Genomic DNA, 72089 nt, shown 5'->3' with positions numbered 1-72089 from the left:
CTGCTTCCTGGGGTCAAGAACTCATGCTGTTGAGGCAGGAATAGATTGCTGGGTTTCTATTTGAAGACTACTTGCTGGTTTGGTATTCATGGATTCCTTCTTTGAAAAAAATAACCAGGTTACTGCCAAGACGACTAAAACAATAATAATAACTAAGTCAGTGAAGTAGCAGAGTGAACACTAACAAGCAGTCAACTTCTTACATTATAAATATAAATAGCAAACCTCTCTCTAATAGCAATTGCTAAATATTCAACATTCTACATCTGCCTGTGGAGATGGAGATCTTTTTAAGATATGGATGCACAGAAATTCCCACAAACTCCTGCCGTGTTAAGAATGCAAATCATCCTTGATTCAAAACAGAGCATGTTCTTAGAAAAGCAGAGCTTTCATTCTAACAGATTTCCTCAGTTATATGGTAGAAGCAAAAAACAGAGTTTGTAGAATAATGTGTATTATTAAATGAAAGTATGAAAAACTTATTCAAACATAGACTGCCTCACAGTTGACGACACAAGTGCATTTGGTATGCAAGACACATGAGTTTACAATGTCACAAAACTACAAAGATGCAGAGAAGAAAGTAAACTCATGTCACAGTAGTTAGGGTGTAGAGATACTAGCTCATAATATTAAAATTTTAAATATGCACATGTCATTTTTGTTTTGCCTGTTTTCTGATTATGAAATAGTACAAGAAATAGTCCAGAACAAAGCAGATAGAAAACAACCTTTCAGCTGAACATCCTTAACTTACCTCAGTTAATGTGCTAGAAGATTTCCTTTTATTCTTTTTTCTGTGCACTTTTATATTGATAAATGCATCACTACTTTAGATATGATGTAAAGTTTGGATCTGTAGTGACATGAGTCACATTATGACCACCTCCTTCTTACAATCTTACCTTTGACTCCTGCTCAACAGGAATCCAACACTAGGTCCTCCCATTATCTGTCTCACTCTTTATCTCCAAGTCAAAACTGAGGAAATAATATGTGAATAATAACAGAGCCCCACCATATCAAGGCAAGGGGGACAAATATTTTGAGGGTAATGAACACAGCACCGTCAGACTCCTGCCCAGTGATTCCACTAGCCACTTGAGTCCAACCAGAGGTGATTAAGGTGCCCATTCTTTCCTAGATGAAGGCAAGGAATAAGCAGGGAATGTCTGGGCTGTCTTCAGTGTTTATGTTATATGGTGCCAGTTCTCATCAAGTGAAGTGTTCAAACCTTCCCTTTCGTCTTCTGCCAGTCATGGTATGGCTTTTTCTTTAGCACCTTTATATACCTGTATCAGTCTTCTCAGGCTGCCATAACATGTTACTATAGACTGGGTGGCTTAAACAAAGATAACTTGTTTTTTTCACAGCTCTGGAGGCTTGAAGTCCCCAATCGAAGTGCAGAATGATTTGGTTTCTGGTGAGGACTCTCTTCCTTGGTTGTAAACATCTACTTTCTCACAATATCCTAACAAGGGCTTTTCTTATTGTGTGTGTGTGTATGTGGAGGGAGGGGGAAGGCGAGCTCTCTGGTGTCTCTTTTTACATAGGTCAGAGGCGCACCCTTTTGTCCTAATTTAACCTTAATGACTTCCTTAGAGGTCCCATCTCAAATAAAGCGCTTTAAGAAAATGAATTTCCCAGTTTATGAACACTTTGGGTAAGTCGGCAGGGAAAATAAAGTAAGAGCACAAATGTGGAGTTAATTCCATATTTGATGAAGGATGACTTGCCAGTGACCAAGGAGATAAGGGCCAATACATTGCAGAAAGTTTACTTGCCCATTGTATGCTGTGAGCTGAGTATTAATGGGATGAGTAATTGACATAGCAAGCAAAGACAGAGTTAAAGTTTTAAAAGTCAGCTTTCAGTGATCTAGACCTATCCCAGCTATGGTCTGTGGCTCAGATGTAGGTTAGAGGATGCAAACAGTAACTGGAATACATTTAATGATTAGACAGTAGAGACCACCTATTGGAAAAACCGTTCTTGATTTTCACAATGAAAATTTTGCCTTGATGAAGTTTAAGGCATTTGCTAGAGAGGCCATGGAAGGACCAATGAAACATAAAAGGTGGTATGAACAAAGGACAAGTTTATGGTGATTAAAACTGCATTTTCTCAGAAAGACAGTGTGATATAAAGCTGAGTAATGTAAACTTGCTGGATGGTGAAATTATGGGTACGGGCTTGGAAAAGATTAGGAGCACAGGGGCCATTCTCAACACCCCGTGATCACATCTCACCTGTAATCTCCTCTTTCACTCAGACTTACAGCTGCTGCTGACTGTACCACTTGAAAATATCGACAAACATGGGCCATGCATATATTGCTGGTTTAAATAATTTTTTAGACACAATAAAACACTCTCAGATAAAGGGAACAGTATATTTCTCTGATGGATGCAAAAGGGTCTTTCTCATAAGCTAATCAGGATCTCAGTGTCACCAAACAGGTGTGATATTAAAAACTTTCCTACTTAAAATATGTAAGTATGGAGTGGTGTAAACATCCTCTAATATAATGTTATTAAAAGAGAAAATTGTTTGACATATCTAAAGGATTAAAATGAGTTTCTATTTTGGTTTAAAATGAGGTCTGGTTACCAGCCATTGATTCAACGTCTCCCAATTATCTACTCAAATGGTATGGAAATATGCCCTGAAAGGTAAAAAGCCACAAATGTGACAGTCTGTCAGTTGTCCTCATTTCCATTCTTTATTCATTTATTTAGTATTAAAATCCTTAGTTTTAGGTGGGTATACTATCGCTTACAATGAGACTCTATTTCAAAGCTTAGCCCTCCTCTCAAAGTAGTCATGGCTCTGTAACTAAGCTCTAGTCTATAAAATATAAGTAGGAATGCCATGGAAACTTATTGGAATCTCCCTTAAAATGCAGTTTGTGCATATCCTTTGCCCTTTTTTCTTAGTTCTTTCTTTTCTCCTGTTGACTAGAATTTGAGTATAATGGGTAACAGTTCCCACATTGGACTGTGATGAGACCTTGAGAATGAAAGCCACAACACAGCAATGAGATAGAAGGAAGCTGGACCCTGGGAGCTTGGGGATCAAAGCCATCCTAGCCTAGAGTGCTTCCCGACTCTTACTGACAAGGAAACGAGTTTCTATTCTGTTTACAGCTCTTTGACTCAAAGCTGAGAAAAATGCTAACTCAAAGTCTATGCTGCCATTCAAAAGCAGAACTACCCATCAATCTTCTCATCATCTTCTAAAATCTTAAGACTGATAAAATTGAACTGAGAAACCCCATTGGTGATGAGCCAGAAACAAAAGACAACAACTCACCTGCCCATGGATACGAAAAAATAATTTATTTTGCATTGTTGTTACCTGTCTTCTGGATCAGAAACAAAAAGAATTTGTATCAATCTGACAGCCAAGGGGTCCCTATACTAAACATGTGCTGATTAGGGCAGCCAACCTTTTCTCCCACCACTTTATATCTGCACCTCTTTCTACACCCAGTTTGAGACTGTATCTTTCTGAAAATAAATAGATGAGATATACTGGAAGACAAGCTGTGATTCACTGTATAATGGAATGTGTAGTTGCAGCAGGTAAAGAACTCAATTTGGGAGGGATAGAGAGAGGCAAGAAAAAATTTGTATCAGCAGATACTTGTTCTGCTATGTGTTTCAGACAATCAAACACTTGACATACAACACTACCTTGTTTCAACCCAAGAGGCCCACACAGAACAAAAGAGTAAAAGGCATCAAAAATTGGGGTAAAACTGTGCAAATGAATGTCTAAATATTTGACCAGCACCCATGTGAACAAAGAGTAAGGAAAGAAGCAGTCTACACATCATATTAGTTAATAAACACAAAGTCTGAATCAGTTTGTTCTCTATCCAAGGTTGACTAAACAGAAATACAAAGAGATTAAAGAAAGCAAGACACAGCCTAGAAAACGATACAAACTTGGGAAAAAAGCCATTAAATTGAAATAGAAGAAGAACAGACCTCTAATAACCATTAATGATAAGTAACAAAGTAAACTCTAGAGAATTCTTTGTACTTTCAATAGCACTTAAGATCACATTGTCTCTACATATGAAAAAAAGAAGAGAAGTAATAGAAGAGAATGACTTGAGATGAAAGACAGTAGAACATCTGACAAAACTGATGGATGAGTTGAGGACTGATTGCAAAGAAACCTATGAAAATGGTAACTGAAAACAGAACTGGATAGTTTGAAATAACAAGTCAAAAAATTCTAATTAATAATATGGTAAACAAACTTGAGAAATTTATAAAATGTACATTAAAAAAATAGAACAACCATAAATTTAGAGGAAAAAGAAAAATGTGTGAAAGAAACCAAGAGATAAAGAAGGCCGAGAGTGCTCTCCCTTACCTAGACTAGTAACTATATGTGTTCATCAGGAAGAAACTGAAAATTTTGAACAGAAGCAATGATTATAGACATAATTGGAGCTTAAAGTTGACATGAGAAAACAGATCAAAAGGGAGTTCTATAATACAGAAGAATCAATAGAAAGATATTCTTGTCTAGAAATACACTGAACATATTTGAAAGTTGCAAAACTAAGAAAAAATAAATTACAGAAATGGTCAGATAGGAGGGATGCTGACTGCTGATTGCCTTCTCTGCAATAATAAGGACCAATGGCCAATAGAACAATGTCTGCAATATATATATAGCTGGGAATAATATTCTGAGATATGTTTATTAACTCTTTTTTCTCTTCTGAAGATTTTTAAAAGCCTTTCTCAGCTATTCAACAGTGTAGACATATAATATCTATACGTCATTTTTAAATTACTTTAAAATGTACAACAACTGATTAAGAGATGAAATAAAATTAAGAAATAGAGTAGTGCAGTACAAAAATGCTAAACTCCTAATTTTACAATAGGATGTTTCAAGAACACTATTTAATTATTAACTTGATAATTAGAGGAATACAGATTCTTATAATGAAAAGTTGAAAACGTGCATGGGACAAATTCCCAACAACTTCGGGATAGTGTTTCTCTCTGGGGATCCTGGAGCTGGCCTTTGGCTCTATATGTAATGGTTTGTTTGTTTAAGAGAAAGATACGAAACAAGTAGAGCAAAATGTTAACATCTGTTAAATCTGACTGCAATGTTGGTGTCTGCTGTCAGTTATAGTACTTTCTGTAGTTTTCCATATGTTACTAATATTTTACATTTTAAATGACTAGTTTTAAAAGTTGTAAAGATAACCACTAAGTAGAATTAAAAACAAAATATGTACTGGTTCATCACAGAAAAAGAACATCAAGTCACACAATGTGCAAGAAATTATAGTATAGCAAAATACAGAAAATGTGAAAAAAATACTCAAAATAAGATGACAAAAATAAGACCATAGATTCATTATGTGAGTCACCATAAATTATTTAAATTCATATTAAATAAGTAGTGATAATAATATTAAATAGTACTACTTAATGTATGTCTGAAATTATGCTATATGCTAACCCACATAATGTAAATGTTTTTATCCCTTAATCCTCATGACAACTCTGAATCAAATAGTAGTATTATCTAAAATTCTCATAATGTGAGTTGATAAAAAAGTCAACTAAGAGATATATCTTTTTAAGACTTTTTAAGAGATACATCTTTTTAACTTCCTTTAAGAAAAGTTAAAAGATTCCTAACTCCCAGGGTGATGAGTTAGGAAGTCCCTTTGAGAAGTGATTAGATCATGAGGGATTAGTAGCCTTTATAATGGCAGAGAGCTAGCTTAGCCCATTCTACCATATGAGGACACAGTGAAAAAGGCATCATCTATGAATCAGAAAATAAATCCTCATCAAACACTGAATCTATGGGTATCTTGATCTTGGACTTTCAGCTTCCAGAACTATGAGAAATAAATTTCTATTGTTCATAAGCTGCCTTAGCAATGGCATTTTGTTAGCACAGCCCACATGGAAGAAGAAAAAAAAAATTTTTTTAAATGTGCACATTAAATGTTTTTGGATATTTCTAGATCAAGGAAACAAAAACAAAATAGTGGCATAAAAAATTTTTGTTTAACCTAAAATGATGCGTGGGTTTTTTTGAGGATTGATAAATCTTTGATCTCTATGCAAATTATTATTTCTGTGTGTTTGACTGTGAACTTTTCTGGGAACATGGTACGTCCATTAGTTCCTCAGAAAAGGTGTGTAACTCCCCCTAGAACGTGTATAAACTACACACACATACATGTGTTTATGCCATTATTATATTTTTAAATCCATGAAATACTTACCAAAAAAAAAAATTATATAAAAAGTGCCAAGAAAAAATACCTTGAGTCATTCTTGAGATGACTTATTTAATATTTGGCTGTCTGACTAGGTTTCAAATTCCCTGATCATGGAGACCATAAATGTCTGGCTTTCTGATTCCCCATTCAGCACTATACACTGTATATAGATGAGACTCAACACATATCAATTGAATAAATCAATTAACCAATCTTTGGAGAAGCTAGTATTTTTGTCAAAGAATTAACTAGCTAAATAACTCTTGATCCATACAGTTTTACAGGTGAATTCTAGCAAATATTAAACTTATCCATAGTGTAGAAAGTCAACAACAACGAATGAAACTTCCTTACTTCAAAAGTATTAAATCTCAGAAACTAAAGATTGAACAACATAACTATAAAAATACTACATGCTAAAATCACATAGGTGCCCACACATAATACACATACATATATGATAGACATAAATCAGATGTTATTAAACAGATTCAACAATGTACGAAAAATATACCATAACAATATAACAAGTAAGGTTTAATTCAGAAAAAATGTTTTAAAAAGAAATATGAGGAAAATGTTTAATTCAGTAATATCAATACATCAAATGAAAAAAGATGACATCTTGATAGATACCAAAAAAGTAATTTGATTAAAATTTTATATGTAAAATGCTAAATGTTTTAGTGTACTAGCAAAAGAAAGATGTTCTTTTAACCTGATAAAAAATAAGCATCTGAAAAGTTGAGTCTATTTAGCTTCTTTCATATTTAATAGAGAAACACTTGAAGTATAGCCATTAAGAGGAAGGCAAGAACTTCAGATATTTCTAGATCAAAGAGACAAAAAGAAAATAGTGACATTAAAAAAATATTATTTAACCTAAAATGTATGGGTGGGTTTTTTGAATATTGAGAAATCTTTGAGCTCTATGCAAGAACAATATTTGCATTTATTGAAAGAAAGAACCATTTGATGTTGACATGTGTATATGACAAGATAATTGAAACAAGACAAATATAATATGATATAGCTAGAAATAAAAATATTTTTAAAAGAAAATTATAGGACACAGCAAAATTAAAATTTAATTTCCTATAATATTTCTGCAGTAAGCATATAACAATGTGCCTGTAGGTACTAAATAGCAAAAGCCCTAAGAAGGAGAGTCAATAGGGCAACAGGTACAAAAATGAATATACAAAAATTAACTGATTTCCTATAATCCTATTAAAGATTATAAGACAGAAAGAAATCCAATTAAGGAAAATACAAATATAAGCTATCTTTATTAAGAACCGTTTGAGACATGACAACAAGGAAAATGAATAGAACTTTAGGGTATAAATTTCTTCCCATATTATTTTATAGGCTTAGTATAATTTCAATTAAATGCATAATTACCGTTGAGTGTGATACTTTTTAAACTTCTAATTCTCTGTGAGAAATATAGTGTAATAAAAAAATCAGAAGTTTAATAGAAGATTTCAGAAAGGGTGATCTTTGACTAATTTTTTAAAAAGGTTGTGAACAACAAAATTGCGCACAATAGCAGTATAGTTGGATAAGTTGTGGCACAGATAGCAAAATATAATACAAAGTCGTGCTTAGGAAGAGCAGGAAAAAAGCAAGAAAATGCTCAAGATATAATAGCAATTTAAATAAAAAGCAGCTATTAAATTAAACCTTACATATGCTAGTATTCTACAATTTTTAAAAACATATTGGTTTTTGCGTATTTACGTAACTATAGACAAAATAAGCAGAGGGAGATTCAACACTAGATAGGAGATGTATATTTAAGAGATTAAAATAATGTATTAATTTTATTTTCTGTATTTATCCACAGTTTCCTTTTTTTTGTATACGGTACACATACATTTTACAATTGTAAAAAGCAATAGATTTGTGTATTATAGCTATTTATTTGATAACTTTGTTATGTTTGTACTAGGCTTAAATGTAGACCTATAATATATTTTTTAAATATTTTAGGAACCAAAGCTGAAAATTCAAGATTTTGAGGAGTCACTTATAAGAGGGTCAAATTGACATGGTCTTTTATAAACAAAGAATAAGAACCAGAAACCAAAATGAATACTAGCTCCAACAAAGGAAAAGAACAGTGTCATTTAAAAAAACAGAAATTTAGAAGTATAATTATCTCCATAAGATTTCAAAATGCTGATATTATACATTAAGCATTTTAGAAATGTTTATACCAATATTTGCAAGGCTTATAAACCAATTTAGCATTGTCTCACACTCAGATTGCATAAAAAATAAGTTTTCTATCTTTGAAATATAAAAACTAGGATGAGTAATAGATTGAAAGTTTTATGCTTATGAGCATAAACTGTGATTGTTTACTGTGCCTTAACAGTGATGAAATCACTAAAGGCTTCATAGCAAGACACAAAACCCTAGGGAAGCTATTAAGAATTCAGTATTAACAGTTCATGGAGGAAAATGGATTCCACTTACTAAAATGATTTTAAAATGTTTTCTATAAAATGCAAATATCTCAGCACTGTGAAGCTGCACATTTTAGATAGGTTTTATTTGCTTCTTTGTTCTTACACAGTGTGATGCATTATTTTCAGTAGAATCAGAAAATTATAATATGTAGTTAATAGTGGGAATGTAATAAATTTCAGATAAGTACAGAAGAAAAGATATTCTTTAGGGTGAAAGGGTATGGACCCTGAAAACCACTTCCAGATATCCTAGACTTCTCTAATAGCATCCCAGCCCTAAAAGTATGTAATACATGCTACTTTGATACAAAGTGGAACACCTCCAACACTTCACCCACACTTGTATCTTCGATGTCTTATTTTATCCAAACATTTCAGTGTCCCTGGGTAAACGGCAGAAATTCCTGTAACCCCGACTGAGCCTAACTTTTGCATAATGCTCTGTAATTCTCTTTTTATAACTTCAGTAAAAAGTTAAAACACACACACACACACAATACACACACAAGAAGGGTCGAAACTAACAACTGACAAAAGGAAAAGCAAACACATTCCTTTGGCAAGAATTAGTCCCTGCTTAGAAAAGACGGGCAAAAGTTGCCTTGCTTCATTTGATTTTTAGTCATTTCATAATGACAGTTAAAGGAGGAGAGTGCCAGGTCCTGAAATTGTTCGTTTCACTTCTGAAGAGCATTACTTTTTTGCAAACAGTTTGTTAGAGCAGAAGTAAAATGGAGAGCTTGTGTTTCTGGAATGGGAGAAAAACTGCATTCAGCGATAGACTAGTGATTTCTGTGCTGGGGTTTATTAATATCTTTCCGATTGTATCAATTCCTCTTAAAGCTAAATAGATGTCTTTCATAAAAATGTCATCCTATTTTTGGTTTTAAATTTTGTTCATTATACAGAATTTCCTAGTTCTTACTTAGAGTAAACATAAATGTTGAGTATACTGAAAAATCTCTATTGGATGGAGATTTACTGAGGGTTCAGAAAAAGGAAATAAACAAGAAATCAGGAATAGTTTTTTTTTTTTTTTTTCTCTCTGTCGATGTCTCCCTCAAATTGTCTGTATGTCTGTCCCTGTCTCTCTGGGCATCTGATTGTGTTATGTCTCTATCCATCTTTATTTCTGTCTCTGTTCAGCTTGGTCTCTTTTTTCCCTGCAGCCTGCCCTTCCCACCATTTTTCCCACCTTCCACCCACCATGATACTAGATTGGTGAATTTATACTGAATTCAAAATTCACTGCCAGAAGCACCACCTTGAGCCCAGTTCAGAGAGTGCATCTGCCCTGGAAGTCTCTCTCATACTCAGTGTATTAGACCCACACAGACTTGCTGTAACCTGACATTCCAACTCCATAGATTCCCTCAGGTCCCTCATTTCTTGTTGCAGAGCTTAGTGTTCCAGACCATTACATTCCATAGAATGTGCCAAGGACAAGAGCATTGATTTTCAATGGTAACACATGTCAGTGCAGTCAACTCTCTGTGTCATCCTGTGTCCTGTTTTCTCTCAGGGCCAGAAAAGAAATTGGAAAGTTTTTGACTTGACAGTGTGGAAAAAAAATTAAAAAGAGACCTTTTCTTAACACCCGAGAAGGGAAAATAAATTATGTAGAATTATGTCACATCAAGAAAAACATGATTAAAATAACCTGATATAAATATTCATCCATGCTTGACAGAAGGGTGGTAGCAAGAAGAGTGCTTGCAGCTTATTGCTATCAGAGATCTCTTTCAGTAAATAGCATTTTAAAAGAATTTATGATTAGGGCTGTTGGCCGAAACTGAAGGAGCTTTTTTTTTTTTTTTTTTTTTTTTGGTTGTTTTTCATTGTCTTTAATCTTGGCATTTTGGATGCCCAGCTTCCTGCTGAAGTGAATTTCTCTCTAATCACAACAATCCCAGGTGGTTTGCCTCACTCACACCAGGACCTATCAGGCTGACTCATTGCAGATGGGAAGAAGCACATTATCGTGGCAACTTATTACCTTTTGTACAGTAGTCTCTTTGTCCGCAGAATGAAAATGATACTTTACTTGTTAATAATTATTCCTCCATCTCCAATGTTTAAACAACAACCATGCCATTCTGTCAGCCACATTATTTTTCACTATTCTGAGAGACCTTTTCTTCCCTCAAACCCTCTCCCATTCCTACCTCAACCAGCACTGTCCACTTGAACCCTATCATGAGAAAAAACATTCTGTATCTGCACCATCCAATACAATAGCCACTGTCCACATGAGGCTTTTTAGCACTTGAAACAACTGAGGAATGGAAATTTAATGTTATTACAATTTAATCAGTTCAAAGTAAACAGCCACATAGGGCTAGGGGCTACTATATTGGACAGCACAGCTTGAAAATGTCAGGAGAGAATTCTAGTGCACAAACCTGTTCTAGAATCCAAACCTGTCAAGCAATGTGAATGTGTAAGTCTATACACACACACCTGCCTTTATTCTCCAAGAACACTTTCTTTTAACTTTTATAATAATTCCAAATCATTCATCATCATTTGTCATTAAATCTCAGCCTTGCTAGTCAGCTGTTACAGTTGCAGAGGACTCAAGAAGATAAAATGTGACATTATTTTTAACTTCACTCTACTGTTCTTCAAATAGCTAACATACAGGTACTGGGAAGGACAATTACACCTCACATCAGAATGATGTGCATTGAACAGGAGCAATTATTTCGGATGTGAATTTTTCATGAGAATTTTCAATAAAATTTGGATAACCACTCTTTCCATTTTTTAACCTAGTATTACCAATGTTTAAAATGAATTAATGTCAGTAACATTGCCATTGTTGTTTATATATAAATCAATCCATGCCTGATAAAGAGTTTTTAGTTATTCCTAGGTACTGTCTATGTAATACTTAAATAAGTAATTCAATTTGGTCTGATCAGTAGAATGAAATCGCTTAAAGCTGATGAAGATAATAATAGCAATTATTATTATAAATTATTGAGTGTTTATTATGGCACTATCTTAAAATGCTTTACTTTATTGTATGTATTACTTAATTTGTTTCTCACAACAAGCCTACAATTTTCATACCCATTGTACATATAAATGAGACACAGAGATGTTAAGTGACTTCCTCAAGGTCAGCCTAAATTGACATTCAAATGAAGGCAGTCTAACCACAGAGCCTGACCTCTTAATTACTATCTAATCCACCTCATGCATGAGGGAAGCTACAAATCAGATAACCAAAATGTTTTGTTTTCAACAGATAAACACCAGCCTCAGCAGAAAAATTACGTGTACGTTGTCAAATTAGTTGTCACTGCATTTCTGGCTTAAAACAATTAGGCTGTACACTTTCACCTAGAACAGTACACTTAACCAGAGCAATGAGATGCTAAAAGTGATGATGAACAGGTTACTAAAAAAAAAAAAAAAAAATTAGACAAGGTAGTCTATTGATAGCAGTTATACATAGTATGTGTCCAAGATTTTAAAAGTTTATATTGAAATAAAATTACATTGTATTCCTACCTTTCGCTAACTTTCCTATTTTTAATACATCACATTCTTACATTTTTTGGAGCTGATATTCCATGGATTTGGGAAGTCTTTCTGAAAAGATAACAGGTATCCTTCTCTGAATATTCTCTCTTTTTCTTTCTAATTGGCTCTCCTTTCCTGTAACATTTCCCACAACTGCATAACATTTTATATTTTCTGCTGAAAACAGCTGTCTCTTACTCCAAGGTCAGAGGCTGACTTTTTTGAGCTTAGATGATGAATGCTTTTTCCACTCTGGTTCATCTCTTCTCTACCCACTGTCTATGCCACATATTTAGGGTCGGCCTTTGAAGGGAGGCTGCCCAGGAAGAACTTATTTTCAGAAAACTTAGATTTTATCTGATTACAGATAATTGAGCTAAAAGTAATTAAGAAAAGAGGATCCCAATTCTTTGTTTTTCTAAATCGATAGGGTAATATCAAACTTAGAAATGACCTCAAAGATCACCCTGAATGTCTTATGCCAGGACTGCTCAGCCCTGTTTGAATACCTTTAATGATATAGTTAACTCACTACTGTATCACGCAGGTCGCTTTGTTTTTTAACAGCTCTAATTATTATATATTTTCTTTCAATAAAATTTTCCTTTTTCTAACTTTTCCAAGTTGAATTTAATTCTGCTCTTTAGGCCAAAAGTAAGATATATTTTTTAAATGTGATGGTCCCTCAAGTATTTACAAGCAGTTCTGATATGTTCCCTAACTCTCCCCTGCTCCAGGCTAATGATGCTCTTCTTTTTTTACCAACTGTTCCTCGTTTTCAGGGGGTCCTTCATTTCATTTTCCTAAATGGTCCCCCCTAACTCAGTTGGTCAATGTCTCATTTCCTGCCTCGTATCAAACTTATATATAGCAACATTTGATCACCAAGATAGACTGGGAAAATCTCTTTCTTTGTCCTGGATGCCATCTCTCAAATAATGAATCTTCAGGTCAACTAAAGGAGCACTCATGAGATTTAAAAACAAATCTTGTTGAGTCTCTTATCAGTTCCCTAATCATTGGAAACCTGGTGGCAGCTAGGATGTCAGAAAACTAAAAATCCCAATAACGGCAGTGTTTTGCTTGTTCTCCCTAATGCTGCTAAAGGTTCTAAGCCTTTCATCATTTGTTTCTATTTAGAGGCTAAATATTTTGCTGACATGGGTTTTAGTTTTGTGCCTGGCTAAGAGTAGGGGTTCTAGAAACAAATTTGCCCAATTTGATCACTTGCTAGCTGTGTGAACAAGCATGTTACTTTAAGTTTAGTTTCTGTTTTTCCCTCTTCAAAACGGAATAATAATTGTACCTTCTTTATAAAGTTGTTAGAGTCAAATGAAATAATGTATAAAGTACTTAGTGTAGAGCTCAGCATGTAGCAAGTGTTCATTAAATGTTAGCAATTATTATTAAGATATGAACTTATTTGACACTCATAGAAGAAGCTCATGATTTAGTCATTTCTAAGCATCGCACCTTTGATTATGACCTCATCCTTTGCACAAAATGAAGTCCAAAGAATTCAGAAACCAAAGCTGAGGAGTTCTTCAAGGCCCCGTTATAACTTAACGTGGTGAGTGGCAGACCAAAAAAAAAAATCTTTCCCAGGACCAGTGGAAGAACTCAGACCACAATATCCTTGTCTTTAGGTCGATCTCATGGCCCATTAGCTGGTGCCTGAGTTACTTACTTTCCTGGTTCTAGTATTCAGCATGAGAAAATTGGTCATACAAGTCAAATGCCATCTACAATATTTGGGGCCCACACTTGTTGCAAGGATCTACGATTAGCGGTGACCCTAGGAAAGTAACCCAGTATAGGATATGGCCATAACAAATAAGAGCTGTGCAAGAGGGGATTAGTGAGAAGAAGATTGATTTGTCTAGTATTAAGGTTTCCTTTTCCACTTTTTGGAGCATAATTCTGAAGCTTATATTGCTTAGGTGACTTAGACAGTAATCAGTAGTGTGCTAGTAAGTGTTTATCAACCAGCTCTCTGGGTTAGGCAGAGAACCCTGATTTCTACCACAGGCATATCTTAGAGATATTGCAGGTTCATTTCCAGATAACTGTAACACGTGAATATCACAATAAAGCAAATCACACAAAGATTTTGGTTTCCTAGTGCATCTAAAATCTATGGTTATACTGTACTATAGTCTATTAAGTGCAACAATAGTATTATGTCTAAAAAATTACATATCTGAATTAAAACTTACTGATAAAATACTGCTAAGGATTATTTGAGTCTTCAGCGAGTCATGATTGCCTGGTGGAGGATATTGCCTCAATTATGATGCCTGCTGATTCACCAGGGCAGTGGTTGTTGAGGGTTGCAGTGACTAGTAATTCCTTAAAATATGATAGCAATGAAGTTTGCACCATCAATTGACTCTTCCTTTCATAAAAGATTTCTCTGTAGCAAGTGATTTCTTTATCCACAGTAGAATTTGTGTCAAAATTGGAGGCAGTCCTCTTAAATTCTGCCACTCCTTTATCAACTAAATTTTTGTAATATTCTAAATTATTGGTTGACATTTCAATAATATTCACAGTATCTTCAGCAGGAATAGGTTTCATCTCAAGAAACTACTTCCTTTCTTCATTGATAAAAAAGCAACTCCTCATCCAACATAAGCTAGGTTTGTCAGAATCCAATACTCATAATTATCTTGATAATATTCTCTTCCTATAAGCTTTTTATTGTGTTAAAAACTCATAACATGAAATTTACCATCTTAACCATTCTTAAGTGTGATATAATAGTGTTAACTGTATGCACGTTGTTGTGTAACAGATCACTGGAAATTTTTCACCTTGCAAAACTGAAACTCTATACACATTAAACAATTCCTCACATTCCCCTCCCCCTCCATTTCCTGGTGACCATATTCTACTTTCTGTTACTCTAAGTTTGACCACTTTAGATACCTGATAGTGTAGTCATGCAATATTTCTCTTTTTGTGATGAGTTTATTTCACTTAACATAATATCTTCAAATTTCCTTCATGTCGTAGCATAGAATAGAAATTTTCTCTTTTATAAAGCTGAATAATATTCCGTTGTATGTGTTTATGGCGTTTTCTTTATTCATTTATTGATGAACATTTAGGTTGCTTCCATCTCTTGGCTGCTTTGATTAATGCTGCAATAAACAAAGGTGTGCAAATGTATGTCCAATATTCTGCTTTCAGTTCTTCTGGACATATACTGGAAAGCAACTATGTGTCTGTATTTATGCAAGTACCATACTGTTTTGATTATGGTAGCTTTATAATATGTTTTGTCATCAGCAACTGGGAGACCTCCACCTTTTTTCTTCTTTCTTAGGATGATTTTTGCTATTCAAGGAGTTATTCAGAACCTCACTTGAAATTCTGTGTGATTTTAGAATGTATTCTATTTCAGCAAAAAATGCCAGAGACTTTTATAGGAATTGCACTGAATCTGTAGATTGCTTTGGGCAGTTTGAACATTTTAACAATGTTAGGTCTTCCAGTCCATGAACACAGAAGGTATTTTCATTTATTTCTATCTTCCTCAATTTATTTCAGCAACGTCTTACAGTTTTCAGGGAATCAGTCTTTGGCCTACTCTGTTAAGTTTATTCCTAAATATTCCAATTTTGATGCTATTGTAAATGGGATTGTTTTCTTGCTTTCTTTTATAGATTGTTCACCGTTGGAATATAAAAACAATCATGTCATCTGCAAACAGAAATAGCTTTACTACTTGCTTTGCAATTTCCTTTTATTTCTTTATCTTGCATAATTGGCCTGACTAGGACTTTTAGTACTATGTTGAAGAAATGGTGAGAGTGGTCATCCTTGCCTTGTTCCTGATCTTAGAGAAAAAGCTTTCAGTTTTTCACTGTGGAATATGATGTTATCTGTAGCCTTTTCATATATTCTTTTTATCACACTGAGTTACTTTTCTTGTATTCCTAGTTTTTTAAATGTGTTTTATCATAAAAGTATGTTGAATTATTTTCAAATTCTTTTTTCTGTATCAACTGAGATGAGCATGTATTTCTTATCCTCCATGTTCTTAATGTTATGTATTACATTGTTTGATTTTTGTATGTTAAGTTACCCTACATCTCAGAGATATTGCCCACTTAAGTCATGGTGTATAATATTTTTAACATGCTATTGAATTGTTTTGCTACTCTTTTGTTGAAGATTTTTTTTGTATTAATATTCATAAAGTATATTGGTCTATAGTTTTGTTTGAGTATCTTTGTCTAGTTTTGATATTGAAGTAATGCTGACCTCATAAAATAAGTTTGGAAGTGTTCCCTTCGCCTCAATTTTTGTGAAGAATTGATGTTAATCTACTCTGTGTTTAAAAAAAAAAAAAAATGGTAGAACTCTCCAGTGAAGCCATCTGGTGCTGGGTTTTTCTTTGTTGGAAACTTTTGATTACTGATTCAATCTTCTTATTCATTATAGGTCTGTTCAGATTTTTTATTTCTTTACATTTCAGGCTTGGTAATTTGTATTTTTCTGGAAATTTCTCTATTTCTTCTAGGTTATTCAAATTGTTGGCATATAATTATTCATAGGAGTATCTTAAAATCTTTTTATTTCTTTGGTACTAATTGTGATGTTTCCTCTGTCATTTTTTATTTTTATTACTTGAGTGTTCTCTCTCTTTTTTTAGTTAGAGTCTGTCAATTTTGTTGATCTCTCAAAAAACTAACTCTTAATTTCATTAACTCTTCATAACTCTTAGTTCAACATAAAATCTTTTCCATTATTCTTCTATTTTTCATTTTATTTCTGCTCTAATATTTATTATTTCTTTCTTCTACTAAGTTTAGTTTATTTTGTCCATCTTTTTCTTCTTTCTGGTGGTATAAAATTAAGTTGTAGATTTGTGATCTTTCTTCTTTTTAAGGTAGTATTTTACTGCTCTAAACTTCTCTCAGTACTGCTTTTGCTGCACCCTGTAATTTTTGGCATGCTATATTTGTGATTTCATTTGTCTTAAGATATTTTCTAATTTCCCGTGTGATTTTATCTTTCACCCATTAGTTGTTCAAGAGTATGTTGTTTAATTTCCACATACTTAGAGAATTTTCGGTTTTCCTTCTGCTAATGATTTATTATTTCATTCCACTATGGCCAGAAAAGATACTTGGGATGATTTTAACTTTCTTAAATTTGTTAAGACTTGTTTTGTGGTCTAAATGATCTATCCTTGATAATGTTCTATATGCTTTTAAGAAGAATGTGTATTCTGCTGTTGGTGGTTGGAGTGTTCTGTATTTTAGTTGGGTCCAATTTGTCTACAGTATTGTTCAATTTTTGTGTTTCTTTATGGATCGATTGTCTGATTGGTTTATCCATTATTGAAAGTGAAGTACTGAAATATCTTACAAGTGCTGTGTTACTATCTACTTCTCCCTTCAATTTCATCAATATTTCCTTCACATATATGGGTATCTGTTGTTGATTTTGGTGTGTATATATATAACTGTTAGCTTTTCTTTGTGAATTAATCTTTTTACCATTATATAATGTTCTTCTTTGTCTCTGTGATATCTTCAACAGGAGTAGTTTCCATCTCAAGAAACCATTCTCTTTGCTCACCCATTAGAAGCAACTCCTCATTTATTAAAGTTTCATGATGAGATTGCAGCGATTCAGCCACATCTTCAGGCTCAACTTCTAATTCTAGTTCTTTTGCTGTTTCCAGCATATCTGTAGTTTCTTCCTCCTGTGAAGCCTTGAACCCCTCCAAATCATCTATGAGGGTTGGAATCAACTTCATCCAAACTCTTGTTAATATTGATATTTGTTCTCTTCCCATGAATCACAAATGTTCTTAAAGATATCCAGAATAGTGAATCATTTCTAGAAGACTTTTAGTTTTCCCAGATCTATTGGAGGAATCACTATCTATAGCAGTGATAGCCTTACAAAACATATTTCTTAAATATTATTGGAAGTCAAAATTACTTCTTTATTCATGGGCTGCAAAATGAATGTCATGTTAGCAGGCATAAAAACAACTGTAATCTCCCTGTACATCTCCATCAGAGCTCTTACATGACTAGGTGCATTGTCAGTGAGCAATAATATTTTGAAATAATTTTTTTTTCTGAGTAGTAGGCTCCAACAGTAGGCTTAAGATATTCAATAACCCATGCCATACGATATCAAAACATCTCATGTACCCCATAAGTATATATACCGACTATGTACCAGAAAAATTTAAAAACAAATGAACAAACAAAAACAAAAAAAAAAACATACTTGTGGGCTAGACAAGTGGATATCTTCCTCATCAAGGTTTAACCAAATATATAATTCTTTTTTCATTAAAAAAAACATGCTGTGAACATATGTGATGTCATCTAGGTTTTGTTTTTCTATGTATAAAGCACAGACAGGGTAGGTTTAGCATAATTCTAAAGAGACTAGGAATTTCAGAATGGTAAATGAGCACTGACTTCAACTTAAGGTCACAGCTGCATTGCCCCTAGTAAGAGAGTCAGCCTATCCTTTGCACCTTGGAAGCCAGGAATTGACTTCTTTAGCTATGAAAACCCTAGACAGCTTCTTCTTCCAATCTAATGCTATTTCATCTACATTGAAAACCTGTAGTTTAGGGTAGCCACCTTCATCAATTATTTTAGTTGGATTGTCTCTGTAACTTGGTGTACCACTTACTGTTTCACCTTGCATTTTTTTGTCAAGGAGACAACTTCTTTCCTAAAATCTTATGATTCAGCCTCTGCTAGCTTTAAATATTTCTTCTGCAGCTTCCTCACCTCTCTCAGAGTTCATAGAATTAAAGAGAATTAGGGCCATGTTATGGGTTAGGCTTTAACTTAAGGGAATGTTTTAGTTAGTTTGATATTTTATCTAGACCTTACAACTTTTTTCACATCAGCATTAAGGCTGTTTGACTTTCTTATCATTCACATGTTCACTGAATAGCATTTTTAACTACCTTCAAGAGCTTTGGTTTTGCATTCACATCTTGGTTAGCTTGCTTGTTTGGAGCAAGAGGCCTAGCTTTCAGCCTACCTCAGCTGAGGAAGGCTCAAATTCCTTCCTCACTAAGTGTGATCATTTCTAGCTTTAAATTGAAAGTGCTCCTTTCTCTAGAGCACTTAGAGGCCAGTGTAGTGGTATTAATTATCTAATTTAAAAATTTTTGTGACTCCAGCAAAATAAACTTTCAGCAGAGTAAACAGACAACCTACAGAATGGGAGAAAATATTTGTAAACTACACATCTGATAAAGATCCAATATTCAGAATCTATATGGAACCTAAAAAAATTTACAAAAAAAAAAAACAAAAACAAACAAACAAAAAAACATTAAAAAGTGGGCAAAGGACATGAACAGATGCTTTTCGGAAGAAAATATACATGCAGCCAAAAAGCATATGAAAAAATTCTCAACATCAGTAATCATTAGAGAAATGCAAATCAAAACCACAATAAAATACCGTCTTACACTAGTCAGAATGGCTATTTTATTAAAACATCAAAATTGACAGATGCTGGAGAGGTTCAAGAAAATAGGGAACACTTGTACGCTGCTGTTGGGATGGTAAATCAATGGAGTCATTGTGGAAAGCGATTTAGTGACTTCTCAAAGAACTCAAAGCCAAAATATGATTCAACCCATGAACCCCATTATTGGGTATATAATCAAAGGAATAGAAATAATTCCACCATAAAGACGCATGCATGCATATATTCATTGCAGCATTATTCACAATAGCAAAGACGTGGAATCAACTTAAATGTCCATTAACTGTAGATTGGATAAAGAAAATATGGTATATAATATACCGTGGAACAGTATACAGCCAAAAAAAATGAGATCATGTCCTTTGCAGCAACATCAATGGAGCTAAAGGTCATTATCCTAAGTGAACTAACACAGGAACAGAAACCAAATAGTGCTTGTTCTGACTTCTAATGAGGGTTAAACATTGAGTACTTATGGAGACAAAAAGGTGAACAACAGAGATTGGGGCCTACTTGGAGATAGAGGGTGGGATGAGGATAAGACCCAAAAAATAACCTTTCAAGTATTATTTCACCACCCAGATATGCTCATTACTTGGGTGCTGAAACAATCTGGACACCAAGCTCCTGTGACACACAATTTACCTCTGTAACAAACCTGCACATGTACCCCAAACTGAAAATAAAAGTCAAATAAATAAAGAAATACTGTGGTATCTCAAGGAATAAAGAGACTTGAGGAGAGAGACAGATGTGGGAACAGCTAGTCAGGGGAGCGGTGAGAACACCCTCAACATTTATTGATTAAGTTCACAGTCTAACATGCACATGGTCGTGGCACCCCAAAACAGTGACAACAGTCACATCAAAGATCACTGATCACAGATCACCATAACACATATGACAATAATGAAAAAGTTTAAAATATTGTGAGAATTACCAAAATGGGACATAGAGACATGAATATTCCCACCATGGGTACTTTCCATCTATCATCACGAAGTCTCTGAATGTGAAATCAGTGAAGATGAAGTTGTGAAAAGATGCACAGAAGCACATCATTATATGGTGTTTGCAACATAAAATATGATGGGTTTAAATAACCTCCAGACCACAGACAGTAGTAAATATAGGAAAATAAAGGATAATGAGTTTTGACCATTTATTCTTTTGCTTTTAACATAATTTTATCTAATTGTATGTCTATGTATTTTGATTTTTTATAATGGCTGTTAGAAATATCTGAAAATTTTAAATTTGGCTCTCACAAGCTTGTACAAACCAGCTGCAGCACACCATTGCTGGCAAGATGAGACCATTCAAGACTTGGCCTCTTCCCTTGAAAACTAATTGGGAAAATGGTGTTTTAACATGCGAACCAATTAGTGGATAATGCAAGTCATCACATGCTTAAATATAAAATGGGTAGGTGTAAACAAGAAAGGTTTTTCTGAGAAGGGAGATGTCACACACATACCCCCCCACACAAAGCAAGAATGTCTTCTGTTCTTTTGATATCAGTATGCTATCTATCTTGAACTTTTCAAAACATACTCTAAACACTCAAACACAAATCTAGACGAATCAGTTTCTCATGAGATAAAATGAAATAATGTGCTTCATTGGTTACGGTGTCTTCTGATGATCTCTAATTGTGAGCTGCAAGAAAAGATTAGAAGACTGTTTGGGGAGAGCTGAGTTGGGAATCATGAGATCCCAGAGATCAGCTTAATAATTCATAAAGTCTGGGCTCACAGAGAATTATTTGCAGACTGGATTGATGAATTATTAGAAATTGTCGATGACTGCCCTTGGGAGACCTAGAGAAAAGTGATCGGGAAAAGTGGCACTTGGGTTTAATAAACTTCAGGCTACTCAGATACATCTCTTAACTAATGGATTGTGATATACATAGTCTGGGCCTTGGCCAGCAGTGATCCTCAGTGCTGTAATTGTCTTGCATACAGAATGTCGGTTTCCAAAGAAAGTTGTTGCTCTGTTGAGAGAGTAATTACAAAGCTGCCAGAAGGAAGAGCAGTCACCCTTCCAAGCTCACCATGATTTATTGGTTGTATTTGTCCTTTTAAACGGATCGGTCTTTTTTTTTTCCTAGAATGTTTTCACACCTCAATATGAATCTCTCTTCCCTTGAACTCACCTCATTTGTGTCTGAAATATTGATCTGCTTCACAAAGAACAGTACAGTATGAGAGTGAGTGAGTGTGTGTGTGTGTGTGTGTGTGTGTGTTGGGGGGGGAGTAAAGGAGAGAGGGAGGGAGGAGAGAAAAAAAGGGGGTAGAGAGAGAGCAACCATGTATATGTGGATTTGCACAATACACAATGACATGATTCTTTCTTTCATATAATTTTTAAGACCTAGGAGGATTTGGCACAGAAACTGCCCTTTCTCCTTGAAAGTTCTGCTGATTGTTTCTGCCTTTGAGAAACAAATTCCACCATGAAAGTGAAAAAACCCTTCAGTCTCTTCTATGGCATGTGTCCATGGAGTGTGCAATAAGCAATGATTTACGAAAGCACACCAATGCAAGAAAACCATAATGGTTGTGACAAATTCTTTTACATCCACTGCAATTCAGCAGTTTTAGGAATGTAGTCCCCATAGTATCCTAAATACCAAGTATCGTCTATCAAACAAATGCATCTTGCTACAGTTGAGGAGAAGCTTAGAAGGCTTTAGTAACCCATCTTCCCTTTGGGGAAATAATCAAAACTTGCTTTTAGTTAACTTAAGCATTTTCCCAATCTGAGTAAAGATCTTCACTTTTCCCAACCTGTAGTCATTCAGCAGCATAGAAGACGTTGCAACGAAACCCCTGCTAAAACTATCGATTCTGCATCTGCCTCTGACTTTTTTTCTTCTTTTCACAAAAGGGAAGTTTTGTGTTTCCCATTTTTCTTTAAAATTTCCAGTTGCAGTCTTAGTAAATTTAGTACCTTTGGTGAAAAAAAAAAAAAAAAAAAAATGCTTACACTCTATTTGCTAAAAGGTCAACTGTATGACATTATCAAAAATTTTATTCCAAACTCAAGGTTATAACTCAGACAACTATGAGTTCAGCATACCTCTTCTGTCAGAAAGAGCTTGTTGGTAAATTTTTCCTGTTGCTAATCAGTACAGAAAAATAAACTGCATGAAATAAAACAAAATCATGACATATACTAGAGATTCTTTGTGTTCAACAGATCAAAAGAGGTGACCACTATTTCAGAAAAGGTTAGGGGTAGTCTTGTCCCCAGGGCAAAGGAATAAATTAGGTAAGCTGTCTTGGTCCCTTCTACTCTCTGCAATAATCTCTGTGATTATGATTCATTTTTGAAATTGTTATCCCAGCACTTTGGGAGGCCGAGACGGGCGGATCACGAGGTCAGGAGATCGAGACCATCCTGGCTAACATGGTGAAACCCCGTCTCTACTAAAAATACAAAAACTAGCCGGGCGAGGTGGCGGGCGCCTGTAGTCCCAGCTACTCGGGAGGCTGAGACAGGAGAATGGCGTAAACCCGGGAGGCGGAGTTTGCAGTGAGCTGAGATCTGGCCACTGCACTCCAGTCCGGGCGACAGAGCGAGACTCCACCTCAAAAAAAAAAAAAAAAAAAAAAAAAAAAAAAAGAAATTGTTTTCCTTTTTATATGCAGCTTCTCAACGCTGTCATATCCAGCCCCCGCCAAGCTGAACTGAGCTTACTTCCTTCACAGGCTGTGGGTACAATGGAAAAATAAAATCGATACTGAGCTGGAAATCAGGAGTCTTGGCTTTGCTTCCGCAAATATATGCTATAAGAAGGTGAATATAATCTCTTTAAGGGAAAACTTGTATTAAATTAATCAACTAGTTTCCTCGAGGCAATTTATAAGTACAGAAATATTGGATATGCTGTAATTAAGGCTTCATTTGGAATTTGGAAAAGTGTATTATAATTTTTACAAGAAGATTTGCCACTTCCATCCATCAGAGGGTTGAGAAAAATAATGAAATTAGCTGAGAAGTAGAAAAACTACATTTACAGATAATTTTTTTTTCTCATAAAATAGAGAAATGATACAGTGGTAGTTCCAGGAAAAAAGGTATTATGATTACTTTAACTTAATATGTGAATACGTGATTCAGAAGAGGTGTTTTATAGGGAAATTGCTAGGTTTGCAGAGGGCTATATCAAACAAATAAATTAACAAAGTATTTATAAAGTTTATTCAATAAATATTTTTTGAACATCAATCCTGTGTAGGCATTGTGAGGGATATAAACAGTTCTTATTTTCAAGAGGCTTATATCCTGGTATATAATTAAAATATTAATTTAAAACTAGAAGATTAATGAGAAAGTATTTCTTACTTCACCAGAAGAGTAGGTAAAATACTATTAAATTCCAGAATGTAAAGCATTTCTTCCTGGCTTGAGGGAAGAGGAGGAGAGTCAAATGTTCATAAAGGTGATGACATTTACGTCTGACCTTTAGACCTCTAGTCTGCATACTGTACTGACGATTTCTAGGCAGAAGGAGCAACACAGGCAAAGGGAGAGTAAAAAAAGCCTATATAAATGATGTATGTGAGCAATAAGGAATTTAGGATTTTGTGGTTATAGATGTTTTTGTGTCAGCACATAGAGTATGTAAGAAGAAGTAGATAACAAGATTGGGGTCAAATTGGGAAGAGCCATAAAATGTCAAGCTAGGAAATTTGGGCTTGGTTCTGAGGACTTAATATTCTCTACATTTGTCCTCCTTAGCACTCATGTCAGATGACATTTCAACATGAAGGATGTTGTCATAGCAGATGTTACATAGATATTACTTCCCAGGAAATCATACCATCATGTAAATGATTGAGTGATTTTTTTAAAATAAAATAATGATTATAAATCTGTTATAATTTTTCAATGCAAATTATTGTTAAACATCACCATTTTAATTATCAGTGATGACAAATTACTTTGACATGTGTCAAAATAGATGACAACATCCTAGCATGTTGAGGTGACTGAATTAAGGTCTATAGGACATGGAAGCAGTCTATTTCAAGCCAGAAAATATTATGATTAGAACAGTTTTTCAGGAATACTTTGTAGTTATTAGAGAGTAAATAAGATTGAATATGGGAGAAAAATAGAGTAAAGAAAAACAATGAGAAGGTATTACAATATCAAGTGAGTGATAATGAAGACCTGAACTTGGAAAGCAGCAATGGAAATGGAGAAGTACCCAGGAAACTTTGAGTTATTACAAGACAATAATTCTTGAAACCTAATTGGATTGGGTAAAAGAAGGCTGTTGTGGTGAGTAGCAGAAGTAAGGAGAACAGTGACGAATTAACTAAAGGGTCAAGTGGGTTTTTGAGTGGAAAGATGGTACCATTTAAAAAATGATGAATTCAGGAGGAGGAATGAATTTAGGAAGTAAAAAAGTAAGTTCAGTTGGGTATAGAGGGCTTAAGGGCTCCCCAGATATTCAACAGGCAAGTTGAAATACCATAGACCTTCATCTACAAAGTGAGAATACGATAGCTTAGGGAATTATTGTAAGAATTTGGGAGGTAAATGGTGTGCATGTGAGCACTCATACATGTGCAGACACATGTGAGTATCTATCAATAGTTTAATTCTAATGCTCCTATTGCCCTCCAAAGATGTATTTTAACTTATTGAGTTAATAAAACCTAGTGTCATTTGATTCCAAACACATCTATGAAGTTGTATTGACATTTCAAAAATGTTCTTAATAAAATTGTCTATATTTCTTTAGTTTTAAACATTTTTCCTATCTACACCAAGCAACTATTCACTACAAATGACTTTTTTTTTTTTTTTTTTTTTTTTTTTTTTTTTTTTTTGATACAGAATCTCTGGCTCTGTCTCCCAGGCTGGGGTGCAGTGGCGCTATCTCGGCTCACTGCGAGCCCAGCCTGTAGGGTTCACACCATTCTCCTGCCTCAGCCTCCCGAGTAGGTGGGACTACAGGCACCTGCCACCACGCCCGGCTAATTTTTTTTATATTTTTGGTAGAGACCGAGTTTCACCATGTTAGCCAGGATGGTCTCGATCTCCTAACCTCGTGATCCGCCCGCCTCGGCCTCCCAAAGTGCTGGGATTACAGGCGTGAGCCACAGCGCCTAGCCTACAAATGATTTTTTTTTTTTTTTTTTTTTTTCATGGTCAAGACCTCCTTTAATCTTTTTTTTTTTTTTTTATCTTTTTTTTTTTATTATACTTTAAGTTCTAGGGTACATGTGCATAACGTGCAGGTTTGTTACATATGTATACTTATGCCATGTTGGTGTGATATAAATGATGAATTGATGGGTGCTGACAAATGATTTTTTTAAAAGAGAAAAATCGAATAAAAAAATAGCAAAAATATATTTTTTTTAATTATTTAATGAAGAACAAGCTGTGCCTTTTCAGTGAAAGCTTTCTCTGTCCTCTCCTTGGTCAAGGCCAGTCTCAATAAGCTCTTTTTTAACCCAGTTTATAAATTGTTGTTGACTCAAGTAATAGAATTTCATAAATAAAAAAAGATGACAGAAATTACCTTACTACTGCAAAATGAATCAATACATTCTGAAGTTTTGACTTCCAAGAATGTTGTTCAGGGACATGTTGTTTACTCTATGGAGGACTACAGGCATTCTTGATAAAACTGATATTCTTTAATTTGAATCACTTCTGTTATTGAGTTTTTCTGGTGAAAAGAAAAAAAAGCATTTAAAAAATTCATCATGAAGAAATATTTTTCTTCTACCACCAGTCAAAAATATGCTGCTACATATTAGTTTTTAGTAAATATGCCATATGAGTGAAGATTACTTAAATAAAATTTGAGACTTATTGCATCATCATTTAAGACATTTAACACATTTTTCTGTATATGAAATTTCACCTCTCAACTCTAATATGTTCTTTTTTGTGGTGTTTTCTTTCATTAAGAAAGACTGTATTTGAAGTCACTGATGAACTTGAATCAAACTATTTAGCTGTGTCATAGCACACTTAGAGCTTCTTAGAATTGTCACACAAAATGTGCTAGGATCAGATATTGCTAGGGTTTTGCCAAAAGGCATTTTATTTTCATATCAAATAATTGCCTGAAATATAGTCAGAATTTTTGTGTTGTGGTATGTAATCTGATATTTCTCTCTGTTTTTAGAAATGCTCCTGTTTTATTTGCAGTAGCTGATAGTTAGAAGGTGGTTCTTGATAATATTTAATTAAGAGAAATAGATTTGTCATAAAATTCTGTGTTTCTGATTCAGTCATTCTTGCTGCCTGGGCTTCATCCAAAATTCCTCCCAGTATAGTCCAGACTAGACTTAGATCAAGAAATTTAAAGACTTTTTTCAATTTGGCATCTCCTTATGAGATTTCCTCCAGCCCCCAGTTGGCTACTGCCTGAAGCCCTCTCCACTGTAATCTAGAAACTTGTGCACGTTGCCTTTCATTATTCCTAATTGCTGAGTGCCAGGGATTTCTCAAGTGTCCTATAGGACTCATCATTCTCTCAGACAATTTTACATTTTACTCAAATCAGTCCAAACCAGATTGTATCTGCCATGGTGTGACCTAGTTGGCCATGAGCTATCCAAGCGAGGTATTAGGTTGATGCAAAACTAATTGTGTTTTTTGTCATTACTTTTTATATAATCTCAAAGTACCATGTAACCTCATAGGAATCTCATATGACTAGAAATAGTAGGATAACTTACATCATCTTTTTTACTCAAAAATTTTAATCTGCCATTATGTTTATTCAAATATGACATCATTAGTTTGATGGCTTTTGTGGGTTCTAGTCATAAATCAATAAGGTGTATATTTAGGAATTCTGTTAAATAAATGTTTCTTTATGTGCTTTTTTTTTTTTTTTTTTTTTTTTTTTTTTTTGAGATGGAGTCTTGCTGTGTCAGCCAGACTGGAGTGCAGTGGCAAGATCTCAGCTCACTGGAACCTCCTTCTCCCGGGCTCCAGCAATTCTCCTGCCTCAGCCTCCCGAGTAGCTGGGATTACAGGCCTGGCTAATTTTTGTATTTTTAGCAGAGATGACGTTTCACCATGTTGCTCAGGCTGGTCTCGAACTCCTGACCTCAGGTAATCCGCCCACCTCAGCCTCCCAAAGTGCTGAGATTACAGGTGTGAGCCACCACGCCTGGCCCTTGTGTGTGGTTTTTAACGATCCTTGATGTTACTTAGTAAAAACAAAAGGAACATTTATCAATACGTTTGTAATCTCTTTTTTAAATGAAAACCTAGATACTTAAGCCTTATTAAGTAGTGAAAGAGCCACCCCTTTGCTGGTACAATAGGCTAAGTAAAAGTATTAGTTTTCTAGTGCTGCCATAACAAATTATCACTAACTTAGGAGTTAAAAGCAATATAAATTTCTTATTTTACATTTTGTCAGAAGTCTGATGCAGGTCACCACACTAGTCTAAAATCAAGATATTGGCAAAGCTGCATTTCTTTATGGAAGCTCTAAGGAAATCTGTTTCCTTGCTTTTCCTGGCTTATGTCCCTATTCCTCCATCTTTTTTGGTTTGTGTATTTTTGAAAACTGATATATCACAGTCGTACACATTGTGCGGTACATGTGATATTTTGATATATACGTAAAATATGTAATGATCAAATCAGGGTAATCGGGATACCCATTATCTCGAACATTTATCTTTTTGTTGGGAACATTATCATTTTTCTAGCTGTTTTGAAATATACAATAAATTATTGTTAAGTATAATTTCCCTTGATATGGTTTGGCTCTATGTTCTCACCCAAATCTCACCTTGAATTATAACAAAGCCCACGTGTCAAGGGTGGAACCAGGTGAAGGTAATTGAATTGTGGGGGATTTTCCTCGATGTTGTTCTCCTGATAATGAGTGAGTCTCGTGAGATCTGATGGTTTTATAAGCATCTGGCCTTTCCCCTACTTGAGCTCATTCTCTCTCCTGCACTCCGTGAGGAAATGCCTTTCGCCATGACTAACTTTTCTGAGGTCTCTCCAGCCATGCGGAACTGTGAGTCGATTAAACCTCTTTTCTTTATAAATTACCCAGTCTCAGGTATTTTTTCATAGCAGTGTGAGAATGGAGTAATACATCCTTATCACACTATCAAATACTAGAACTTATTCCTTCTATCCAACTGTATTTTTGTAATCATTAGCCAACTTCTCTTCTTTCATCATGAAAGCCAGTCATAGCAGGTAATAGAGTTCTTCACATTGCATCACACTGACCTCTTGTTCTGTAGTCAAAAATTCCTCTGTTTTTCCTTCTGCCTCTCTTTTTGAATTTTAAGGAAATCATGATTACCTGGGCCTCAACCAAATAATGCAGGACAATCTCCCCATCTCAAGATCCTTAACTTCATGCAAAGTCCCTTTTGCCATGTAAAGTGACATATTCGTAGGTTCCAGTGATTAGGACATACACATGTTTGGGAGGCTATTATTCTTCCTACCACAGCAAGTAAAAGCTCAAATAGACTTAACAGCAATCACAAAAAACACTTCCCTAAATAATCCCTTTCCAGTGTCAGCTTTTTTTTTTTTCAATAGTAAGATATTGTGTGGAGTATACACACTATCATTGTGCCTCTAAGTACACGATTATATAACTGTTGCTATCTAATTTCAGAATGATTTTTTTCTCCTCCATTTATGGAAGCAGTAGCCCACTCATAGCAGTTGCTCAGTAAGTTTTGTAACAAATTTAGTTACAAACGAGGGTTGCCTCCTTAATCTCTTTTGTCCTCAAACTCGGAGAACATTGTTGAATACAGAATAAAGATCTAGTATGGGATAGATAGACATATAGGAGGGCTTATGGAATGATTTGCAGATGGTTCATTCAAACATGGATTATTTGTACTTCTGTTGCACTTTGTGCCTGTCATGATGCAGAGTGTGCTTTTCATGTATAAAATCTTGTGTTGTTGTTTTAAATTTGATATTAACCCCTTGAAAGCAGAATCATTCAAGAACGTGACTCATCTAACTTATGTTTGTATAATTAAAATTTCTATAAATGCCTATTCTTATAGATTCAAACGTTTAGATCACTGCAACCAGTTGTCCCTACCACTCCTCTTTTTCAGGGTTTTCCAACAAAAACCTGTGCTCGTTGTCTTCATCAAGGGAAGTGTAAAATACTCAGGCCAGGTCACTCCCCAGTCTATTTCATCAGTGTGGGCTGGTGTCTCACCTGTTACATGCTCAGACTCAATTATAGTTTGTTTCCTTTGTTAAAAGGACAATACTTGCGAAGTTTGCTCCTCTTGCTGGGAATGAGTTGAGTGCAGGCAATTCTGATGTGCCCTCCCTCTCAGCCCTGCTCTTCAAGGTCTTTGCTACTTAGGAGAACCTTGAAGATACGAATGGCAATGGAACGTGAAAATAAATAACATCAGACATCTCTTAGCATTGCTGGGGAAAATGTTGTGGAACTCTATTATGCCAGTCTGAGTGGTGACTCTTGACCCACCTTTCAGCATTTCAGAAAAAGATGAAAAATGAAAATATGTATTCTTATTCCTCTGCCTGGTGTCAGTTGGAAGACTGGCTGAGTGATTTAGAATATAGAAATCACCTGCGGAAAACTTGCTAAAATGCTGATTTTGACTCATTAAGTCTAGAATGGAATTTAAGATTCTACATTTCTCAGAAGCCCCAGATGATACGAATGCTGCTTTCTCGCAGATCACACCAATAAAGATTTAAAGCAGTACTTAATCCTAATCCAATGGGACCTTTAGTATACAAGGAGAAATAGTGAACAGGGACCACTAAACTTTACTATCACCTTAATATTACAGGATAAGGAAGAATGTGGGTGTGACTATTTGTGGGGAGTGAACTTGTGTTTTCCTCGTGACTGACCAGAAGCAGTTTCTCTTAATGATTATAGCAAAGGCTGAAGAACAAGTCTCAGCTGAGTTCCCGACTCGATAGAGAAACCCTATGCAAGTCACTTCGTCCTGCCTAATTTTTTTATTTCCAAAATAAGGATTTGGATATTTGTTCCAGGCTTCTCTCAGAGATACAATAAGTATTAATAAGAGACCACTGTTAGGAAATAATAGATACAAAGAGAAGACTTTGTTAGTATTCTCCGCCATCTCTTTTCTACTTATCATCCAATTCGCTTCTTACTACTTACACCTGATTTATCTTTAGCACATGTTCTTTCCATTTTCTTGATACTCTTCTCATCTGACCATTGATGTATTATTCAAATACCCAACTCCTTTTATTGCTAATTATATATTAACCAGGTTCTGACTTCATTCTTCTTTGTGTGGAATCCTGGTCCAGGCATGACACTGACAAAAAGGATTCCTAGAGCTTAGAGAGAATTTTGGCAAATGACAGTTCTCTTTTAGGGCTGTTAGTCTTAATGGAATATTTGATAAGATGGTAATAACCCCTGAGATCCTTTTATAGCATACCCAGGGGCAATATATATATACACACACACACACACACACACACACACACACATATACATACACACATATATACACACACACATATGTATATATGTGTGTGTGTGTATATATGTGTGTGTGTATATATATATATTTTTAACAGTCTCAGTGGCTTTTATTTAAGTTTGCAGTGAGCTCAGTTCTTGAAGACATTTCACAAAGACAATTTCTTCGAACATGTGAAACGTGTATGATCCAAACTTCTTCCTTCCAACTATATGTATTGATACATAGAGAAAATTTTTCTCCATATTTATAATTTAGTTGCCATTTAAAAATCATTTCCTCAGCTCTCATTTAGAAGTGTAGAACTACTCATTGAACTCTAGAATATTCTCGCCACTAGAATCAGCAATTAGGTTACTAAAAAATATATTCTCACACATATGTCATCTATGTACTCCATTTTAATCTCTCTACTCAAAGAATCTTTATGCCTCCATTCTAGTATCCAACACTTAAAATATGAGTGTTTCCTTTTGGAAAAAAAAATGTTTTTGCCAATTTTACACAGCCTAATGCAATTATTCCTCTGTTTCAAACATAAATTCCAATTAACAATATTAAAGTTTATGCAATATAAACATTTTGAGGATAATAATGCGTTAGCATTCGTTGAATACTGTCCCAGACACCATGCAAACTGGTTAACACAGGAATTCTAATGCTTACAACAGTCATATAAAGAAGCAACAATTAATACCTACATTTTGCAGATTTTGATACTAAGGTTTAGAGATGCTGTGTAATACTGCTCAAGGTCATACAGCAATAAGTAGCAGAGCCTCTAATAAAAAATAAACCAGTCTAATTTCAAAGCCTGTGCTTTCTTAATTATTGTGCTAAATTATTTTGACAAAAGCTTATTAATTTTGGATCTGGACATTGCTACTGTCCAAACAGGAAATACATTTTCATCTTAGGTGCAATGCCCTTTAATGTTCAAAGCTTCACTCTGAGACCTTTATTGGAACTGAGTTGTTTCAGATTCCTCTTATGTAACATGTGTGAAGTTAACAGTAAACCTGTTTCATTACACCATCGACCTTAATTAATATGTTTATAATAATGGCATAGAATTTATTTAACCAAAATAATAACTTCATTTAACATAACGGCTTGATGCACAGGCAGCATTGTGACTTACAGCTTTCCTGCTGCTGTTTCCAGAACATTTACTATGTGGCTAATGGGAAATCACCTTCGTGATCCGGCAACACCTGTTACTGCCTTGTTTCACCTCTGAACCCTGATCTCTTTATGTGAAGTTAGGCAGCCATAGTGAGTTAAATAGGGACCACGTGGATTTTTAATTATTTTAATAGCATTGTTATGTTTGTTTTGTTATTAAAAAATTTGCAATGCTGTAATAAGAGATTCGTAAAACACACCCTTCATAACCTTTTTAAAGTGGTTTGAGGAGCCAGAAGATCAGTGTTGAGTATAACATAGACAGCAGAAATTTTGTTGTGTTTACATTAAGGGATATCATTTTATACTTCAAGCCTCCTCATTTTTGAAGCCATTATGAGTTGAAGGGAGGAAGTAGAAAAATTATTAATCTCCTAACTCTGTCCCTTAATTTTATCTTTCATGCTTGGTCAGTACAATAAGTAGCATTCATATTCTTTAGAAGTCAGTAAAACAATTGAAGGAGTATCTTTAAATATCTCTCAGGAGACTACATTTGTAGGGAAAGTGTTGGAGATTACATCCAAGTATAAAACATGAAAAGTTAGAAAAATTTTTCTTCCCCTTAATTGAGGTGAACTAGCTTAACTCGGTCAACTTATTTGATAAAGTTGGCAAGTGTAGCAAAGCTAGCTAGTTATCCACTAATTCATGCTCTCCTTCCTCCCTAGGGAAAGAAGTGTAGCCGGGAACATGACTACTTGTTTGGAAGTCATTTCACCTCTTTTCTTTCAGTGACCAAGTACTTGCTAATGTAATGTGAATGGAAGTGATAGCTGGCATTTCTTGGTCTGGGCCTGGAGACACTGGTCTTCTGCTCTTCCATGTTCTCTTTATTTTCTTCTCACAAGCAGCAACATGGAAATGCCCACAACCTACTGTCACCTAGGCACACAAGGATAGGTAGCTAAAGCCAAAGGACCATGATGGAAGAAACTAGACTTCTTGAATGATTGCATGGAGCAAAGCTGCCACTAACCTGAACCACTTATCTCAGGATTATTATACGAGCAATTAACAAACATGTTTCATTTCTAAATTGCTGTTTAGTCGCCCCCTGGTCCCTTTAATTTTTATAATTATTTTTAATTGTAACTTTTATTTTTGGTTCAGAGATACTTGTGCAGGTTTGTTATATAGGTAAATGCATGTCACTGGGGTTTGATGTACAGGTTATTCCATCACCTGAGTAATAAGTATAGTATTCAAAAGATATTTTTTTCTGATCCTCTCCCTCCTCCAACCCTCTTTCCTCAAATAGGCCCCAGTATCTGATTTTTTTCTGATCCTCTCCCTCCTCCAACCCTCTTCCCTCAAATAGGCCCCAGTATCTGTTATTCCCCTCTTCGTGTCCTTATGTTCCATTGTTTAGCTCCCACTTATAAGTGAGAACGTGTAATATTTGATTTTCTGTTCCTATGTTTGCTTAGAATAATGGTCTTCACTTCTATCCATGTAACTGCAAAGGACATGATCTCATTCTTTTGTATGGCTGCACAGTATTTCATGATGTATACATACCTCTGGATTTACTTTATCCACCCTACTGTTGATGAGTATTTAGGTTGATTCCATGTCATTGTTTTTTTGAATAGTGGTGCAATGAACATAATGAATGCATGTGTCTTTGTGGTAAAATGATATCTATTCCTTTACTTATATACTCAATAGTGGGATTGCTAAGTCAAACAGTAATTCTGTTTCAAATTCTTGGAGGAATCCTCACACTGTCTGAACTAATTTACATTCTCACCAGTAGTGTAAACATTTACTTTGTCTGCAACCTTGACAGCATCTGTTATTTTGTGACTTTTTAATAATAGCTATACTGACTGGTTGAAATGGTATCTCATTGTGGTCTTGATTTGCATTTATCTAATTATCAGTGATATTGAGCTCTTCTTGTATGGTCGTTGGTTGCAGACATTTTTTGAAAAATGCCTGTTCATGTCCCTTGCCCACTTCTAAATGGAGTTGTTTTTGCTTGTAAATTTGTTGTTTCCTTATAGATTCTGGATATTAGACCTTTGCTTGATGCATAGTTTGCAAAAACTTTCTCCTATTCTGTAGCTTGTCTGTTTACTCTGTTGATAGTTTCTTTGGCTATGCAGAAGCTCTTTAATTAGGTCCCATTTGTCAATTTTTATTTTTCTTGCAATTGCTTTTGGCATCTGTCATGAAGTCTTTGCCAGGTGATATATCCGAATAGTTTTTCCTATGTTATCTTCTATAATTTTTATATTTTTAGGTTTTACATTGAAGTCCTTAACTCGTCTTGTGTTGATTTTTGTATGTGGTATAAGGAAGGGGTCCAGTTTTGATCTTCTGCATATGACTAGCCAGTTATCCTAGCATCATTTATTGAATAGAGAGTTCTTTCCCCATTGCTCATTTTGTCAGCTTTGTCAAAGATTGGATGCTAGCAGTTATATAGCATTATTTCTGGGCTCTTTATTCTGTTCCATTGGTCTATGTGTCTGTTTTTTTACCAGTACTGTGCTGTTTTGGTTACTGTAGCCTTGTAATATAGTTTGAAGTTGAGTAATGTGATGCCTCTAGCTTTGTTCTTTTTGCTTAGGATTGCCTTGCCATGCCCCACTTTTAACAGCAGCTTAGCCTTCACTTTAACTAATATGATAAGTCTGCAAAAATGGCCCAAGCAATTTAGTAGAATGAATCAAATCTAATAAACGGTCACAGCCCAAGATCTTGTGGGAGACAAATATATACACTTAAAGAATTTAGTTTGGGCATAAAAACCTCCTGGAAATACCAAGAGAATATTTGGAGGAATATAATTAGGATAAAAGAAGATGTTTATCTATTTTCAAACATTCCATTACCTGCTTTCAAAGAATGAGACACTGTAGTATTTCTCAGAAAATGCAGTTAGCAATAATTAAATCTATTTTCTGTTATAGAGTTGAACAAAACTAATTTTTTGTGCATGGACCATAACCTAACCTGGCTAAGCAAGAACATATTTAACATGACTGCCTCTGCTATTATGAAGCTCAATAGAGTTACTAAAATAACATTTAATGAGCAATTATTATACGTGAAGTTATTCTTAGTGCTTTTAATTCCTGAAGTTACATTCAAAGAAATGAGTTTTCCAGGTTTGACACAGCCCAAATAACTATAGTAAACCAAAAACATCAGTGTAGGGCTCAGATATCGAAGGCTCTAATTATTGTTGAATTTTTTTTATGAAGTAGAATAAGAAGAACTCTTATCTACTATGACTATCCTTACTGCTAATAAGTGTTAGTAGAAAACATGTATAAGCATGTTGGAATGGTTTCTTAAAGTAGAACAAAACTACATAGGGAGTATAAATACAAAAAAAAAAAATTCCTCCTAGAGAAAAAGGATATTTAACATTTCATATTTCCTTAAGTCCAAAAACACAATGCCTCTAGGCTCTAGGTTTGTTTTTCTTTCCTCCTTTTGCCAATTATTGATTGTCTGAATGAAAAATGTCAACAATACTCCATTGGTATGTAGGAAAGAGAAAAATATTTCAAAAATCTCCACATATCAGGTTGGAAAGGGTAGAAATCTCAGGATGGGTATCTTTTCTAAGCCCTTTCCACAAATGCTATTCTAAGCTTAAATGGGCAAGTTGAATACATGAAACTATATATGAGCATAACTCAGAGGAAAAAGTGAAGCAAAGAATTCAACAAATATTAAATGAATTGAGCAGTGTGAGCTGCAATCAAAATTATTGAGACTCTGCATGGAATGTAATAAAGTCATTAACTCAATGGAGCCTGGGTTGTGGGTGCTAGATTTTCTATTATTAGGGAATTTTAAAAAATTTTTTAATTAAAAAATTAATTTTTTAAAATGACTTTGGATATGTGAAAAATCTGTAATCTTGTTTAAATTCTACATCAGCCCATTTTAGATCGACTTTCATGAATAGTTACCACTCTGCTAAAGATATTATTTTCCCAATAGTGAATTTAAGCAAAAGTCCAGACAGCTCCTCTGAATAAGCCTTAGAGGTCTGAAATTCCAAAAATAGATATTATAATAATAATTATAATCTCAGTCTGTATGACTCCATGTTGAGGCAATATCTAGAGGAAGAGTCCGTCACAATTTTCTAAAAAAGCAAAGAGGTTACCAGAGAAGAGCCTACATGTCTCCATAAACACATTTGAGAAGATTGAATGCTCCTCCACCTTGGCAGATAGAGAAAAATGGACTGTGTTAATTGATAAATATTTTTATTTACGTACAATAGAATCCAGTCTACCCTTTTTAAGCATAAAAGAATTTATTAGAAATAGAGATAGTTTAGAATCACTGAGAACCCTAAAGAAACAAATTGTAGACCAAACTCCGAAAAACAACTTCTAAAATCACACCAGAGAGCTAGGCTACTAGGTAAGCTGCTATCTTTGCCATGGTCTAGAGTCTAGAAAGCTACTGAATCAGAAAGCCACTCACCCAATTAGAAAGCTGCTATCACAGATGCCAGCTCCAGAACTCTCTCCATTCTGCTTTGATCAAGTTGTAGCAATGTCAGGAAGCTGCCACTGAAATTACTTACTCCAAACCCTATTTTCTTTGCCAGAATCCTTACTAAAACTTTAGATATGCTGTGACTACCCCACTCTTTCCCAGTTCCCAATTAAAGTCACACAAGTATTTGTGTGATAACAAGAGCCCTAGAAGGCCAGGGAACGGAGCGTTTCCCCCCACTCCCCCTTAGTGCTCAGTTTTTATCTGCCAGGATCATGTAGGTGTAGACGTTTAGCAAGCTATTCATTGTATGTGCTGTAAAGCTTTAGGACAGGGGCTTTAGCATGTGTATCTCTGTATATTTCTATTGTATTGTTCATGTTTCCCAGTGGGCTCTATCATAGAAGTGGCAGGTCCATCCTGGAGGAAAGAATGTGGAAGAATGTTTGAGAAGAGACAGTTCCCAGAAAAGAATGCTCAGGAAAATGGTTCTTGAAGATAACCTGCTCAGAATTTAAAACTAGAGTATACGTTTGGTACTTCTATTGTCTAGGTGATGTTGAAAACCATTGTCCTACATTCAGCTTATTCAGCCTCAGCAAAGACTGAAATATATCCACTTCACAGATTCCTATAAAGTGTACATTTTAAAAAAATGACACAGAAAATGATATGAATTAGGACTATGAGTAGCCATGTATATTTTTCACTCAATGAATTAAGTTAGCCAATATTTCTAGAACTTCTATTAGTTGTCAGGCACTGTACTAATTAGTTGTCAGGCACTGAGAGAAAGACATTATGCCTTCTGTAAAAGAAATCAAAACCTTAATTGGATAGATTCCAATTACACAAATTCATTATAAAATGGAAACAGAATAAAGAATACTCTCTTCTGAATCCTGGTAGAACTGCAAGTATCCTTTAACTACAAACTGATGTAAAGAAGATCCCCTGAACCCCTAAACAGAGTGAAGGATTTTCACTACCACTGGTCTCCAGAGTGTGACTTAAGGGATTGTAAACTCAGCCATGAATCCATCAGAAAGATACAAATCCCTGTTATTTTTGAAAATATGGTGCCACTATACAGCATCTGACACTTAATAGAATGTCAGTCTCCTACAGCCATTCAAATTGCATTCTGGATGTCTAAATGGGAAAACATGACGTAATGGGTGTGTCTGTATTGTCTCTTCACTCTTCTGTAGTGTTTAAGGTAATACTGCTTAGCTCCAATTATTTGCAGGAAAGTTTATAAATTTTGCTCAGTGAAAGGTGGTGAATTGTCATAACTTGTCAGTTAATGCTTAAGGAATTTCATATTCTTAATCACACCTATCATAACAACTTCTTTCTAATTCATTGTTTTCCATGCATTGTGATCTTAACATGTTGTCATTAGTGTTTTGGTGTGTTGCTTGCACACAGTAGTTCAGTAAAAATATATTTCAGTAAAATTTTGAAAACCATTATTTCTTCCTACTGTGTGTCAGCAATTGGCTTGACCTTGGGGCAGTTGACTGTAAGGGTCAGGAGTGACAGCTGTCCCATGGCCTTCAATGAAAACAGTACGAAGACTTTTCCTGGCAGTCAGCACCTATGTTTGCCCTCATAATCTTTCCTGTAACTACCCATGACTGCAATGCTCCATTTGTTTTTTCTTTGACCACAGGCATGGCTGTCTGAATATATATTTGACTGCATTGTGATTATAATTATTATTTCTTTTTGGTTCAACTAATTGTGTTTGCAGTCTTTTCCTTTTTCTTGCTCTGCAAAAAGTCCTTTAGATGGTGTTTAACAAGAATGCATGTAACAAGAAACACATTGTTTCTGAGGAGTGCTATTTACCTGTTTTATTTTCTGCTTTGTTAGCGATGCAGAGGTTTCATTAGCAAAGAACGAGTGAATTACAAAGACAGCTAATCCTACACACACAAAGACACACACATGCAATGGAGAAAAAACTAACCCATCTTCTCATGAGGTAGAATAAAGAAATGAGAGGTACTTTTGGGGTAATGAGCTTATTGTTGCATCATTATTTGAATAAATTATGTTCTAGGTAACGGATGATCCAATCACATAATGGAGTTCTATATTTTTACCTGTGAAGATATGGAGCCAAACTTGTGGTATGTCACAAATGTGATGAGATTGAGCCCAATATCCTTTTTATTGGCTCAAAAAGCCCATATATTCCCATCAGAGGAATATCTTATACTTGGAATAGTATATAAGTACAAATAAAGCTTGGATTATGAGGATTGATCTCTGTAAAAGTTCCAAGACAAAGACAGAAAAATTCCAAAATGTGAATGTCATGACTAGGGCTCTTTGAAAGAGACAATTCATTGTCTATTCCACATTGAAATGCATAACTGCCACTCAGTGCTACACTGAATTCCCATAGAACATTAAAGAAGAAATGCAATATATCCCAAACATCTCAGCTGAAAGAGGAGGAAAAACACAGTACCATAGAACTGAAGAACATACTAAATTTCATAGGTGGTCTGGAGAGGCCCTCCCTTACTAGGACCCATTCTAATCAGCGGGTATAAGATCCCGAGTTATCCCTGCCGTAATTCTCAAACCTTTCAAGGATTTATCCCAAGAAATACAGAGAGAAATAACTTAAAATCTACCAAATAATTTCTTAGAGGTTCAATAAGCTGGTGCACAGAAGGGAAGAGATCATCAAATCAAAACTATTGACTCCTAGCCACGGCAATTCCTAATGGAAGTTACCATGAAGAAAATATTGGCTCATTATAAGGAAAAAATAGACTAAAAAATAAAACACTCTTCAATAGTGGGATGGGTTTTCTTATGAACTGGTGAGTTCCTCATCACTATAGGGATAAAGCAAAGACCAAATGAGTGTTAAATGTCAGTCCATTGATTTATTCAGTCATGCATTTATTTAACAAATATTTATTGGGCTCCTACTTATGTGTCAGGGGATGTTGATTGAGCTAGAAATATCAAAGATATATCAACTCAAAAATTTTATAAAAGTTCTGAGTTTAGGGTAAGAATTGCAAATGCAGGAATTAATCAATAGTGTCTGAGGCAATTCTAAATGTATGTCTTAAATACCTTAATATCTACGCTTTTACAACCCAGGGATCTTCATCCAATCTATGTATTGGGGTAAAATTACACAGCGCTCCCAATCTCTTCACTTGTGGCTTTTTCTTCACCTTTATCTTATTGTTCAGTAGTTACATTTCTAGACAAATTGAGTTAGGAACATTGCTTTGATGTTCTTGTTTGCATGGGAAGTTGCCAGGCCTGATATGACCTGCCTCTCCATCAGGATTATAAAGGTGACGGATAGTCAATTTCAGGGATTCATGATCCATTTTACCACAGTGCTTCACCTTGCAGCTAAGTAATACAGCTGTGATAAAATCAGCTATAATCACTGCATCTTACTCAGCCCTGCTTCGGCCATAAATACTAGTTTCATAACAAAAAAGCAAATGGAACAAGAGAGGAGATAGAAGAAAGATGAAGGCAAATGTGAAAGTTTATTTATAGTGACTAATGGGAGAATACGTTTATGGTTTTTACCCTATTCATTTTTTCTGTAGAGAGAATAGGAGCATATATCACACAATCAAGAAGTTTGCTTGCAGTTAATTTATCAATCAATTATAAACATTTAGTTAAATACTTATCTGCATTCAGAACTATTATTCAACTATACATTATGGGACAGACAGTTAAATCCCAGGCACAAAGACCTTATAATTAAATATACACATATGCATATGCACATGCACACATATCAGCCTTTTGGGGGGGGGACAAGTACACAGGCAATAACAAATATTAAATATGGAGAGAAGGAAACAGAATGATAAATAAATCTTAGAGTCAAAATGTATTATCTCACTCATTCAGTGTTGAGCCACACATTGTTATAGGTGGGAAAGGAAAAGCAGTGATGGAAGCGAAGAAATAAATCAGGTATGGAGTAATTTTCAGATACCCTAGTTGATATTTTAGATGCCTTGCCAAAATGGTAACAACTGAATAAAAGGCTTGAAATAAGTGAGAAAATCAGTCATCCAGATGTTTCAGAGGCGAAAATAGCAAGTTCCATAAAACAAAGGTAGGAGTATGCCTGGTGCCTGTGAAGATCCATGAGCAGGCTGGTATGGCCATTGCAGCTTGAACAATGTGAAGATGAGGCCATAGAGGAGAAGGACCCCTGGTGCCATTCATAAAGACTTTAGCTTTTCCTGTCAGTGAGATGGTTGATATGGTTTGGCTCTGTGTTCCCACTCAAATCTCATCTCGAATGGTATGCCCCATGTGTCAAGGGAGGGACCTGGTGGGACGTGATTAGATTATGGGGGCAGTTTTCTCCATGCTTTTCTCAGGATACTGAGTGAGTTCTCATGAGATTTCAAGATTTTATAATTAGCTCTTCCCCCTTTGCTTTCTCTTTCTCTCCCGCCACCATGTGAAGAAGGTCCTTGCTTCCCCTTTGCCTTCCACCGTAATTGTAAGTTTCCTGAGGCCTCCTCAGCCGTTAGGAACTGAGTCAATTAAACCTCTTTCCTTTATAAATTACCCAGTCTTGAATGTTTATTTATAGCAGTATAAAAAGACACTAATAAAATGATAAACCATTGGAGCCTTTGAGCAGAAAAATGGCAATATCTGACCTATGTGTTTGAATAATCACTGCAATTGATATAAGCATAATATAGAGTAAAAGGCAAGAGAGGAGTCAGAAGTTCTGTTAGAAGACTATCGCAGTATTCTGGAGCAGACGACCCAGACCAGGGTGGCAGGCATGATGGTAGCAAGAAGTGATCAGATCGTGGAGATCTTTCAAGGTAGCTCAAACAGGATCTATAGCAGAATGAATGTGGAACAGGAGAGAGATAAGTCTATGAAGGTAACAAGGTGTTTGACTTTAGCAACAAGGACAAGTTTGCTGCCAACTTGGATAGGGAAGAATGAGAGACTAGAAAATTTGAAGAAAAGGAGCTCAATTTTATAAACGTTAAGTTTGAGGTGCTTATTCAGAATCAAAGCAGAGATATCAAATAAGAAGTTGCATATGGGAGACTGGATTCCAGGGAAAGGGTCAAAACTGAAGATTCACATTTAGGAGTCATCAGTACATAAAAGCCATGAAACTGGATGAGCTCACCAAGGTTGACAGAAAAGAAGTTTTCTTATGATGGAGCCCTGAGTCCTCTAACTCCTAGAGATTCTCTTCTGGAATTTGTGATTACTAGTTTTGTATCTCACCTCTGCAAGTCATTAGCCCACCTAGTTTTGAATTTGTTCTTTCCTTAGATGAGCTGTAAGCGTATTAGTAAACAAAAAAGTTTGGGGTGACACAGGTATTTTAGATGCAGTAACATTAGTAATACTAGCAACATCAATAAAGGCAAGAATTGTTATTAAGTATTTACTAGGTGGCAGTCACTGTGTTAAGCATCCCACGTATATTTGCTTCTTAAGTGTCTCAGTTCCATGGGTGTGGAATTATCCCCATCATTATTATGATCCCCATTCTGCAGGTGTGGAAACAACAATTCTGAAAGTTGAAGACTTTTTCAGGATCACACACTGAGCAAGGTTTTTCTGATTCCAAAGCTGGACCTTGTAACCTATTGTAACTACACTGTGATGATGTGCCTTTTCATAAGAATCTAGCAATTCTCTTCTGTTTTTGTTAAGAATAATTATTTCTGTGCTTTGGTTCCCCTAACTGTATCCCTGTAGAACTATAAAAGAACTGTAAAAGAGCATGATGTGGGTTGTTAAGTGGAGAGGGGGAAGAAATGTTAACTTGGCAAAACTGGATTTGAATCAACTTACTGGCTGTGTGATTGTGAAGATTCTCTGAGCTTCAAATTTTATGTCTGCAAAATGTTAATAAAACACCTACCTAAATGATATTTAACCATGGCATGACATGAGGATTAAGTAAGATCATCTACATAAACTACCCTATATAGTGTCTCAAACACGCTGGATACACAAGAAATGTCACTATTGCTATTGTTATTATCCTCATCATCATTATCTGAACAACATGCTACCTTTTGCCTCTTTACTATTCTCTCCAAAAACTGTGCTCCTCTGGTTGCACTTTTTCCTGCTGTCTAAAGTTGGGCTCTCCCTCTTCTTCTGCCCTCTAGGAATCTGCTTCTGTCCCTTTCACCTCAGGCAGTTTCCAGATTTCAGTCCTTACACAACTCACTTTTTTCCCATTATGCCCTATGTTATGACATCTTTCATCTTGCAAAGTATTCTAAGTGTGTTATAAATCCTGGTAACAAAACCATAAGGCATATTGACTTGGTTATGGAACACATTACAGGAAGAACTAAGGTCTTTATCATCATTTTCTCCAATATTGAATGTTTACTGAATTTATATTATGTGTTGGGTGCTCAAAAAGCATAGCATACACAAGCAACATTACCATCGCCCCCTCTAGAAGCATCTGTTTTAAAAACATCAGTGTCCTAAGTCTCTCATTGAACTAGAGTGTCACTTCCTTCCCACTATACCTAAAATAGCTTCATAAAAAATCTGAATTGGATTAATAATTTTCAGGAAATTTATTTCACTTTATATCTATTCTCCAGTTCATGTTGAATTATTTTTATTAGACAAAATATATATAACATTCTTGAAACTGCTGCTGAAGCTGTGAAATTAGACTTCCTGTTGCAATTGCCTTCCTTCTTTCAGCACACCCTAGATTGCTAGACTGCATTCCACTCTTGTATTCTTTGTTAAATCTGAGAGTTAAAAATCAACTCCTTCAGGCTAGTCTCCCTTCCGTTCACTTCCAGTATGACTTTTTCACACACTTGCTTACAGGCTATTTGTTTTGAAAAGTGTCATTGCTCTCTGCCATCTTCCACTCCATCTCCCTCAGGCTTTCCTTTCATGTTGCAGTTTGTTTTATTTGGATTTTCTCTGTGGGTTTCTGCTTCTTTCCAATGTAATTTTCCCACTTCTCAATGTAGTCCCTCACTCGCCTTCCCTGTACTTCTTTCAGTATTCACTGTCAAAATCAGTGACATAATGTGCTTTAAGGATCTCGGTAAAGTGCTATAGGTTAACCAAATGTTATTTTCTATTTTACTGCTTAATCTTAGAGAGAAGCAAGATGAGAGACAAGAAATAAGAGGTAAAGTTTAATGGGCACATCTTTGGGAGAGAAAAAATAGCAGGATTACTGCTGGATTCAGTAACTTGATAGGGCAAATACAAAGATCTCCAAATGAGTTGTCATAAAAAGTGAATCAAATTTTCCAGTTGACTGATACAGACTTCAGAAAGATTTCAAATTTTTTTGTAAATTAACTAAAAGGTAACTGCTGAACAACATTGTTGTCTTCTGAAGATAATCGATATTAAAAAAGGAATCCAAAACATTTGCTAAAATAATGAGTTATAAACCCCTCACTATTGATGCAAGAGGAAGTTGGTACTAATTGTAAGTCTATAATTTAAACCCAGTATATTTCTATAGCTAAAAAAGACATGATGGGCATAACTCGAAAGGTTATAACAAACCGAACTGAAATGTCTCTATACAGATCTTGCCAAAACACAAAATACATGATTGAGCTAGTGAGCTTTGGTGTTCCTAAGTTGAATAGAAGGGTTACGTGTTCAAACATCACACTGTACTCCATAAACATGTACAAGTATTATCTGTCAATTATAAATAAGTAGATAATAATTTAGAAAAAAGAAATAGCCAAATAATAAAGTATACCATTATCTTTTTCAGTTTGGAAAGGCAAATCCTGAGATGGACTGTAATACAAGCATATGAAATCAATAAGTGCATATTTTCCACAAAGTGTATACCATGGAGTATGACTTACACTAGTGGTTAATAACTAATATGTGAATATAAGAATTGAGAACCATTTGGGGTGCTACAGAACTTCTTAGAGATTTCAATATTCTCGTATTTATTTTAAATCTACAAGAAATGAGGTATGCTTAGTTTCCCAGCCTTATTTGATCACAAAGTACTTTTTTTGTATGTGAAACAGCTTATGATTTTTTCTCCTATGTTAGGGATACCACTTAATGTAGGAAGAGTAAATGTCTAGACTCACTGACACTTCAAAGTGATAAAAACTGACAATATACATAAGTTTGAGTAAGCTTTTATTAAATATTTGTATGATCTATCCATGAAGAAATCTAAACTGCTGAGGTACATTTTAACCTTTTTTGGAAACTTCAAGAAGATCAACTGACCTTTCAAATAATACTCCTGGCAATTCAGAAAAACTAGGAAAGTGAGTTTATTCTGTCAGTGTGTAAATATTTATTTTCTTTTTTTAAATTAAATAAAGTATCTGAAGCTGGACTTCTCAAAATGGAGATTTGGGTAATTCAAGAGTAAACATTGCAAAATTGTTTTCTCTGATAGTACATAATTTAATAATGTTATTCTTGGTATAAGAGCAAGGTTATATGTATCCTGGAAAATCCAAGATTTAAAATAATTTTAAAGATAAATACTAGATGTTAGAGAACAGGTAAAGTTTTGATGAGTTGTATATCCAAATTCCTGGGGAAACAGTATATTTCTTTTATGTGATAAGTAATTTTTTGTGCTAAAATTTGAGATGCATTGGCCTAGAGTAGGAAAATAACACCTGATAATGCTAAAAACAATTTTAATGTATTTGAATAAAATGTATAGAGAAAACTCATGCTTTGAGTAATGTCCCAAGACATATCTCTGCCTTACTGGCAAGCTCCATATGTCAAAACTGATGGGGCTATACGATCCATGGCTTGTAGTAGAAAACTGTTTTTGCAGTGAACTTGAACTGAACTGCATTGATTCGTGAGATCACGGGATCTGTTTTAAATATTAGAAAAAAGAATGAGATGCTTTGCTTGATATTATCATGTCTCCAATGTGAACTTAATTCAGATTTAATGCAATTACTCTGTGTTGATTAAATCTCAAAGTGTTATTAAAAAACTGAGTTATTGAGGTTTACCATTTATATAACAAGTTTGGCCTTCTACATTGCACCATAAGCCTTAATCATTATGTTGGCAATAATCGCTTTGTGGTTATTTAACATAAATAATTAGTCCAGCTACTAAAATGAGATGATGCAGCATTATAGTGTCCCCACAACTTATGGGATAGTCTTGCTATTTCTACTTGCTTTACTTAACTCTTAGCATGCGGTTATTTTCTCACTGTCAATCTAGTGAATACTAAATAGAATAAAGTTCTAGTCTTTGCCATTGAGTCTTTCTCTGCCACATCTTAATGTTATGAGGCAGTGCATTTAAAGACTGTCATCCACCTCTTAAGGCTCTTTCTTTTTTTTTCTGTTTTGAGATGAAATCTTGCTCTGTCACCCAGGCTGGAGTACAGTGGCGTGATCTTGGCTCACCGCAACCTCCACCTCCTAGGTTCAAGCTATTCTCCTGCATCAACCTCCCGAGTGTCTGGGATTACAGGCATATGCCACCACGCCCGGCTAATTTTTGTATTTTTAGTGGAGACGGGGTTTCACCATGTTGGCCAGGCTGGTGTTGAACTCCCAACCTCAGGTGATCCACCCAGCTTGACCTCCCAAAGTGTTGGGATTATAGGCGTGAGCCACCGAGCCCAGCCAAGGCTCTTTCTTTATCATAGGATAGGAATAATCAGTATAAATGGACCCTTTAATAATAAAGAGTCAAGAGTTGGAAACTAGTTCTTTACCTGGTCATGTTGGTACAAATTATCTGTCTATTCCCCATGTTTTTACAATAAATTAAAAAATAAACATCCGTCAGTATATATATATGTACACACACACACACTTTTTTTTTTTTCTTTCTTTTTTTTTTTTTTTTTGAGACAGAATCTCGCTCTGTCGCCCAGACTGGAGTGCAGTGGCCTGATCTCGGTTCACCGCAAGCTCCGCCTCCCGGGTTCACGCCATTCTCCTGTCTCAGCCTCCCCAGTCTCTGGGACTACAGGTGCCCGCCGCCATGCCTGGCTAATTTTTTGTATTTTTAGTAGAGACGGGGTTTCCCCATGTTAGCCAGGATGGTCTCAATCTCCTGACCTCATGATCTGCCTGCCTCGGCCTCCCAAAGTGCTGGGATTGCAGGCGTGAGCCACCACGCCTAACCTCTGTTTTTTTTTTGTTTGTTTGTTTGCTTGTTTGTTCATTTTTTAGGTGAAAACACACTTAGATAACAAACATTCATGTAGGTATTTTGTTTGTTTGTTTTGTTTTGTTTTGTTTTGTTTTGTTTTTTGAGGCGGAGTCTCGCTCTGTCGCCCAGGCTGGAGTGCAGTGGCCAGATCTCAGCTCACTGCAAGCTCCGCCTCCCGGGTTTACGCCATTCTGCTGCCTCAGCCTCCGGAGTAGCTGGGACTACAGGCGCCCCCCACCTCGCCCGGCTAGTTCTGTGTATTTTTTAGTAGAGACGGGGTTTCACCGTGTTAGCCAGGATGGTCTCGATCTCCTGACCTCGTGATCCGCCTGTCTCGGCCTCCGAAAGTGCTGGGATTACAGGCTTGAGCCACCGCGCCCGGCCTCATATAGGTATTTTTAAGGTATACTACTTGGTGTTAGCTGTGGCAAGGAGAGGATAAAAATGAGTATATGGCCCCTCGGCGTTATGAAATTTACTATTTAGCAAGGAAGGTCATAGGAACCAATATTCTTATCTTCTGAAATCATAGGATAAAACTAGAAGGATATCTTCTGAAATCATAGGATAAAATTAGAAGGAGCCCTGTGCAGTAGCCTGTAATCCCAGCACTTTGGGAGGCTGAGGCGGGTAGATCACGAGGTGAGGAGTTCAAGACCAGCCTGGCCAACACAGTGAAACCCCATCTCTACTAAAAATACAAAAATTAGCCAGGCATGGTGGCACACTCCTGTAGTCCCAGCTACTCGTGAGGCTGAAGCAGGAGAATCACTTGAACACGGAGGTGGAGTTTGTGGTGAACCGAGATCGGCCACTGCACTCCAACCTGGGCCAGAGAGCGAGACTCAGTCTCAGAAACAAACAAACAAACAAAACTAGAAGTAAACAATCCCTAGTTTTGCTCATCTTATCCTAGGTCATAGTCGTAATTCTAACTCTTGATAATGTTTTAACTTCAGATTAACATGAAGTTTTATATCTAGCCCTCAACTCTTTTGAATCTGAGATTTTATTTTGCACATGAACTCAAGTCCCTTCACTTAGCTCCCCTTGTCACTTACAAAATAGAGACTCTCCTTTAAGGATACAGTGAAGTCCATGATGCTTAGGATTTCTCTTGTTGCTGTTGTTATACGGTGGCGAAAATAAGGCAAAATGTAAATTCTGTTTCTGCTACTCATTTATTTACACGGCTTTAAAAAGCCTGCTTAAATCCATTGTGCCCTATTTTCTTATCTGTAAAATGTTTGTAGCAGTGCCTACTTTGTACAGTTTATGGAAAGACTGGAAATAATGCTTGTAAGCCACCAAGTACAGTGGCTAGCACCTTGTTCTTGCTTAGTAAACGACAGCTGCATTATCCATTATTGATGATGGATTTACTAAACAGGCAATCTATAGGTATAAAAATAATTTTTGGACACAAACAACGTGTCAAGATATCCATTTGTTGTCCATTTGTCTTAAAATATTGCATGAGAAATTATCAAAGAATGGCACATGTGCTACCACCTCACCATCGTGTCCCCACTGAAGGCATTTTCAATCAATCACAGTGAGCCCAGACATAACCTTAGAATCTTTCTCAAAACGGTGTTCCAGGCAGCTACTACTAATAAATTGCTATTGACAGGAAAGATGAATCCTGTTCTTCACCTACTAACTGAACAGAGAAGTGAGGCAGATAGAAAACTTTGTTTAAAAATTAGGAATATCAGATTATAGCAGCATGCAAAATCAGTTAAATTTTAAAAATAAAAAGGAATAAGTGAAAGGAAGTTGGGTTGGAAGCACAGGAAACTGATGCAGGGATCCCCTCAGAAAATAGTGAAATAGTAAGTAGAACAGCCTAGAGCCCAGCACAATAGAACATGTCTGTAAGTGGGCAAAGGTTTGACAATTTTACCAGTACACAATGATTTCCCACCCTGGATATTGTGCAAATGCCAGCCACAGCTAGCTCACTTCAAAGGGCATGGATGTACATAGCAATTTGTCTGTAATGATTTAGCTCTGTTTGGCAATCCATCTCAAAGCAAAATTTTAAAAACCCAAATTAAAAAAAAAGAGAGGTAGAGATTTGTTTTCAGAGATCGTGTTCAGATGGACCTGACATTGATTTAGAGTATGAGTCTGGACTGATTTATCAGCTCTAATTCCCAGATTCTAGCATCTCCAAGCCCTGGGTTGTGCCCCTTGCATGCCTCTCTCTCTCAGAATTGGACAGAGTTAACATGAGATAATCCTCCCACATGGAGCCAGGGGAGATTTATAGCACCTTTTTAGGTTTGATAAAGTCACACTCTTTTCTCCAAAGAGAACTCTTCTTGTCTTAACTATGAACTCATACACAATGAATTGTCAGCCCAAATATGTATATAACCATTTAAAAGACGCTGCAAAAGATCAAAGGAGCAATGTTTTCCAAACAATGAAAAGCCCTTGCTGCGGTGGTGGTCTCTAAACCTCTCAGACCCAATCAAATATCCATTTTCTTATAGCTGGTCAGAGATCAAGAGTTAAAGGTTCATGAGCATGCCAAGTGGAATAGCAAAACACGATACCTCATAGGCTGCTCCAAAGCTCAGTTAGCTTTTACTGTGATATTTCACAGAGTGGACTGTACACTATCTCCTTTGATCTTGTAATAGGATCAGCTGTTAACATAGCATCATCCTATACCTGCCTGAGAACTCCAAACTTTGGGGAACAAAATACACTGAGTGGTCTTGGTCTTATTTGGCGTATCAGATTCAAAGTCTTTGTGGCATGAGTGGCTATAAAGAGTCAGACCCTAGGTTTTGACCTTTGTAAAATAATAATCTTGACAGTTCCACCTAGGGCTGGGTTGAGTTGTTTGACTTTGGATGAAATGATACGTTTACAGTGCATCCATTCTTTGGGTTGTATGTAGAAAGGGGTGGTAGGTATAATTCTGATTGACCTTAAAATATTATGACTTGTGTAGATGCCTAGAATTTTAAAACAAAAATATTTCATTTTATCTTGATTTTGTTAATTTCCAGTTTAGGCCAAGATGGGGGATAATGAGTTCCACAAGCATTCTAGTTATTCTTTTAATTTGTCTTACAAATAAGTACTATCTACTTTATAACTTAGCCCACGTCTGGAACTTTAAGTTCAATTCTGAACACCACAATAAAGTTAAGGTAGTGATAATGAGGCTGGTTCAAAACAATGAGTTCAGAAATGTGCATGATCTCACTTATGATAAATATTGAAGAGAATGGAAATATTTAGCTTAGAGAAGACTGAGGAAGGATGGGTCTTCTAAAATTTTTGAAGTTATATTAAAAAGGAAAGAGATCAGCCTTCCTTTACATAGTAGAACTAGTGTCTCTGGGTGACAGTTATTAGGAAACACATTTCATCTAAGAGGAGAGAATATTCACCTAAATCAAACTAAGAATAGAATGATGCATTGCTATCATATACATGGTAGTGGAGTTATTTGCAACTGAAGTGGTGAAGTAAAGACTGTCTAATCACCTATTTGAGATATTCCAAAATGTCACTGTTTTCCAGTGACACATGTCTTAGGATATATAATTGCAATAAGTACTCAATAAATGTAAGTATATTGTCATTCTGTCTTTGACTCAAAACGGGGTAATGTATGTGTAGGAGGCTTACATTTAATACCGAATAGGTTGGAGTACATAAAAAAAAAACTTTCTACTGATGAATTGAAACTAGACAATTAAAGTTGGGCTAAAGGTACAAGCAGAAATAAAGAGTTAACGAAAAGCCTCTTGGTTGTTTTCCAAATTTGGTGGCTAGTGATGGAGCATTGCTTCCAGTCAGCAGATTTGCTGTTGGCTGCTATAGAAAAATGATTGGGTGTGGAATGGTCCAACAGGAAAAATAATCTCAAAGTTTATTTTTGTGTTCTGGAGGAGAGAGAGAGAGAGAGAGAGAGTGTGTGTGTGTGTGTGTGTGTGTGTGTGTGTGTGTGTGTGTGTGTGTGTGGAGAGAGTGAAAGCAATTTCTTTTTATGTATATATTTATTTATTTTTGAGACAGAGTTTCACTCTGTCACCCAGGCTGGAATGCAGTGGTGTGATCTTGGCTCACTGCAACCTCCACCTCCCAGGTTCAAGCAGTTCTCTTGCCTCAGCCTTCAGAGTAGCTGGTATTACAGACACATGCCATCACACCTGTATTTTTAGTAGAGAGAGACTTTTTCCATTTTGGCCATACTGGTCTTAAACTCCTGACCTCAGGTGATCCATTTGCCTCAGCCTCCCAAAATGCTGGGATTACAGGCATGCGCCATCATGCTCAGCCAAAATCAATATCTAAGAAATAGGCAAAGACAATAGCCAATGAAGATAATGCAAAACTCAGAAAGGAGGAGAATAAAGAGTGAAAATGGGGCAAAAAGATTAGAAAATGAATCTAAAAGAATGAGTAGTATATATATATGGAAGGAAAGGTGATGAAGAAGCCAAATCTAGTCTGGCTCAAGTGGCAGAAGGAAAAATTCAATCTATGAATGGATTCAGCTACCTCTTCCAGCCAATTGACTTATTTGTGAACAGGCTGTGCTGGGACTCAGCTGCAGATGTTTACCCAGCAAGTTTTCCCTAGGTTGCCTTATCAGTGTTGATCTAGGTAGAATTAGGATGTAAGATACTTGACTTTCCTCCTCCCCTTTCTCTTTTGGATAGACGATTCACAGCTCAGAAACAGACTCCACCAGTAGCCCCTCATCCAGGATCTGTGGTTTCTAGTGCTATACCTCCACTAGGAATCCCACAATTCTGATCCCCACATTCATTCAGGTAGTGCACTCTCCTATGTGACTGTTCTTGACCTGTGCTCCACAAGTGAATATTACCAGAGAAGTATCTCATAAGCATAGAGTTTATATTTCATATGCTACTATAATAAATTATCCATATTCTGTGCTAATGAGATCAGGTTAGATGAGTCCTTAGGGTGTTTCTTTCCCAACTATGCAATATGCAGTTGGATAGGGATTTTTCATATAAATATACCCCATCTTTTCTTTTCCAAGCCAGAGTAACTGCTCTAACCAAGGACATCAGGCCCAGTCAAAACGAAGTCTAGGCTTGGCACTGTGGCTCACGTCTATAATCCCAGCACTTCGGGAGGCCAAGGTTGGAGGATCACTTGAGCCCAGGAGTTCAAGACTAACCTGGGCAACATAGTGAGACCCCATCACTATAAAAATTTAAAAATCAGCTGAGTGTCATGGTATATAGCTATAGTTCCATCTACTCAGGAAGCTAAAGCGGGAGGATCCCTTAAGTCCGGGAGTTCGAGGCTACAGAGAGTTGTAATTGTACCACTGCACTCTAGCCTTTGAGATCCTGTCTTAAAAAAAAAAAGAAAGAAAAAAGAAAAGAAAAAACCCAAAAAACAAAAAGACAAAACAAAAGTTTGGTAGGGTTTGGAAGAGATAGATAAGAGTCTTTGTCAAAATTGTATCTAATAAATTGCCATGTTTGTTACTAAATCTACTTTATCTAGTTTGAATAATATGATCTACCTAAGCATTGGATTATGAATCTGAGTCTTTCTGTGCAACAACAGAGAATTATGAAAAGGCCATTAAATATCTAACACTGAATTTTAAGATCTTGTGTTTCTTGTGTATCTGCGAGCATGACTTAATTATAAAATGAGAGAAAAATAAAAATTATTGCTAGCATTATGTTGGATAAGGTTTATGATAGCAATAATCCCCATGAAAACAGTTGTTATCATAGTTAATGCCCATTTTGTCAGTGTGTTAACCTTCCCTGGCTGTGCCTCGGGCCATTAAACGGCCAACCATTTGTTAAGCACCCCAGAGCAAGCAATTTCAAGAGGAATATTGCTGAGCTCATTTGCTAAGTAAAGCACCTGAGATGACAGCGATAAACTCTACACAGGTTTGTATACACATGTATATCCCTATATATACTTTTCTTAAGTTTCTCCTTCAGGAAGATCCTGCCCTAGAATTACTTCTGGGACAGTCAGAACAGTTCCACAGTGCCTCAGTAACTGTTCTTACTCATCCATGCTTCTGCAATTTTGGGCTCTCAGAAACCTGTCCAACTGTCTTCTGCGATTCTTTGCCATGTCATAACTAACTGACATCAGTGTTTAAGGTGTTTGTTAATTTCAACTCTGACCCTCAAGAATAGATCATATCTTTAAAATGCTCAAAGCACATAATTAAAGAACAACATAAAAATGATGGAACTTGCAAGTAAGGGCAAGACAGAGAGGAAAATAAAAGGAGCATATCTTTTAACATCCAGGAAGAGACACATCTCTTAAATAGATACAACATTGCAATAAATCACTTACATTGTTAATTTATTCAGTGTTAGATGCAGTAACTGTTTTACATGTATAATCTCTTTCATCTCTACAAGGTTGATAGGATTAGTAGCCCCAGTTGATGGATGAAGAAACAGTTTAAACTCAGGCTCTCTGACTCCACATCTAAGCTCTTCACTACCATAATACAGTATATTGACCTACATTTCAAGACAAAACAGAAAAGATTCTTCAAAAGTGATTAGCTCCTATCTCACTTGCTTTACATGTCAATTCTCTACCAGTCCAGACTGGACAATGGTTATTACTTTTATGATGGTCACTGATGTTTGTTAAGCTCACCTATTTATTATTGTCCAGGGAGGCTCTGTTGAATAAATATTACTCAAGCGTGAACTGCTTTTAAAAGTCTTGAAGCAGAGTTCCACAAGATAAATACTGATCAAGGATATTATAATGAATTTTTCAAAAGTTGCTTATTATTTTACATTAGAGATAATTTTATACTGTGTTACTATAAACCCTCATCTGGTCTAGAATTATAAATATCTAATTTTAGGCATGGTTGACCTCACTAGTTAAAGGTAGCTGATACTATGTTCAACTGCTTTCCTTCAGGGAAGGGCTATGTTAATCCAATCTCATTTCAGGGAAAAAGTATACAGGTATATTACATAGGTTTTGACATAATTAGTCATTTCATTAGTGAAATAATTGGACCTTCTTAATAAATGGTGGAACTTTTTCCTTAAAGCTTCGTTTGAAGAATCAAATGGGCGTAACAGTAGGAGGCACAAAAATTGGTTCAGAAGAGACAGGAAAAATTTTAATGAGAAAGAGATCTTTTCTCATTAAGCTTCTAATTTGGTAAGTCTATATTCTATTTTTAATTTTTACTTCCGATCATCATTTTACCATAGTTAACAATGTCAACTGCTAATATTAGATGAGTGCCATACATAATACATGCAAGATGATACTAAAGGGTGAGCAAGAGAACCATGGATTGTTTGCCATGATTATGGTTAGTCTTTTATTTCTTGTGCAGGCAGAGAGAAGCGTGAGAGCAAATTCTGTAAGTTTAGAGATAATCTTAGATGCTCCATTAGCTACTGCCTTCAACTGGCTCAGCGTCCCAATATTTTCAGACTAGGAGAGTCCAATTAGGATTTAAAAACCATGAAAGTACTGTTCTTGATTTTTCCCCAAACACCTAAAATATCCATGTGAACTAATTTGAAGTTATGAGCAGATCTCAAACCACTCTTTCCTAAACACTTGAAATCCAATAATACTCTGGTGGAAGAAATGAAAACTGATTCACTAGCATATGCTTATTAACTCTCTCTATAAATGGCTCTTGGCTCTTTTTATCATCACTTTGCTGTCCTGGGTCTTTCTCACTGGTGTTCTGGCTGGCAGAAAGCCATGGAAATTTCAGTGTTCCTTAAATTAAGTAGACTTTCCCTCTTCTGTGTTCCCTGGTATTCCATAGCATCAAGATGTTAAAAAAAAAAAATCATAAACAATTGCCCAGTGTAAGGATAAACTGGGGCATGAACTTCCTACAAACTTAGCAACATAAAAATACAGAATAGCCTTCTAGACAAGTATGACACTATAAATTGTTCATTCACGCTAAACTCTAGTGAATGTTGTCAACATCAGTTGTAAGGTGTCTACAAATAATGTGATGTAATATTAACATATAAAAGCTTGAAAATACTTTTTTTTCATAAATTTGAACAGATTCAAGGTAATTCCTATAATAATGTCATTCTTAGTCCTTTATGTTCTGATCCATTTTCTTGAGTGGGAAAATGATAAAAAGGCAAGTAGTCAAAAAATGCATAGAATTACTGGTATATTCTTCAAAATGTGTTCTGTTTGTTGATGCCATGCCATCTGTACAGCCACCCTGAAAAATGTTAACTTTTGCTTTAAGGAGGACCCACAGAGATAGGAGTTGTGATAGAGTGTAAGGACCAAATGGAACCCTTAACACAATGGGCGGACATAGCTGGGGTTAGGACTTTGAGAGGGAGGAGGTGGGGAGTAAGATTCTCCTCTTTGTCTCTCTCAAGATTGCTTCTCTTCAATAGCTTCTCTGGGATGTTAATGTTAGATGAAATTTTCTTGTTGGGATAGTGCAAATATGAGGTACGTATTAGTCCATTTTCATGCTGCTGCTAAAGACATACCCAAGACTGTGTAGTTTATAAAGAAAAAGAGGTTTAATGGACTCACAGTTCCACGTGGCTGGAGAAGCCTCACAATCACGGCAGAAGGCGAAAGGCACATCTTAAATGGTGGCAAGCAAGAGAAAATGAGAGCCAAGTGAAAGGGGAATTCCCTTATAAAACGATCAGACCCGGTGAGACTTATTCACTACCATAAGAACAGTATGGGGGAAACTGCTCCCACAATTCAATTATCTGCCACTGGAATCCTCCCACAACACGTGGGAATTATGGGAGCTGCCATTCAAGGCGAGATTTGGGTGGGGACATTAGCCAAACCATATCAATGTGCAAACACTCTGAAAGGAAGAGGCAAACTGCCCCAGGGAGAGATCATTAGCATTCCTCGGAACCTCAGTGGCCTGTTGCCCATGAGAAAGACAGTCTGATGTCTTTCTCTGACGTGGTAGGGGACCAGCCCAAATGCAGACTGGCCTAGAGTCATCAAAAAATGTATTTGTGTGACTGGAGTCTGCATTTCTACAGGTCAAGAGTCAAAGAGGGGCTGTGACACTTCATCTCTGTGCCAGGAGTCAGCAGAGTGTTTTTTGATCTGAGCACATGGGCAGAGTTCTTTTGTTGCCTCTTCCCTTTTGTACCTCTCCCAACTGCCTGGAGCTTTTCCACACAGCCTCTGCACCTCCTCCCATCAAAGCCCTCACTATCCTTATGGCTGCCTGTTGTGTCATGCATTCCATTTGGATCTCACACTCTATCAGAACTCTTGATAAAAGAACCCATAAGTGACATGGGTTCTTAAAAGTACAATTTAATAAAAGCCTGGAACAATGACAACTATTGCTCATCCCTCTTCTCTTTCATCTTATCAAATTTTCAGTTATTTAGGTTAAAATCAGGTAACATTGGTGTGGAAAGATAGAGATCTTATACTAGACGAATGAGATCCAACCTCAGTTTTGCCCCACATGGTAGTAGTGCTATATGGAAATAATTTGTGCTACACGAGCTTGTCGCAAACTTCCTGCAAGTTGATTTATTGCTCAATACATAGCCCTGCATCCAATTCCCCAGATTTCTCTCCTCCCTGGAAAAAAGAAAAAAAAAATCATCTGGAAGACGAAAGTTACAGAGAAATTGGAAAAGGGCAACAGATCAAAGTCACAATTGTTCATTCATTCATTACACAAAGTTTAATTGAACAGCTACTATGTTTGCATGTATGTATGTATTAATAAATTATTTGCTGAACATCAACCATGAACCAGGATAACTGCTGAAAATATAGTCAGGAGAAGACTCAGTTTGTTGTTTCTGATAAAGACAATAGGACAAATTCCTCAGCTCAAAAGGGATGCTTTAGGTTCTGATTCAGAAAGCCTGGCTGTACAAAGTCATCAGAACAGGGACCATGCAGCTTTAACAGTTGAAGGCAGAAAAATATCTATTGAACAGCTGCAATACAGATTGACAAAGGACTTAGAAAAATGCATGGAACATAAGGACTCTATGAACATTGAAATGGTTGAATGAATTAATACATGGATAAAGAATAAATGAATGTTACCATTTTAGGGGAAAAGAAGAACAAATAATTATGATACTCTACTTGTTAAAGCTCTCCCTGAGCCCCAGTTATCTAATTCATAAAATGGAGATCACATCACCAGTTTCACTGGATTATAAAGATGATTAAATGATTTAACATAGCATGTAGCACAATGCTTGGCATTTAGAATTTACTGGATACTTACCAGCTGAATCTGACTCTGGAGTGATTTCAGAGATGCTTTTGAGGTGTGGCTATGGCCTAAGGAGGCTAGCCAAGTATGGTAGTAGATGCATCTCAGAGGAGTTGAGAATTAAGCTATGGTGCCCAGAATAATTCCTGATCTAGTATTTGGGGAAATTTGACCCACTAAATGGTTGCCAGTTGCTTTTGGGTAAAAATTTCATGATAACGGCTAATGGGAGAGTCATTGGGAAGACAGATTATGGCCAAACTGTACAAGTTTTTGAAGCTGGAAAGTCTATCTTGTCAACACTAGGAAGCTTCTGAGTATTTGCAATAGAGAAGTGACAGGATGAGTATACTTTTGAAATTGGTTTAATTGGAATTTATCAATTCATTTTAAAGGCAATAAGAATTCAGTCAAGAGAACAGTAGCTGTTATTAGAATAACACAAGCATAATATAGTTAATATTTGGGCTGAAGTAGTAGCAATGAAAACTAAGAGATACAAAAGCCATTTCAAAGAAGAATCAATAAAAAGACTGAGGAATTGATAAGATTCTAGGAATAAAATAAGAAATTTAAATAAAAAAACTTAAATATCCATTATTTTAGGCTTTGCACTAGTTGCTTTTACAAATGTGTTCCATTTTTAAACTAATAATCTTGCTAGTGATCGCCTTGCTAGTGATAAATATATATGTATCACTAGCAAGATATATAGAGAGAGATGTATAGATGTATATATGTGTGATTATATGTATATACATGCACACATATATATTTATACAGTTGAGCCTTACACAATATTGGTGTTAGCGATGCTATGAAGTAAATTCAGAGATGCATTTGAGGTGTGACCATGGCCTAAGAGGCTAGGCAGGTGTGGTGCAGTTGAAATTTTGCATATAATTTTTTACTGTCTAAAAACTATACTAATAATCTATTTTTGACAAGAAGCCTTACGAATAACACAAAAGTCAACATATACTTTGTATGTCATATGTATTATATACTGTATTCTTTCCATATGGTAAGCTAGAGAAAACAAAATGTTATGGAGAAATTCATTAGAAATATAAAATAAATGTATTCATTACATGGATGTGGATCATCATTAAATGTCTTTGTCCTCATAATCTTCACATTGAGAAGGAGAAGAAAGAGTAGGGATTTATCTTATTGTCTCAGAGGTGGCAGAGGCAGAAGAAAATCCATGTGTAAGTAGATCTGTACGGTTCAAACTCAAATTGTTCTAGGGTTTTATATATATAATTAGCAAAAAATATATAATTATATATACATTTAGCAAAATTATATATATACATAAAATTCCATATATATATACAGATACACATATGTATGATATGTATGAGTATAAACCTATATATATTGTGTGTGTGTGTGTGTGTGTATCTGTTTTATATGATATATTTATACTTTGATAGACTTATATTTTCTTTTTTACTGGTGCCTCAAATCAAAATAAGGAAGCTGGGATTTGAACCCAGGTCTCTCTAATTCCAAATTCCAAATATTGCTCTCTTTGCTCTCTTTCCTTCAGCACAAAACTTTCTCAGAAAAAAAAAAAAAAAAAAAAAAAAACCTCAATATTAGATCTCAATGATTGGGTAAGATGTAGTACTCTGAACAATAAATAAAATAAATACATATCAGAAGCCACCTGTGTGTGAATGAGCAGGAGCTTGTTTGGGGGTAGCAAAACCCTGGAGCCTTGTCTGCTCTATACTACTTTCCTAGGGTCAATTACATGCTGAGAAACAGGGACTGGTCTATCTACCTAATAGAAGATTTTCTGTTTAGTCAGAAACATCTATACACTTGTCAAAAGAATATTATTCCTTTTTCAATATATAGCTGATATTTTGAGATTGTGAATTTGGGAAAAGGAATATATGTATTTCTCTTTTCCAAATCTAAAAAAAAAAAAGCCTTCCACCATAGAGGCCATCAGATATATACTCGGTATTAGAAATGAATCAGGCACCTTAGCTATTGCTAAGTCTGAGTTCCAAAACTGAACAGAGTTTGTAAACTAACCTCCCTACTAAAAAATGTTTTGTTTTGTTTTTGTTTTTTGAGACAGAGTTTCACTCTTATCACCTAGGCTGGAGTGCAGTGGTGCGATCTCAGCTCACTGCAACCTCCGCCTCCTAGGTTCGAGTGATTCTCCCTGCCTCATCCTTCCGAGTAGCTTGTATTACAGTTGCCTGCCATGACAACCGGCTAATGTTTATATTTTTTTGTAGAGATGGGGTTTCACCATGTAGGCCAGGCTGGTCTTGAATTCCTGACCTCAGGTGATCTGCCAGCCTTGGCCTCCCAAAGTGCTGGGATTACAGGTGTGAGCCACCACGCCCGGCCTAAAAAAACTCTATTTAAAAATCACCAATGACTGATGAAAGCTTAGCAGGTTAAAATTTTTAAAAAATCTCTATTCATACATTTTGCTTTTAAAATCAGAAGCTTTATAAAGCATTACAGTCAAGGCTGCTTCAACATTTTAAAGAACTTTCCAAAGGAGATCTTTATGAAGGTACATTAGCATATGCAAATTAAGATTCTTCATGTACTATGCAGCAGTTAAGGGAAAAGGAAAAAAAAATTAAGATGAACATTTAGAGACAGCCCAAAGGCTAATTAATTCAATATCTTTGAGCTTCAGTAGACAGCAATGCATGTATCAACGCTCCCTTACTCTCTCTCCATGAAGGGTTCTTGTTTTTCATTTTGATACTACCAAATCTTGGGGAAGGCAACTATCACTCAAAACAGTTCATTAGCACTGTTGGTTTTCTTCCATATATGAATAGTCAGTGTAATTCTAATTAATGTATTTGTGAGATATTTTTCCTCATCTTGGATTCTTTATTAAATCAATAACATATGTTTTAATGACTCAACAACCCAAACAAAATAGAGTGAAAGCCTACCTTAATACACACAGATCATTATGTTTTACATGTGGGGAACTGAGGAACTGTGGGAGAATTTAGGAACCCTTGTCCTTTGCCACACAGTACAGATGATGCTGGGCATAGTCTCCTGGCCCCATACTCAATACACTCTTCCACAAGAGGTATGATTATTTGCACAGGTGACTAAAGGCCTTTTCATTCAGAACCTTTGTATTCACATAAGTCCCATCAATATCCTCCTCACCCCACACCCCACAGAAAAAAAGCTGAAGGAAAATAAATGTAAATCAATTCAATACAAACTTTCTCCACTAATATGCTAATGAAGAGGAACACATTTGAGAGTGAAAATTGATACACCAAGAAAATAGACATGTAGTCACAGCCACTTCTCAGAAGGCAGAGTTTGATATATTGTGATCGCTGGGCTTTTTTCTCTCCAGGAAGTCATCCCCTCCCTATTTTATAACCATTTTCATTAATATAGGCATGGAAACAAATGCACTGCTCTTTTCTCCCAGATTGGTGGAGACTTACTTAATAAAACTTGTTCCCAACACTGCTAATGCTCATTTCTTATATTTTCAGGTTAAATATACCAATGCACTGATATTATTTACCAGATAAACCCAAGACAGGATGCTTTGCATTAAGAACACTTACTATATTTTTAAAACTGCATAAGAACAAAAACAAAAAACAATGTATGTATAGATTATCAGCATGGAACTGCCCTTAACAAACGACCTGCTGAGTGAGTTCGCTTCTAATTCCCTTTGACAATTGAAGAGGTAGAGAGAATTTAGGGTGTGTCTTGGCCAAGGTTACACAAAGAATACAAGTAAAGAACAATGGCCGGGCATGGTGGCTCACTCCTGTAATCCCTGCACTTTGGGAGGCCGAAGGGGGTGGATCACCTGAGGTCAGGAGTTCAAGACAGCCTGGCCGACGTGATGAAACACCAACTCTACTGGGGAATAAAAAAAAAAAAAAAAAAAAGGCAGGCGTGGTAGCGGGCACCTGTAGTCCCAGCTACTTGGAAGGCTGAGGCAGAGAATCCCTTGGATCCAGGAGGTAGAGGTTGCAGTGAGTAGAGTTCAGGCCACTGCACTCCAGCCTGGGCTATAGAGGGAGACTCTGTCTCAAAAAACAAAAAAGAGAAACCAAAAACTACTGGATGAAAGAATTCTTTAAGAATCTTTGCTCTTTCCTCAAGACTCAGTTCAGCCATTTCTTGCAGAAACGTACTGATCTCCCTAAGGTGAACAAGTCGCTCCTTTGTTCTCTCATACTGTCTTTCTGTCTTTGCACTCAGCATGTGATCTTGACTTTTTTTTTTCATGCTTCTCTGTCTTATATAAACAAAGATGCCGGGCGCGGTGGCTCAAGCCTGTAATCCCAGCACTTTGGGAGGCCAAGACGGGCGGATCACGAGGTCAGGAGATCGAGACTATCCTGGCTAACACGGTGAAACCCCGTCTCTACTAAAAAATACAAAAAAAACTAGCCGGGCGACGTGGCGGGCGCCTGTAGTCCCAGCTACTCGGGAGGCTGAGACAGGAGAATGGCGTAAACCCGGGAGGCAGAGCTTGCAGTGAGCTGAGATCCGGCCACTGTACTCCAGCCTGGGTGACAGCGAGACTCCGTCTCAAAATAAATAAATAAATAATAAATAAATAAATAACTAATAAAAGATTTTTGACGATAGGAACCAAGTTATATTTATCTGTAAATTCATACGAGCTAGTTCAATGCCTGCAGCAGAATCAACTATTAGTAGAAGTTTTCGAATTCCATGAAACCGTTTTAGTCGACTTTCACAGAGTATTTTACATGGTTTGATATTTCCAGAAATATTTACTCATAATTTTCAAGTTCACATTACATAAAGTGAAGCACAGCATTAATATCTATTAGAGGTTGAAACTTGGCAAGTTTATGTGCAAGACATTAATTCATTTTGCGCCAAATGAGCACTTCTATTGCTATGGCATTATTTTCAATAGTTTTATATGGAATAATAGTATAACTAAGCATCAGAATTATAGTATCCCTAAAATCAGGAAGATTATACATAATAACTTATCCATACCAGGGCATCCTGAGGATGCCAAGAATTATAAAAGTATACATTTACCTTCATGTTTTTTTGGGTTTTTTTTTTGAGAATATCTACCATATTATGCCAATAATAGCATGTTATCAGGATCAGTTGAGTAGTTAGATAAGGGCACATCTACTAATTCGATGTCCACAAATGACTCAGAAAATGATCTCAGATCTCTGTTTTCATCCTACATGACCATCACTGGTCCCAAACTCGCCTCTTCATGAGAGTAGCTTTTTCTGCCTAAGAGGACTAGCATATTTCAAGGAATACGTGACTTCATCTTTACTCCTCTTATGTCCTTTATCTTCTATGAAAATCCATTCAGATTCATCTGATAAAATCACCTTGCATCCTGACATGAATTGCTTCCCCTCCAGTAAGTGCCACATGTACAGTTGGGACAGTTTGGTACCTTTTCAGCATCAATGTGTACAAATATATCTAGACTTGTGTCAGGAAGGGCAGTTCACACCAATTATCTTTTTGTATCTTTTAATATTTATATAAAATAAGGAGCACTGGCAGATCACTTGATATCAGGGGTTCAAGACCAGCCTGTACAAGATGGTGAAACTGCATCTCTATGAAAAGTACAAATAAAAGTAGCTGGGCATGGTGGCACATGCCTGTAATCCCGGCTACTCGAGAAGCTGAAGCAGGAGAATCTCTTGACCCTGGTGGTGGAGGCTGCAGTGAGCTGAAATCATGCCATTGCACTCCAGCCTGGGCGAGAGAGGGAGACTGGGATTAAAAAAAAAGAAAAAAGGAGGAAAAAAAAAAAAAAAAAAATCACACATTTTATACTGACCGTAGTCAAAACAGCATGAATCACATCCCAACTCAAGTGAAAATATCTGAGGATTCTGAGATAAGGTGAAAATAGATCTTTTACATTTCAGTGGCCAAAGACAAGAATGTCCCTTAAGACAGAATCACAAGCAGCTTGAGAGCAGGAGCCATTTTGTTATTTGTCTCTACTTTCCATAGCTTCTTGCATGATATTTTTGAAATAAATGCTTGTTCATTTATTAAATATTAGATTGGTCACTAAAGGCAGAAAGCAATAAAGTGAAGTTTTATTACTACAGTTCTCATTTATTTATCTTAACTTCCAGAATTGCTTTTTGGGACATATGCACGAGCATGCTCCCTTGTGTTTTCAGGTGGCCTTAGATTGCCTGTCAAGCTGCCAATCACACAGTCCACGTGAAATCACACAGCTTCTTAATGTGGCAGCTCCAGGGGCTGAGAAGAAGCCAAGGAGAAGGGATGGATTTGCCAGTCGGATACCTTTAAAAACTTTGCTTTCTCTACAAATTGTGATTTCTCTGATGAGGCATGCTCTAGAATTCTACTCTTGGGTGTTTCAGAAACAGTAGGATCTACAGGAAACATTAGACTGAGAATTGAAAGCTCCGGGTTTTATTTTTGCTTTTCTTTTAGCATTATCGTTACAACTCAATGAAAGGCCTTGAATAAGACCTTGAACATTCCACTTTGTGATCTGCAGAATAAATGAATAAAAGTATATATGAAGTCCTTAATTCTGCATAAATAATAAAGCTGGAACCATGTGATAATGTGGCTTATAATTATGTAGATTCAGAGCACTCTGCAGCTCAACCAATAAAAACCACATATGTAGAGAATTTGAAAGAGCAGAGAATATTAGTCCTCTAGCACTGAAAACACAAGACCCCATTTTTCAAAGATTTCAGATATTCTAACAATAACTTGAAAATTACTCAAGGCTCAGTAATATTTCCTAGATCCCCAGTTAACACTTAAAATAATTAGACAATATCTGTCATTAATGCATCTTCTCTTTTTTAGACATTATTAGGCATCAAAATAGAGTATTATTTTACCTTGATTTTTTTCTTTGCAATCACAAACCAAAATTTTTCCTTCTACTTAGTGACTTCGCAAAGTGCCTTGCAGAACACATCTGTTAATAGCTTGAGGTATTGGACTGTTAATTGACATTTGAATAGAATCTTTATGGGAATTTACCACCCTTATACACAAGACAACTCAGGCCTCAGAAATACAGGCTGGTGGAAAATACTTTTAGATTTAGAAAGATGTGGAGCCCCTTAATTTATTACCCAATAAAAAATAGTCACTGATGAACCATTAAAATCATGCCCTCCTCTTCCCAACCCTGGTACTCCAACAATACTGACTCTCACTTTATTGGGAGAAAACTAAATAAATCAAGGAATGAAAATATTTTGGGAGCAATAATATCATTTAAAAGTATTTGCTGGTTTGATTTAAACTGTCATGTTACTTGAAGAAAAAAAATACAGTATTTGTACTTTCACATGTGACTTCCAGCTGTTTGCTGTACTTGGCTATGAGTCTTAGCCTAAATCTAGTGTAAATCACTTCATGATAGAAATATTTTCTTTCCTTTCTCCATCTGTTTGCACCTGGTTGTGAAATATTTCCTAGTTGCATTTCCATTCATCTTCACCCCAGCAGGGTGCCTGTGCTTTACTGCTATGCAAAGTTTGTTCCACTTAGCCAAGGCTTCAGGACAAAATGTGCTGTGTTCATGACAGCTTGTAGGTGAGGAGGGACTATATATGAAAGGAGGTGAATTTTAGCACCAGTTATTGAGGGATGGCCAATGAAACCCAGTCTCTCAATAAGTAAGGAAAACAAGACCATTTTGGAATGAAACCTGCAACATCTAAGAGGCACTGCCCATCCCCAAGGTCTCACCCAATCCCCCCCCTGTTCTGCCTCCTTGTTACTTACTTTCAGGGCCCATTCTTCTATTGGCTTGCTCACCACTCCCTTACTCTTTCATTTTTCCAGACCAACTCTACTATTCCTAGTCCTTCATTTCCCAAGGACTTGCTTGCTCTCCATATATTTGCACACCTCTGGGGCTGTCACATGGGGAGGGTTGGAGACATTTTCCTTGCTACATTAAGGTGTGAAACTGTTAGCAAAAGAATGTCTTAGATATCAGTTACTTGCCTTTAAGGTCCAGCTCAAAAGAGTTTTCCTCAGGCTAAATGGCCTCCCTCCTCTGTACATCCATAGCTCTGATCAATATGCCTGGTTTTAGATATATCGTTGTAACACAAGTGTTAATTCTTCTGTGTTTAGACTCCTGTCTTCTTCAGAGTAAGGCCTTCATCTCTGAATATATAATGCTTAGCACTGCCAAATACATGGTAGATACTCAAGAAGTATTTTTCAAGTTGCACTGGCTTCATATGTCACATCCTTAAATAGTGATTTATCTAGGCTTACAGCTTTGTCTCTTCCATAACCACAAGCTAAGTGCATAAAAGGATGAGGGCATGTGCCATTCTGCTGGAGTGACGGGGACCAGGTCAGACTGTCTTTATGTCTGTAGGTTTGGAATATATAACATTAGAGGACCTGAAATACTTTTTAAAAAACAGGTGGGCTGGGTCAGACAAAATATAAAGTACCACACACTAGAAAATTCCATCTCCTCGTATCCAGATTGTAAGTGAGAAGTGGGAAAAAGAAGACCTGTCAACTACTTGCATCTACAAGACGGAGAAAAATGTGCATTGATAGATAAATTATATTCTTATTTCATTACCACATCTTGCCAATTATGTGGTGGGAGAAAGAATGATGTTTCATAGAATTTTATAGGTTTCTGAGCTAGAAGGAACCTCTGAATCATCCAAAACAATTTCCTTATTTCATAAATGAAGAAACTGAGGTTAGAAGAGGTTAAGTGGCATGCGCAGGAGAGAAGTAAATGGTGGAGCAGGGCTAGAATGTAATTTCCCTAATTGCCAGTACAACCCTCCCTCCCATCACCTCTGTGCAGTGCAGAAAAGCTCATAGTTCTGCATTGCCCCTCTCTCCCTCCACATTGTTTTCCTTTGATCCCCTAGGTCTCCACTCACTGTTAAGGGAATTAGGGCCCCATGACTCTCTTTTCGTCTTTCAAAACTCATTTTTATGAAAAGATGACTGGCACCATATATATATATACACACACATGTAAATATATATATATACACACACACATATACACATATATGTATATATACACACATACATATGTGTATATAGGTATACATACACATATATATAGCTATTAAGCTCTCAATATTAGGGCATTTTGAAACAAGCCTTATAAAGATATTGAAACACAAATAAAATTCTTTAAAATATCAGAGCCCAGTTAACTTCAGTTGACGTGGCATCCTTTTAAAAATAAAAGCGATATCTGCAAAAAGTTAGAAATTTTTAAAAGCATACAAAGGTAAACTATAAAATGTAAGTTTCTCCTTACCATGATCACTCTCCCCAGTGGCAGTTGCTATTAATAGATTTTTATCTACACCCTTAGCAAATATGAAAATGCTTATACATAAACCAGCATAGGTAACTAGATGGACGAATGGCTGGATAGACAGGTAAATAAATAGATTGGTGGATGGATAGATAGATAGTAGATAGATTAAAAAAAAAGAGTTTAGCCTATACAAATGCTTTTCATTTAATAATATAATCTAGACATTTTTCAAAATTATGATTTCTGTATCTTCTTCATTTTTCCAATAACTTTATAGTATTCAAGTCTGTGGATATACAATAATTTATGTAGTCCCTGAGTTTTTTTCAGATTTTGCTGTTACAGTTTAGTATAATCATGCTTGTATGTATATGTCTATGTAAATGTACACACACGAATGCACACACACACTTTTTCAAGCAGAACTATAACTATAATGGTAGAATTGTTGGGTTAAAGGGCATGAACACTGAAAATCTGATAAATAGTTTGACATAGGGACTTTGAATGTTTAAAGAAGGAGGAAACTGACTGGGCACGGTGGCTCACGCTTGTAATCCCAGCACTTTGGGAGGCTGCGTTGGGTGGATCACCTGAGGTCAGGAGTTCGAGACCAGCCTGGCCAACATGGTGAAACCCCGTCTCTACTAAAAATACAAAAATTAGCTGGACGTGGTAGTGGGCACCTGTAATCCCAGCTACTTGGAAGGCTGAGGCAGGAGAATCACTTGAACTCAGGAGGCAGAGGTTGAAATGAGCTGAGATCGTGCCACTGCACCCCAGTCTGGATGACAGAATGAGACTCCGTCTCAAAAAAATTAATTAAATAAAAAAGGAGGAACCTTGGGTAAGATAAGAAGTCTTGTCTTGTATCCTTTTCAGTCATTCCTCCGAGGGCTCAAAAAAGGTGTCGAAGAATCAGTAGCAGGAGACAACTGCCAGCAGAGCAGCCTCCAGTATCCGGAGAAGGAGAGAAGGATATAGGTTCAGAGTGTGAAGACCTGAGCTTCACTTATGACTCTGCTATGATTTTTATTTTATTTTATTTTATTTTTATTTATTTATTTTTTTGAGATGGAGTCTCGCTCTGTCGCCCAGACTGAAGTGTAGTGGTGCTATCTAGGCTCACTGCAAGCTCTGCCTCCTGGGTTCACGCCATTCTCCTGCCTCAGTCTCCAGAGTAGCTGGAACTACGGGAGCCCACCACCACGCCCGGCTAATTTTTGTATTTTTAGTAGAGACGGGGTTTCACCGTGTTAGCAAGGATGGTCTCAATCTCCTGACCTTGTTATCCACCCACCTCAGCCTCCCAAAGTGCGGAGATTACAGGCGTGAGCCACTGCGCCGGGCCTCAGCTATGATCTTTAGGTGGGAGGTTAACCTGATTCATTTCAACAAAGAGAGGTAGAGAACTTACATAGTGCCCAGTGCATGAGTTTTCTCAATCTAAATATCCTCATATGGAATGATATAGCTTCATCGTAGGTTGGTGGCAAATATTAAATAGGATTATAGAAAATCTAGTACAAAATGGATACTTTGATCTTTATGTGGAACATTTAGAAAAAAAAAAAAAAAAACAGCTACTTATGCACTGTGGAACAAAGAATGGTCTTCCCTATATGACAATATCATTTCCTTCATCCAAGCAGCCCTTCACTGCCTGGTATATGGACCATGCAGCCTGTGCACAGTGAAGTTGCCTGACCAAATGACCAAAGGGATTCTAGCAGGAAAGCACGTAGCATTTATTAAAAGTTCCCAGATGCAGGCTGTGGAGTTGTCATCCACTTGGTTTTTAAAAGGAGGTCGGTCGGCTCTCCTCACTCATCTTCTCTTACTAGCTTATTAGTTACTAGTACAGCACCAGCAAGCTAAGAGCAGCAGCCAAAATCTGATCAATAATGCATCTGTCTGTATCTGAATCAAAGGCACCATGGTAAGGAAAGGAACGCATAGAGTTCCTTAAATCACAATGCACAACAGCAGGAGCCAGACAGCTGAGAGGGGACTGGGGTAGAACACGGAGAAGTCAGAATCTGGGCAGGGGGTAGGAAGCTGGAGAGAGACACCCAGTTGTTAAAAACAATATAGTTTTTATTTTGAAAGGTTGAAGCTTCAAAGACACAGAAAGCTCAGAGCTTTGGGGAATCAGAATGTGTGTGTGTGTGTAACCTACTTCACCTATTTCAGAAGTAGAGGGGTCAAATGAAGCAAATGGACCATAATTGAAGTGCACGTCTTCCTGGGCAGTTTTTTGGATAATTCAAACAGAATCCCTGCATCATCTGGATTTTTCCAATGTCCCTTTAGCCATCTTTTTCTGGATGGCATGTCAGGCCTGTAACAGCTCACATACTGAGTTGCATCTTTGAAACCTGCAAACCATGCAGAATGTCTCCCAAGCACTGCATTTAAGCCACATTTCTACCAGCTTTTTGTCTCCATTCCCTGAAAAAAAAAAAAAAAAAAAAGTTGGAAGCTGGAAATCTGGAAATGTGAGAACTGGGAGGAATCTTATAGGTCAATTAGCCAAACTTCCAATTTAGTAGATGAGGAAACTAAGGCCCCAGAAGTAGCTACCTTAACTAACACCAAGTAATTAGGAGCAGATATTAGACCTCTTTAATTACTGCTTCAGCATCTTTCTGTTGCTTTACCACTAGGCTATGTGTTCAGCATTTCTATTCATGCGTATGGGAGAAAATTAAAAAGCTAACCAATATTTCATTATTGCTCAGAAAAAGATGCAGTCACAGTTTTTTTATAAGAGAATTGTCATATGGTAAAGAGAACGGTGAACTGAAATTTCTAAGATGTGATTTCTTTTATTCTAAATGCTTTGGAGTCTATCACTGTTTCAAAATACAGACTTTACTTGGTAAGAGAGGTCAGTGTATGTGCTGAAAAGGGGAAAGGGGGCAAGATAAAAAGAAAAAGAGATACTTTATTCTAAAGTAAATTACGTGGCATGTCCCTGTAATCTTAGCTACCTGAGAGAGTGAGGCAAGAGTATTGCTTGAGCCCAGAAGTTAGAGCCCAGCCTTGGCAACATCACAGGACCCCAGCTTAAAAAATAAACAAGATAAAAAATGAAGTGGTCAATTATTTTCATATCATCAGTTTTAATCTTTTTTATAATTCTAAAATATTTATGTTGTCTTCTTCCATGTCTAGGCTGTAACATTTTCATCTATAAACCAAATGTCTCTGTTTATGTGGTTTGCTTACTTATTGTCGTTTCCTGTTAGATTGTAAGACCAAAAGAGCACAGAGCAAGTTCACTGCTCAGGCATCTATTAGTTAAGGTAGCACTGGCAGCTGTAACATAGAAGTTTATTTCTAGCTCATCTCAAGTCTAACACCAGTGTTCTTATTACTCTCCTCTAATTGGTGATTCTGCCTCTTTCTATAGAGTGGTTCCACCATCTTCAATGCAGCTTCCAAGGTCACCACGGTAGGGGAAAGATCCTGAAGAATCACAAACAGCAGAAGCAGGGGTAACGCTTTTCCCATATTCCGCTGGCTAGTACTCAGTCATATACCCACACCCTTTCACAAAGAAGGTTAGGACATGTAGTCTAATTGTGTTTCCAAGCAGAGGACATGGGTCCAGAGATCAGCTAGCAGCCTTTGCCACACTATTGATGGAGTTCAGGACATACCACCCCAAAGTGTGGCATCTTAGTATATTAAATATTTTAAACCAAAGGAATTTGAGAAAAAGTAGATGCAAGAAGATCTCTCTGACCTTCCCCTACCCTTCTTCCCTGAAGCAAGTCTTAAAACCTAAGAAGGATTTTCTGATTGATATGGTTTGAATGTTTGTTGCCTCCAAATCTCATGTTGAAATGTGATTCTCCAAGTTGGAGGTACAGCCTGGTGGGAGGGGGTTGAATCCTGAGGGCAGATCCGTCATGAATGGTTTACCACCTTCCCCTTGGTGATGAGTGAGTTCTTCCTCACTTATTTCACATGAGATCTGGCTAAAAGTCTGGGACCTCTCCGCTCCCCTTGCTCCCCCTATCACCATGTGATGGGCCTGCTCCCTCTTCACCTTCCTCCATGATTGTAAGCTTCCTGAGGCCCTCACCAGAAGCAAATGCCAGCACCACACTTCCTGTACAGCCTGCAAAACCATGAGTCAATTAAACTTCTTTCCTTTATAAATTACCCAGCCTCAGGTATTTCTCTACAGTAATGCAAAAAATGGCCTAATATACTGACCTTCCCCTGAAGCAGGTCATAAGACAGACCCTCATGTGAGAGGATCCTTCCTATACCAAGAGGAAAGGAACATTCCTATCTCTGAAAACAAGTCACAGAGAAGAATCTGAACAAACAGTCCTTTCTAAGTTTCTCCCAGTTTATTACCATTTAATCATACTTTTTCCTGCATCATCTTTCTCCATGACTGTTTACTCTTCACCGAACGTGGCATAAAAATACACAGGAAGCTGAGGGCAGGAGGATTACTGGAGCCCAGGAGCTCGAGATTGCAATGAATTATGATTGCACCATTGCACTCCAGCTGGGGTGACAGAGCAAGACCTTGTCTATTTTTTTGTTGTTGTTTTTTTTTGAGACAGAGTCTCGCTCTGTCGCCCGGGCTGGAGTATAGTGGCCTGATCTCAGCTCACTGCAAGCTCCGCCTCCCGGGTTTACGCCATTCTCCTGTCTCAGCCTCCCCAGTAGCTGGGACTACAGACGTCCGCCACCTCGCCCGGCTAGCTTTTTTTGTATTTTTTTTAGTAGAGACGGAGTTTCACCGTGTTAGCCAGGATGGTCTCGATCTCCTGACCTCGTGATCCGCCCCTCTCGGCCTCCCAAAGTGCTGGGATTACAGGCTTGAGCCACCGCGCCCGGCCAAGACCTTGTCTCTTAAAAAAAAAAAAAAAAGTTTTAAATACAAATACACAAGTTTAACCATTTTTTTGGATCTTTATTTTCTTATGGATGCTCTTGTGTCATGTAAAACTTATATTAAACAAATTTGTATTGTTTTCTCTTGTATCTTTTACTATAGGAGTCTCAGCCATGTACCTCAGATGGGTAGAGGAAAAGATATTTTTTCCCATTTACACTACTATGTAACCAGAGCCTAGGGTTTGGCACATGGTAAACGCTGGGGGGGAAAAAAAAAAAAAGGTTGTCGAAGGAATTTTTGAGTGAATGCATATAGTGTACTTTTTAACTTTCTCATAATCTTATAAGTTAAGTAATTAAGGGTAAAATACTCAAACAGAAATAAGAATTCATTATGATTCCGTTTTTAGAGAGCCTGATTACTCTTCAGCTCATTTGGTTCTTCTTTCTCCTCAGCAATGATCCTTAACTGAAAATAACGTGC

Source organism: Rhinopithecus roxellana, chromosome 1, assembly GCF_007565055.1.
Source record: "Rhinopithecus roxellana isolate Shanxi Qingling chromosome 1, ASM756505v1, whole genome shotgun sequence".
In the NCBI taxonomy this organism is placed as follows: Eukaryota; Metazoa; Chordata; class Mammalia; order Primates; family Cercopithecidae; genus Rhinopithecus; species Rhinopithecus roxellana.
The sequence above is the reverse complement of the archived record's forward strand: the minus strand, read 5'-3'. Positions refer to the sequence as shown.